General features: G+C 39.5%; 1 protein-coding gene across 3 annotated transcripts; it reads right to left on the reverse strand.

The window, feature by feature from the left end:
- Positions 1 to 18959: 18959 nt before the first annotated feature.
- Positions 18960 to 51065, reverse strand: LOC103973346 (protein DETOXIFICATION 45, chloroplastic). 3 transcript variants are annotated; one of them, XM_009387889.3, is made up of 16 exons: positions 50969 to 51063; positions 50702 to 50798; positions 49229 to 49640; positions 44955 to 45097; positions 42663 to 42806; positions 42401 to 42579; positions 42034 to 42169; positions 40594 to 40690; positions 39558 to 39658; positions 26197 to 26360; positions 24411 to 24482; positions 24095 to 24211; positions 23926 to 24021; positions 23720 to 23841; positions 21559 to 21616; positions 18960 to 19215 (listed from the first exon to the last, which is right to left on the reverse strand). In XM_009387889.3, the coding sequence occupies exons 3-16, from the start codon at positions 49573 to 49575 to the stop codon at positions 19138 to 19140; spliced, it is 1854 nt and encodes a 617-aa protein (XP_009386164.2). In that variant the 5' UTR covers positions 49576 to 49640; positions 50702 to 50798; positions 50969 to 51063; the 3' UTR covers positions 18960 to 19137. The 3 variants fall into 3 exon arrangements, with proteins under 3 accessions (XP_009386164.2, XP_018676938.2, XP_009386162.2); XM_018821393.2 differs by lacking the exon at positions 50702 to 50798 and adding an exon at positions 49906 to 49992 and having other exon boundaries at positions 50969 to 51028; XM_009387887.3 differs by lacking the exon at positions 50702 to 50798 and having other exon boundaries at positions 50969 to 51065.
- Positions 51066 to 52367: the final 1302 nt, after the last annotated feature.

Consider the following 52367-nt stretch of genomic DNA (forward strand, 5'->3'; position numbering starts at 1 on the left):
TCCATTTATGGACTAAAGCAAGCTTCCCGAAGTTGGAACATAAGATTTGATGAGGCAATCAGATCTTATGACTTCGTTAAGAACGAAGATGAGCCTTGTGTATACAGAAAGGTAAGTGGGAGCGCTATTAGCTTTTTGGTATTATATGTGGATGACATCCTCATCATTGGGAATGACATAGGAATGCTATCCACAATAAAGGCTTGGTTATCTAGACACTTCTCCATGAAGGACTTAGGAGAAGCATCTCATATCTTGGGGATTAGAATCTATAGAGATAGATCCAAAAGGATGCTTGGCTTGTCCCAGTCCAGGTACATAGAAACTATTGTCAAAAGGTTTGGCATGGAAAATTCCAAAAGAGGTCTCATACCGATGAGACATGGGATATCGCTTTCTACGAGTATGTCCCCAAAGACTCCAGAAGAAAGGGCGAACATGGATATGATACCTTATGCCTCAGCAATAGGGTCTATCATGTATGCAATGCTATGTACTAGGCCTGATATAGCGCATGCTCTGAGTGTCACGAGCAGGTATCAGGCGGATCCAGGCTTGGAGCACTGGAAAGCAGTAAAGTGTATCCTTAAGTACTTGAGAAGGACTAAGGATCTTTTACTAGTATATGGAGGTAATAGCCTTAAGGTTGAAGGCTACACTGACTCAAGTTTTCAGTCTGATGTCGATGATAGCAAGTCGAATTCAGGGTATGTGTACACCTTGAATGGAGGAGCAGTATGCTGGAAGAGTTCCAAGCAAGATACCACTGCTGACTCGACCACAGAGGCGGAGTACATTGCTGCATCAGATGCAGCAAAGGAGGGAGTCTGGGTGAAGAAGTTCATCACAGATTTGGGAGTCGATACAGATAGCGACAAGTCGACTTCCTTATATTGCGACAACTATAGGGTGATTACTCAAATAAGGGAACCCGGGTCTCATCAGAAGTGTTCTGAGGAGGTTCCAGCTTATAAGAGAGATCGTAACCCGAGGAGATGTAGCAGTGGAAAGAGTTCCATCCGAAGATAACATTGCAGATCCACTTACAAAGCCATTGTCTCAGATTGTCTTTGAGCGTCACAGGGGTCTGATGGGGATCAGACACATAGGTGATTGGCTTTAGGTCAAGTGGGAGATTGCTAGTCATAAGTGCCCAGCAAGCCAATCACGTGAGTGATGGCACGTGTGACTTGATACAGAATCTTTTTGCTTATTATATTTTGGCATATATCACTTTATAACTATTGCATAAATGCATATATATTGTGATGTCCTTGGATTTGTGCAATGGGAATCGGATCGTGATGAGATCACGATAATGAGATCGATTCACCTTTAAACACATATCCTAAATAATCCCGGTCATAGGTTACTCGAGAGGGACATCGTGATAACCGGATAGACTGGTGTGCTGTATACCCGTCCATATGATGGATGCAGCTGGTCTCATAGCTGCTCGTGTAGGGACATTAGGGATACAGTACAGGTGCTCATTGGAGAATGAGTTCACTGATTGATCCGCTTACGGAATGCTGGATGGTTGATGATGCCTTATTGTCAGACAACGATTCCGTAGTCCTAGTGGTGTATCTGGTTCTTAGACTTGAGACACCAAGGATGTCCTGTATGAGTGCTCCACTCTTTGATACCAGACTTATAGGTTTGGCTGTTCCCAGATCTAGTACAGCTGGTCATTGGGAGTGGTAGTCGACCTTACGAGGGCTATTGAGTGTCGATAGAGGATCATCCACTCTCGGTATCATGAGAGGAATATCCCATGTGTTCTTGCTCAGACAAATCCCTGGCCAGGGTCATTCGGGTTGAGAGAGAAAGAGTTCTCCGGGAGAATCCGATTAGAGCGAGACTCGAGTAGAAACCGTATGGGTCTGACAGCACCATGCTCGATATACGGTCTCTGGGATATTAGATGGATGAGGGACTTTAGGTACATGGTAACTGAGGACAGACAGGTCCAATGGATTGGATTCCCCTGTATCGTCTGGGGACTACGGCGTAGTGGCCTAGTACTTCCGTAGTCGATGAGTCGAGTGAATTATTACAGAGATAATAATTCACTGAGTTAGAAGGAGTTCTGACAGGTATGACTCACGGCCAGCTCGATATTGGGCCTAGAGGGTCACACACATATGGTAGGCATTGCGATGAGTAGAGGTTCGGATATGAGACGGAGCCCTTGTCTTATTGGATGCAGATCCAATACCCACTAGGGAAAGGACCCATTAGGGTTTTGACACGGGATCTCTATAAATAGGAGGGATTCACAGCCTCATAGGCTAGAGTCTTTGCTTGCCCTTCCTATTCTCCTCTCCCTCTCCACCTCAGAGTAGGCCTGGAGTTTTGAGGAGCGTCGTCGCAACCCTGCTGTGTGGATCACCGCTAGAGAGGAGGACGCTTGACCTCCTTCACCCTCTCCTAAGGATCTGCAAGGAAACAGGGATATACGATCTCCCTAGGTAACACAATCTCTATACGCAGTTTTTATGTTTTTGCGGATTTTGCGCACCAATCTTCGCACGACGATGAACATCTTTTTGGGAATCGGGGATTTTTGTTTTCTTGTTCTTCCGCTGCGCATATGATGTCGCCCCCCCTATGATTTCCCAACACATTCTTGTGACATCTGGCCGTCCTTGTAGCGCTAAAATATTGGTAAACCTTTACGCTGTGATCGAGGTGTCAACACGACTCGATCCGATCCGGGATGCACAAGATTGCCCACATGGAGATTCTAGTGGCGAAAGTGAGCGTTGGGTCAAGTTGAGTTGGGGGCCTCGTCACTTGCTTCTTCATCACCAGCTCCTGCACTTAGGTCGAAGTCGGGAGGGGGATTTTCCAACTCGACCCCTCCAAATACTAAGTTAGGGTTGAGTGGAATAAGAGTGAGTTCAATGTACCCTTGGCGTTGGTCAGGATATTAGCTTTTATACCTACGAAGGAAGGTCAGTCGTTCATGATCCTTTAATGGTTATCAACTCCTCGGGAGGATGGTCTGTACCCTGTAGTCAAGCATCAATCGACCTGTACGGACCCATGTCGTGTGGCATCGTTCCAAGCTTTCCGAAACGGCTCCACGATGTTCAGTGCCGATTTGTACGGCGCCGAACAATGCGAGGGCGTGTGGTCACCACGTTCGGGTTCGAAATATCAACCTGAAGGTCTTTTGTTGGTGTTGTCGTGGTCGTCATATGTTACCACGTGGATGGTGTTAAAATGTGTCACATCAAGATGTACAAAGTGGACTTTGTGATCCTTGGCATAGGACTATTCTGCGTGCTCAACATCCCTTCCTTCCCAGCAAACAAGGGGCTCGAAGTGCTCAAGAAACGGTGAGAGAAACTCCATCGACTACTCCCAAATGGGCACTACTCAGCGCGCCCAAGTGATCAGACAAAAGCTTCACGGTGGTGGGGTTCCAAAGATCTGCACTCGACGTCGCCGCGGAACGAGCAGATGTAAACAGTGAGCGAGAAGCTGATTCCAAGAATTAAGAGCAAATCAGTATCTAAGTCGCAGAGCTATTGGATGCAGGCGTTGAGTTCCCATGCACGATGGTATGTAGAGAAAAGCGTTGGGATGTTCCTGATTACTACGCCCGAGGAGCCCTCTCTCCTACTTTTAACCATTTCTTTGAGCTCCTCGTACATGAGCCTGGTGAAGGATTCCTGCTAAGCTTCTATATTACCTTGTCGCCTTCGCTCTTGCTCTGCTGGATGTCTAGGTGATTTCCCAATGTCGATTCCTATGTGAAAATTTGCTGAGAGCTACTTCAAATGAAAATCAATTTCCATGAAGAAGCATGATTTGGTGATTCCCACGAAGATCTTTGGGTTCATGAAGAGATATACGCACGAGCACTTCCAAAGATCATGCTGTGCCGAGACATGGGATGTACGTAAGCATAAAATTTATAATATGTTATATGTAATATAAAAAAAAGTTTACATCAGGATTGAAATCAAATAATATTAGATCGAATTTATAATACATTATTCTAAGAGTTCCTCCCATCAAAGACATCCCCTAAGGAATCATACTATAATATGAACTTCTTTTCTATTGGCTAATATCTAGTAGATTTCAATTAGTTTTATTATATATCTTATCTAATTATAAAGGATTACATAATCTAACATTCTCTACTTAGCTCATTAATTAATAAGATATAAAATATATTTAAAATTAAAATAAATAAAATAAAATTTATTTGAAAATAATTTTACTTAACTGAATTCTGAAAAATTTTGAAACGCAGGCCATGAATTTTTAAGACAAACCAATAAGTTCAATAAGCACAACAATACTATATTTAGTCCAACAATCAATATGAGTCATAGCAATTGTATGTTATAAATCTCACACTTCCTTCTATGTATCATAACATTATTAGTCTTTCCTTATATAGTCCATAATAATCTTTGTAATTTATCTTATCAATTTATTTTGTCAAGATAATCATGTTATTGTATTCAACCATAATATGCATAAAATGAAAGTAAAAATAAATAATTTTAATTATGTAAAAAATATTAATAATAGCATTCACCTAAACATGCATCATCATATCTTGTGCATGATATGCATCATCAACGAGTAAAAATTTCTCACACGTCTCATTCTAAGAATATGTTCTTTAAATATTTTACACGGTAAATATTTGGTAAATTGATCAGCAATCATCATAGTGGTGCTTAAGTTCTCAATTGACACTTGCTATTGAGAAGAAATTTCGCAACCATAAAACTTGATTTGTGGCCTCGGAACATATCACACATTCAGCTTCCATTGTTGATGATGCAATAAGCGATTGTTTTATACTTTTTCAAGAAATTACCTCATCAATTAATATAAATACAAATCCTGAAGTGGACTTTCTACTATCGAGATAATTTGCCAAATCAACATTTGAATATCTCATCACTACAAGTTGATCTGTTCTCCTGTATGTGCGCATATAATCTTGCATTTCTTGTAGATATCTCAATACTTTCTTTGCAGCTTTCCAACGTTCCATTACTGGGTTGTTCTGGTATATATCCAACATTACAACAACAAAACTGATATCTTATCTTGTATAGGTTTGAGCGTATAATAGACTTCCAATTACACAACCATAAAAAATATTCTTCATTTGATTCCTTTTTAAGTTATTTTTTGGATTGGTTTTAGCCGAATTTTTTACCTTTAATAATATGTGCATCATTTACTAAGCAAAGCTGCATATTAAATCTCTCCAAAAGACGATTAATATTTCTTTTCTAAGACAGTCCTAATAATCCTTGAGATCTATCCCTTAGTATCTCAATGCTAGTAACATAGGCTACCTTATTCATATCAACCATCTTAAAGTTCTTATTGAGAAATATCTTAGTTTCGTGCAATAAACCAAGTTCACTACTAACATAAGCAAAATATCATCCACTTACCTTCAGATATATGTTGGGAAATCTAGGAACAACATCACATGCGCAGCAGAAGAATATAAAACAAAAACCCTAAATTTTCCAATATATATTCGTTGTCGTACAAAGATTTGATACGCATCTGTAGGAGTGAAACTGAAAACCACACGTGAGATAGTTGTGTTACCTAGGAAGATTGTATATTCCTAAATCCTTACAAATCTGTAGGAGTGGATGAAGGAGGTCAAGCGTCCTCCTCTCTAACGGTGATCCACACAGTAGGGCTACAACAACGCTCCTCAAATCTCCAGGCCTACTATCAGAGGATAAAGGGAAAGGAGAATAGGATATGGCAACTTTGAAGCCCCAACCTATGGGCTTTTAGTTCCTTCCTACTTATAGAGACCCTTAGTTAACCCTAATGGATCCTGCCCTATTGGGTATTGAATCTTCATCCAATTACCCAAGCCTCTTAGATTAGTGGGTCCCTACCCAATAATCTCTTATTAGCCCTTATTGGATCTCATCCATTGGATCCAATAATTCAATGGCTTATTGGATATCCAATAAGATATGAGCTCTAGCGGATATCTCATATTCGAATCTCTACTCGTCACAAAACATATCATATATGTGTAACCCTCTACGCTCAATATCGAGCTGCTAGTGAGTTATACCTGTCAGAACTCCTTCTGGCTTAGTGAATTATTATTTCCATAATAATTCACTCGACTCATCGACTATGGACGTACTAAGCCACTATACCGTAGCCCCCAAACGATATAGGGGAATCCAATCTATCCTTAGTTATCGTGTACCTATAGTCCCTCAACCATCTAATATCTTAGAGACCATATATCGGGTATAGTGCTATCAGGACTATATGGTTTCTCCTCGAGTCTCGCTCTAATCAGATTCTCCCGGAGAACTCTTTGTCTCTCAATCCGAATGACCATGGCCAAGGATTTGTCTAAGCAAGAACACACAAGATATTCCTCTCATAATACTAAGAGTGGATACCTCTATTGACACTCAATAACCTTTGTGAGGTTGGCTGTCACTCCCAATAACCAACTATACTAGATTTGAAACTTCCAAATCTATAAGTCCGATATTAAAAAGTGAAATACTCATACAAGACATTCTTGGTGTCTATAAGTCTAAGGACCATATACACTATTGGGACTACGGAATCAATGTCTGACAATAATGCATCATCAACCATCTAGTATTCCGTAAGCGGACAATCAGTGAACTATGAGCACCTATATTGTATCCCTACTATCCCCACACGAGCAGTTATGAGACCAGTTACATCCATTATATGGACAAGTATATAGCACACCAATCTGTCTAGTTATCTCGATGTTCTTTTTGAGTAACCTATGACTAGGATTATTTAGGGTCTATGTTTAAAGGTGAATCAGTCTCGTTATCGTAATCTCATCACGATCAAATTCTCATATATATATATATATATATATATATATATATATATATATATATATATATATATATATATATATATATATATATATATATATAAAGTGATAAAATATGAAAATATAATAAGCAAAAAGAATGCATATCATATCATCATCACTCACGTGATTGGCTTGTATGGCACCTATGACTAGCAATATATGCACATTTATCAATAATGTTTTCCTTAAATCTGAAGAAAGTAATGGTATCATGAAACTTTATATATCATTGTTTGGAAACTTGTTTAAGACCATAAATGGATTTCTTAAGTTTACAAGTCCAACTTTCTTTTCCTTTTTCTATGAATCATTCAGGTTGTTCCATATAGATTTCCTCATCCAGATTCCCGTTCAGAAATATTGTTTTCACATCTATCTAGTGTAACTCAAGATCATAATGAACTACTAATGTCATGACGATTTTTAACGAGTTCTTTCCAGAAACTGGAGAGAAAGTCTCGTTATAGTCGATGCCTTCTTTCTAAGAAAAATCTTTGACCACAAGTCTGACTTTATATCGTTTGATATTATCTCCTGAGTTGCATTTTGTCTTAAAGACCCATTTACAATCAACTCTTTTACAATTAGCAATTCAACGAGTTCTCAAACACCCCATTCTGATCCATTGATTTTAATTATTCTTTAATTACATCATACTATTTTTCAAAATTATTACTTACTATGACTTGTGGAGACAATAAGATGTCTCTTTTTAGTCCTATATCATAATTTGATTATTGTAGATATACCATATAATCATAAGAAATGATATTTCTTTTTCCTTTAAGATCTTCTCAAAGTTGTCAATTGTGATTGTTCTATAAGATCATCAACGGCGACATCAACATCATGTGAGAGTCCATCGATATTATTTTGTTGTTCACCCTCATCAATTCTTTCATTGATTTTAGGAACAATAATTTCTCAAATAGAAGATGATACTGGAGAATTAATCTTAATCTCAATATTAAAATTGATCCTTCGAGATTTTTCACTCTCACTGATTTCAACATTTTCTAAAAATCTTACATTACCATATTCTAGTATCTCCATACTATAATTAGGATAATAAAATATGTATCCTTTGAATTTTTTTGAATAATCAATAAAATATCCATAAATAATTATTAGATTTAATTTTTTTTCACGTGTGGTATGAGGACTGCCAAACCCATTTATTGCTTTCTACACTGCTGTTTTACATGTGGGTTGACATACCTCAGCTTTCTCTGACATTTTCCTGTATCTCACTGGTTTGTATCCTCTATTATAGTTCATAAAACCTTAGTAGGAAGTTGTTTCATTTGAGTATTCTTTAAGTTCCTTGCCAAAGGATCTTGTCTCTTGAAGATTGACTTTTCTTTTTTTACTTGAGATGTTGGGCTTCTACAAATCTTTTGGCGAAGAAATTAAAGGTACGAAAGGTATTATTGCTTTTTTGAATCCAGGACTGACTATTGGAATTTCGATCATTCACCCCAAATATGTAAATGTCTCATACTAGATTTTCTACCGGTCCACAACTAAAATGGAGTTGATGAAATTAACTTACTAGAAATCATATTCAAGATATACATGGTTGTCCTAAGAGCTTCACCCTACATTGTGTTAGAACCCTTGCAGATTCTAACTTGGGGTTGGATCTCTTTAGGGGATCGACTTCCTTGGAACTCTATAGGGGTTCCTCCCTCCAAGTTGCTGCTCAAAGGCTATAGATAAGATTCATTTATTGCTTATGAAATGAGGAGAAATACATGACTATTTATAGGGCTTCTAAACCCTAACTCCTAATATGACTCCTACTCAAGACTCCTACTTCTAACCAACTCCTAATAGGACTCCTACTTAAGACTCCTATTCCTTTACAACTCTTAATTCTTCTCTAAGAAACAACCTCCTAACCCTAGCCGACCTCTTCACCTCTTTAATAGGGGTCGACTTAGGTAGGTTTTACATGAATGTCTCCCTCAATTAGCTTACATGGTTGTCCTAAGAGCTTCACCCTACATTGTGTTAGAACCCTTGCAGATTCTAACTTGGGGTTGGATCTCTTTAGGGGATCGACTTCCTTGGAACTCTATAGGGGTTCCTCCCTTCAAGTTGCTGCTCAAAGGCTATAGATAAGATTCATTTATTGCTTATGAAATGAGGAGAAATACATGACTATTTATAGGGCTTCTAAACCCTAACTCCTAATATGACTCCTACTCAAGACTCCTACTTCTAACCAACTCCTAATAGGACTCCTACTTAAGACTCCTATTCCTTTACAACTCTTAATTCTTCTCTAAGAAACAACCTCCTAACCCTAGCCGACCTCTTCACCTCTTTAATAGGGGTCGACTTAGGTAGGTTTTACATGAATGTCTCTCTCAATTAGGACTCTCCAAGCTAGAGTCCTAACAGACTTGCCCTCTTCAAATCAGCCTTGTCCTCGAGGCTGACGATTCATAAATTCTGAGAATTTGATCTTCAAGTCGTCATAGTTCTTCCAAGTGGCATCTTCTGTTTGTAAGTTCACCCACTGTATTAGCACTTCAGTAGTGGGTCGTCGTCATCGAGTCATGATCCATCGATTAATAATAGCACTTGGCTGGGTTTGGAGTTCTCCTTGGGTAGTCATATTTGATGGGTGGCTTTGAGCTATCTCCAAGCACCTATTTACAACTTTCGTCTGGCCGTCGGTTTGTGGGTGATATGTCGTACTCCTTTTCAATTTAGTACCCTGCATATGGAATAACTTTGTTCAAAATCTGCTCATGAAGATGCAAGTAGAATTTCTCATAAGCACAATGTGACCCTTATAGCGTAATTCTTTTGAGTCTCAATTGTAATGAGCCACGCAGCTTGGTGCTTCCTCCAATTTTGTTTTTATCTTACTGGTCTCCGGATCTTCCTGCCATTCCATCTTAATATCCTCAAGGAAGTCACTGGTCGGAAGTAAAACAGCCAAAAATTTAGCTTACTCGGGTAGCTACGAAAGCGCATCTGCAACAACATTATCTTTCCCCTTTTTGTAAGTTATTTCATAATCAAATCCAAGAAGTTTTGTTACCCATATTTGCTGTTCAGGGGATGATATCTTTCGCTCCAAAAAGTACTTGAGGCTTTTATAGTCGATTTTAATTTGAAATCGTCGACCAATCAAGTAGGGTCTCCACCTCGTTGCTGCGTGCATAATGGCAAGCATCTCCTTATCATATGTTGACTTATTTTGATGGGAGGGAGATAATGCCTTGCTAGTGTATGCGAGTGGTTGATAATCTTGCATGAGAATGGCTTCAATTCAGACTCCAGATGCGTTAACCTCAATAATGAAGGGTTGGCTGAAATATGGTAGTGCTAGCACCGGCATCGTCGTCATGGCTGCCTTAAGTTTGTCGAAGGCAGCGAAGGCTCTATCCGACCATTGGAAGACATCTTTTTTTAGTAAGGAAGTAAGTGGTGCACTGATCTTTCCATAGTTTTTCACGATCTTGCGGTAGTAACCTATTAAACCCAAAAAGCTATGTAGCAATTTTATGTTCCTCGGGGTCGACCAGTTCTGCATTGCTTCTATTTTGGAGGGGTCCACCATCACACCTTCCTCTGATATGATATGCCCAAGATATTCCATCTTTTGTTGAAGAAAGCAAAAATTCATAGTGGTCGTTGTGTGTTCGAAAGGCGGTTTTCGATATGCCTTTTTCACACACTCGTATTTGATGATACCCGGATCGAAGGTCCAGCTTTGTGAAGATTTGTGCTCCCTTTCATCTAGCAATTCATCTACTACTGGAATAGGGTATTTATCCTTGATAGTTATGTCATTGAGAGCTCGGTAATCAACGCATATTCGCCATGGTGCGTCCTTCTTGCATACAAGTAGCACCGGTGAAGAATAGAGGCTGCAACTTGGCCGAATAACTCCTGTTTCAAGCATCTCTTTTACAATCTTTTTTATTTCATCATTCTAGAGATGTAGATACTGATATGGCTGAGTATTTGCTAGAGGTTTGCCTAGAAGAATTATTATATAATGATCATACCGACGGGTAAGAGATAGATTGTGCGATTCGTCAAATATATTTGAAAATTCAGCAAGCAAAGGAAGTAGGTTTGGATCTTCAAATTCTATTGACTCTCCCTTAGTTTGCTGCTCAAGTTGTACCAAAAAGCCTCTGCATGCTTTATGCAAAACCTTCTCCATTTGTTGTGTGCAAATCGTCATTACGTCGCCCCCACGTTTCCCGTGCAGTATCACATGTTTCTCCTTACTATAAAATTTCATAATTAGTTGCATAAAATTCTAAGAAACATCACATAATGTCATCAACCATTTAATTCTGAGCATGGCCTCATGATCATCAAGAGGGAGGAGGAAGAAATATGTAATATTATCTCTTGGTCCTGCAGCAACAGTTTCACTCGCGGGCACCTACGATCATACTTCAAAATCCGTCCATCGGTGACCTTAACGTCAAACCTACTACAATTCTCGATAGGTAAGGCCATCTGGACAGCAACCTTACTGTTTAGGAAGTTATTAGTACTGCCCGTGTCGATGAGAACAGTGATCGGTTGTTGTTTGAGAAGACCTCCAACTTTTATCGTTTGCGAGTTTGATTAGCCGGCTAGTGCATGTACCATAATTTCGATCGGTTGTGGCTCTTCTTCTGCATCTTCTTCTTCATGTTCAAGGCTCTCTTCTGGATGTTCAATGACCTCTTCTTCTACTGGTTCAATCATAAGAAGTCTCCCTTTACTACAGCGATGCTCACGGCTCCACGACTCGTCGCAATGCTAACATAACCCCTTTGCATATCGCTCCCGAAGCTCTTCTCTTGTCAACCTTTTTGGTGTAGGGACTCGGTCGATAGTAGGGGGGGTTGAATGCTTTAGTATTGCTGGTTGAGGAGTGACCTTAGTCTTCCGAGCTTCATGGTTCAATCGCTCCTCTTGATGTCGTGTGAAAGAGATGGCTACCATAAGCGTATACGGTTGTCGCGCTTTAACTTCTCCCTGGATCTCCGGCTTCAAGCCCTCAATAAAAGTCCCCAATAGTTATTTTTTAGACCAATCACGAGTTTGATTAGTTAACCTTTCAAACCTGGTTTGGTACTCTTGAATGGTGGAGGTTTGTCGGATCTTTGCTAGTTGTCCGTCAATGTTTTCGTAATTAGTTGGTCTGAAACGGATCAGTAGTCCTTCTTTGAATTGTCGCCATGAAAGGACTCCATAAGTATGTTCAAACTAGTCAAACCACTGTACAGCATTCCCTTCAAGATGTATAGCTACTTTTTTCACCATAGATGCATCCACGGTTTTGTGGTATCGAAAATATTGCTCCGCGCGCGAGATCCATCCAATCGGGTCTCCTTCTTCCCATCTAGAGAAGTCCACTCTCATGCATGAATAGTTGGGGTCGGTCATAAAGCTTCCCCTTTCTTGGAAGTCATATCTTCGGGCTTGGTGCGATTGGGCAAAGCTCTTTCCTTGATGCGATTTCTTCGGGCTTAGTGGTCGGCCCAATCTGAGTTCGGTAAAGAGCATCCGAATCTTATCCTCTATTCGCGCCTCGAATGCTTTGAATTTAGCATTGATTACCTCCTTAGATGTCAAAGTATATGCCGCCAAATCTGTGATGTTAAGATCTCTCTTTTGTTGTCGGGTTAAAGGCATGTATTGGTTGAGAGAGATGATGGTCGAAAGGGTTGGTGAATTGGTGGATGTAGGCTACGGTTTAGGCTTGATTGGTGGCTATTTTGGGTGCAGTTTGAAGGTATGGTTTGGTGGAGTTTTAGGGCTGTGGATGAAAGTTTTGGATCTGTGGTAGATGGCAGCAAAGGTTTGATAGAAATCAGTGGAAGTTGCAGCAAGTATATGCTGTCTTGTAAGAGCAGAATTATCATCGAAGAAACAACGGTTTCTCGACGAAATTTCCACAAAACACTTAAGAGAATTGAGGAGAGAATTGGCAATAAAATCACAGTTTATATGACAGCAAGGATGTCTAATTTAATCAAAAAAATTTTGGCAATATAACAAGGAAATTGGTGCAAGCCGCGATAGCAAAATTCTCGTCGAAAAATTTTAGCGGCTTGGGACAAAAATTTGCAACAACACAAAATCGTTTTTAGAGATTAATTCCTCAATAGATAAATCTTAGATGGAAGCCAAGATGATCTATAAAGTATCTAAGAAATTTCGTTCAGAAAAGATTACAAATAGATGGGGTAAGACAACAATATGCGACTGAATTTTTCTGTAGCATAGATTTTCAAGTGTATCAGATTGGACGTAAAGATCAGTGGTTTATATTGAGATTTTTTTGACAAAACCAAAGGGAAATCTACTGTTAGGAAGTGTCAAAGCTATCATAAAATTTTCATAGAGATTTGGACAGAAAAAACATAATATCAAGATCAAACAAACAGTGCTATGCGGCTGAAATTTTACAATACAGATTTTCAAGTATAGCATATTAGACGTAAAAGATCAATTGTTTATATTGAAAATTTTTTGACAAAACTAAAGGGAAATCTACTGTTAGGAAGTGTCAAAGATGTCATAAAAATTTCGTAGAAATTTGGATAGAAAAAAAACAGTAGCAAGATCAAACAGACAGTACTATACGGTTGGAATTCTGCAATGTATCTTTCGTCGTAGAGATGAAAACTTTGTGACGAAAAGTTTATGCAGCAATATAGGAACAATTTTTTTGGGATTTTTGAATAAGGATAACTAAATTGCAGCAGTAGTAAGGTAGAAAACCAGAACCTGTTGCAATTCACGGGGAGATCAAAGGATGATCCGCGGTGGTGGAGATGACGACAGAATTTGACGACGATCTTTTAAGCAATTGTGGGAATTGCTTTAGACGGCTGTGGAGGGTTGATGGATGGCTATGGAAGGGCAGCGAGATGCTAAGAACGCTGCTCTGATACCAGGTGTTAGAACCCTTACAAATTCTAAACTTTGGGTTGATCTCTTTAGGGGATCGGCCTCCTTGGAACTCTATAGGGGTTCCTCCCTCCAAGTTGCTGCTCAAAGGCTGCAGAAAAGATTCATCGATTGCTTATGAAAAGAGGAGGAATACATGACTATTTATAGGGCTTCTAAACCCTAACTCCTAATAGGACTCCTACTCAAGACTCATACTTCTAACCAACTCCTAATAGGACTCCTACACAAGACTCCTATTCCTTTACAACTCTTAATTTTTCTCTAAGAAACAACCTCCTAACCCTAGCCGGCCTTTTCACCTCTTTAATAGGGGTCGGCTTAGGTAAATTTTACATGAATATCCCTCTCAATTAGGACTCTCCTAGCTAAAGTCCTAACACATTGACTCGGGCAAAGAGAAATAATTCATCATGCTCCTAATCATATCTATAAGAATACGATTTCGACTTTCAACAACACCATTTTATTGTGGCACACTTGGTAAGGCATACTGAGCACAAATATTTCGTTGTACTAGGAATCTAACAAAAGGACTAATATTCTGACTGAATTCACATATCAACCATAAAATTCATTACCCCTATCAAATCTAACAATTTTAACTTTTCTGTCTAATTATCTCTCGACCTCGTTTATATACACTTCAAAAGTATACGATTTCGACTTTCAACAACACCATTTTGTTGTGGCACACTTGGTAAGGCATATTGAGCACAAATATTCCGTTGTACTAGGAATCTAACAAAAGGACTAATATTCTGACTAGATTCACATATCAACCATAAAATTCATTACCCCTATCAGATCTAACAATTTTAACTTTTCTGTCTAATTATCTCTCAACCTCGTTTATATACACTTCAAAAGTGTCAACGATCTGAGACGTTTCATGTATTAGATAAACATAATCACATTTAGATAGGTCATATATAAATGTGATGAAATACCTTTTTTCACTAAAATAAAAAATATATATTGGTCCACAAATATAAGTATAAATAATCTCAAGGAGTTCTTTACTTTTTATGACATTTTCCTTTGTATGTTTAGTTTACTTTGCCTTAATGCAATCTATGCAAATATCAAAATCAGTGAAATCTAAATCTTCCAAAATATTATTGTTCACTAATATTTCAATTCTTTCATTGGAGATATGCCCCAATCGTCTATGCCACAATATAAAATATCTTTTATTATTGAAACTACGTTTCAATCCATCATTTGATTACAAGGTCAAGAATGTTTTTGCAAACTCAAGATTCAAATTAATTCTGTATAAACTATCACATAAAATTCTGTATAAACCATCACATAAAATTCTAGTACCAACTTTTATTGAATCATAAAATATACTGAGTGTACTATTACAAAAAAAAAGGGGGGGCAATCTCCTAACTCATCAATTCTAGGTCGAGAAACTAAATTCTAGAAATAGTAAGAATATAACATGTGTCAACAAGATCCATCATATGACCTGTCTCTAGGCTTTGGCGATAAATCCCCATTGAAATCACTTTCACTTTGAGATAACTTTCCATAATAATGAATCTCATATTCTTTTGGTTTCTGGATTGAAAGAAATCCTCGTATATAATTAGTAACATGAGTTGAAGCACTAGAATCAATCCATTAAATATTAGAAGGAACTTATGTAATATTTGATTCGAAACATAGGTCGAGTTCGTACCTTTCTTTTTAAACTAAGTTTTACGTTTATTGCAGTCCTTCTTCACATGTCCTTTCTTGTCACAAAAGAAACACTTTACTATAATAGCTTTATTTTCATTAGTTTATTTAATATTTTCAAACCCGACAAATTTCTTTAATGGATGGTGCTTCAATTTTCCTTTTTTTATTACCAACTCCTTAAGTAGTAGTCATGACATTATATAAACTTTTCTACTTTAATCTCAATTCTTCCTAAACACACATATTAGTTAACTCATTCAAGTCTCACTTATCTTTATTTGTATTGTAGTGAATCTTGAATGGGCCAAACTAAAAAGAAAGAGAATTAAGAATGAACTACAAGAGAAAAGACTCATCAACATTCATGCCTTATGCTTTAAGTTTTACATCTTTATCAACCATATTGAAGGTGTGATCCTGAATTTCTCAAGTGTCATTATATTGAGTCGTAGTCCGTTCTTTCATTAGTATGTCAGTTGATGACTTATTAGCATATTTAAATATATCTTCAGTGACCTTTAAATATTCTTGTGTGCTAGTTACAATCGGTAATAAAATCTTTATGTTATTTCCAATCGTTATTCTTATGAATATTAAACTAAGTCTATCAGATCTTTCTCAAGCCTTCATTTCATTAACTTATTCTATAATACTTTCATTATCTACAGGCTTTTTAACAAGCAATGCTACATCAAAATCTAATACGTATAGAATGAATTGCATATAGTCTAACCATTCTGAATAATTTGATTCAAAGAGTACAAGGTCACTAGAAGCATGAGAATATATGGACGAAAGTACCACTACAAAATATAAAATAATATTATTTCTTTGAGTTTTCAAAATATGATGAACTATTGATATTATCTATATTTCACCTTTAGATAAAATATTGACATAGCTAATGTTCACTCAAGATCATCTATGGAGTACTGATATCATCCTTGTGGAATAATATTGCTACCTTCGAGTATACAATCCTAAATTACAAGCATATCCAAAACAGTATCATCACACCACATCGTATAATTATTTGAAAAAAATTCTCCTTTGAAATTATCTAAATCTCCTATGTGCATCATTGTGAATATTATTTTCTTAACATCATTTAGGACTAGTTCCTTAATGTAATTTTATAAGTCATTGATCTAGCCCACTTTGGTAACTACAAGATCAATACAATAATTTAAAATATAATTTAAAATATCATATAAATGATAAGACTTTTATTGTAATTCACATCCCATAAGTCTATCATCCTAAACCACTTTGACATTTACTGATCAGATATAACTTAGAGAGATGAATTACAAATAATATTCATCAATTTTTTTAATCTAATTTATATTAAAATAGTTTAATAATAAAATAATAATTATAATGATTATTAAATATTAATCAGTAAAAGAAAAAACTTATGTGAGAACTGTAATCATAATAATATATAAATCAAAGAGCCTTTACATCAAAGATAAATATCATTTTATAATTTTAAAAATATATATATGAATAACCAAATAAATATATAAAAATAATAATTAAAATTTATTTACCACGTGCAATCAATAAATCATATGAGAAAACTATAAAAGAAACAATATATTTTTTTATTTTTACATAAAATGTTAAATTAAACCAATCGATTTATTTAATTTGGGTATACATAAAATGTTAAATTAAACCAATCAATTTTATTTAATTTGGATAAATATCAACCTAATTAAATAGGCCGATCAAAACCAAAAATTGATCAAAATTTAATCTTTTCTAAATTTGATCGAAACTAAATTCAATCAATCATTAGTTAAAATATAATCATGATCAAATTCAATTAAATTATATTGATCAATTTTATAATTAAAGATATAAATTAAAAATTCTTAATTTTATAAGGGTAAAACAATAAATTTATTGACTGGACATAAACTAGAATTATGAGATTGGTATTGAGTAGAATTATCAAAAGGATTAAAAAAATAAAAATCATAGCGATAAAGATGTAATCTTTCAAAACCCTAAGGGGCATATGTCGCCCTTACGCATGACCACCACCTCTACCCATGGGTGGGCACCACTAGTGTGGCCATTGCTTGCGGGCGGTTACCGCCTGTACGATCGCTGCCTGCCTGAGCGCGACCTCTGCCCACATGAGGTTGTCGCTTAAACGCGGTTGTCAGTTAAGTGCAACCTCTGCCCACGCATGGTCATCGCTATGTGGTCATCGCGTGTGCGCACTGTCACTTGCGCATGGTTGCTGCGATGCGCCCAATGCATGACCCACAACCGTCGCCAGCGTGAATACTTCATTGCGCAATCAATCGCGACGTACAACTCATTGCTTGGTGACCGCCCGCAACTGCTGTTGCTACTGTGGTGCGCATGCGCTGCCTAGTGCAACTGCTGCCACCAACAGATCCGTCATAGCAACCATACACCACATGGTTATTGTGACTACCATCAGCAACGGTGCAACAACGAAATTGCATAGCAACCAACTTCACGATCATCGAAGATCACATTATAAAGAATCTAACATCGTCCGCAAGCAGGCGACAAGACAAAGTATATATGAATTTAGATCAACAAAATATACATATTATTTAAGCATCGTAAACAAAAATAATGAATCTAACATATTTGATCTTAATAACCTAAGCTCTAATACCAATTGTAAACATAAAATTTATAATATGCTAGATGTAACTCAAAAAAAAAATTTATGCCAAGATTAAAGTCAAATAACATTAGATCGAATTTACGATGCATCCTTCGACTCCAAATATTCCTGTTAATGATAGTTTAGAGAGGTTGAGAGAAAAATCATAATCTCTCAACTATGTCCTCTACGACATATCTCGTCTAATCCCTAAAAGTTCTGTTTATTTATAAGCAAGAGCAGAGAATCCAGAATAAGTTATTATGAGAATTCCTCCCATCAAAGATATCCCTTAAGAAGTCCTACTATAATATAGATTTCTATTGACTAATATCTATCATCAAAATTTAATTAGTTCTATTATAAATCTTGTCTGATTATAGAGCCAAATAATCTAACACTTCCCAATGATCCTGTGGAATGTGCAAATCTTCACCCAACAAAAGAATTATGATAAAAGGACTACTATATTTGATGACAATTCACAACATATGCATACAAAACTTAGTATCAACGTCAGTTCATACCTGCTGATTAAAACATCACAATGCAAAATAGCAGCAGAACTAATCAAATCATATACTAGTCTTGGTGGGTGCTAACCTTAAATATATAGTATAGTCCTTAGTGGGAGCTTAACCTTCGTTTCCAGCCTGATATTAACTTCACGAAGACCAGGACAAAAAAAACACACACACACACACACTATATATATATATATATATATATATAAACCATTCCTGGTGCAACAATGCATCCACAAAGAGCAAAAAGAAGAATTTTAAGAATGGTTTCAGATCCCTACATCATCCCTTGTAGAGCTTGGGTACAATTCTCTCTCAAGTCAATCAAATTTTAAAGAACAAGAATGAAATGCTTACAAATGTAAGGAGAACCAAAGGGTTAGCAAATGAATGTAGTTTAAACCTGTAAATGTTTTTCTTCACTCAGTAGTAGTTGCATAATCATAATCAGCCGGATTATCATCAACTGGTATCAGGGAGTCTGGGGTATAATGTATCTGTAGTGGCATCATACAAACATATGAGAATCACATCTTTACTAGCATACAGGTTGCTTTATCATTATTAAAACAAATTGCTGGATATTAAATAAACAGTAGATATTGTACCAAAATAAGATCATATTTGATAAATAAAATAATATCAATTAACTGAACACAATTTATGATTTTATGACCAAAAATGGCATGGATTCTTGCACTTCGAGAGCTTTAGTAAACATGTCTATTGCCAAGATGTATTTACTTTGTGATTGTTCAGGGCATGGGGTGGGTTCTACTTCCAAATAGGACCAACCTACTTCCTGGCCGCAGACCCCAAGGTGGCATTGCAGGACGCAGGTCTGTTTAGGATATTTGTTAGTTATGATATCACACCGATGGCTCTTTTCAGTTTTTCAAAAACCAGCTCAATGATTCGAATATTCTGGAACATTTCTCATTCTGTTCCTTAAAGAGTTATGCTCCAGAAATCATGTAGATGACATGATATACCACCAAACCTCACAGAAAGGTGAAAGAAAATATGGAAGAGAAATCCTTGAACAAAAGAAAACAACAATGAGTTGCTAAAATCATCTGACAGTAGACTAATGAAGTCAAGAAAGTAATTATTACAAATAGTCATTTTATACATGTAGCATTAATGAAAAACTTACAGTAATTCTCAAGGTATGTATTGGTTGAAAGAAAACCGAATAGCTACTATGCAAAAACAAAGTCATGATGCATTTTCACTATAAACTAGAAGTTGGAGAGAGATGCACACAGAATTGTTAAAAGCAAGGCTGATGACAAAATAGACATAGATGCATAGAAATGTAAAGGATTCTGAAAAGAAAGCCAGACAAGACAGTCATTTTTAGAGGTTATTTGGTAACAATTACGTATATAACTGCTTTAGAACTATAGAAATAGTTTGTAGAAACTGATAGAATCTCCGCTGATAAAATTAGGTAAATGTCTTGGAAAAGATGAAATTACCAGGTATTATAGGAAGTTTTTCATAGATAAATGCTAAACTGATTATCAAATTTGAATATTAAAATCTTAAGAACTAAGGAAAAGCTCACAATAAGGAAGATGTAAAGATTTAAAAATATGAGAAAAAGTAGATATTTATAGTTGACAGCACCTATAATTGAATTGAAGCCAATAACATACTATGAACTTTGAAAGAGAGTGAATTAAAATATCTGGAAACCTGTATGGATTTGCCCCAAGAAAATTCAAAGATACCAATTTCCTTGCTAAAAATATGGAGTTAGAAAGAACAAGTTCTTATTCACATGTTACTAAGAGTTCACAGAAAAAAGTCAAAATTGTTTACTCATTAGACAAATTGATAATCATAAAAAAAAATCAGTGACGAAAAAATTACTAAGAACTATGGAATCACTACAGAGTTGTACTGACTGTCAGCTTCTTGCTTTACCTCTTTGCACTAGCAATTCAAGTACTTAAAAAGGCAATTCATTATAAATTAAGATAATTAAAAATCTTACTAATGTGGTGAAAAGTTGATTGTCTATTTGCATGTGTAGTTTGATGAGATTGAAACAGGATAAATAAGAAGACAGTGGATATTATTATCTAGAGCCCCATAACTCCCAACCATGCCGAACCAGGTACATGGAAGGTGGCAATTTCAGCTTATTCATTGTTTTGCTTGAGTGGTCCAAACTCCAAACACTACCTTTTAAATACCTGAACTATTTATGTTTTGGATATAAGGCCACAAACCAGTCAAATTATAAAATAAAAATACAAAAAGAAAAAGAGTGAACCATCCTTGATGAGAAATCGTACATGTTGGGAAGTATGGGCAGCATATTAAAAAATAGCCCACTGGCCTTTAGTAGATTAAGAGATATATGGTAGAATAACAGTGATAGCCTCTGAAGAGGATTAAACAGAAACACAATCAGGTGGTATAGATCATCTCTCAGATTAGACAAATGGGGTAAAATAAACGAGGCTGTGCAATGTGATGAAAGTTGACTTCACATAAGCTCTGAACAAAGTGAAAGGACAGAGCTTATCTGGGAAGCTGTGACAACAAACAAAGAGAACACAAAATCCTTCAATAATTATTATCATCTAAAATTTGATCTTCCAAGCCACGAAAAACTAGAATTGGATTTATTAGTGAAGATAGTTTATAAGTGTTCATGGACTAATCTTCGAAGGTTCAAATTTTAAACCATGTCAAGCGTTATGTGTTCACTATTCTTTCTGACTAAAAAAGTTGAGCAGCTCTGACATGATATAAAATGTAGTAGCAAAATTCACTTGCAACACATGATTCTCTCTAAAGAATTGTACACTATAGTTGTCACCTACCTTAAACTTGGGAATTTCCTGGTGCAAGAACCACCACGGACCTGTTTTCCAATTTAATCTGCAAAATTGAGGACAAAGATAAAGCATTATTTGGCCAATTATATAAATTTTCTGAAGGTGCAGAAAAGAGGACACATTTAACAGTGGAAAACGATGATAAATGGTCACATGATTTCAGGACCAAGGTCTGTCATACCGAATCGTACCGCCCGATATAGGCCAACAGTATGCGGACCGCCCGCTACTGGTCAGACTGTAGCAGTGCACTGTAGCACTACAGTGCACTGTTGTAGTGCACTGTTATATTAACAGTACATTGCACCAGTACACTGTAGCAATGCACTGTAGCAGTGCTACAGTGCTCGGTGCACTTAGGTATACCGCTCGGTACACCTAGGTGTACCGCTAGATACACCGTACCGTACCGGTACCGAGCTCAGGTCGAAATACTGGTATGGTACGATATTGTGAACCTTGTTCAGGACAATTGTTCATCTTAAATCTTGAACAATAACTGCAAAGCTTTGGATGCCTGACCAAATGGATTAGCTTCATCCAGTAGTCGTGAGACATTAAACATAAAGTGAGCATAGAATCTATTTCCTAACACATATTTCATAAATATAATCAAATTTAGTGTTACCAGTCTCACACTGAAAGCATTTGAGCAGTGGTATGACATGAAAACATAAATTATTGCTACAAACAATGTCTAAAGGGGCAGCCAAGGCAGAAGACTCTGACAAATGTGGGGTCCAGACTACCCTACAAGCAAAGGGGTTGTTTTGATGACTCAATATTTTTGGTCACTCGGGACGCAAAGACAAATCTCACCACAACAACAATGCACTCCCTTGAATGCTCTAGAAGCAATGACTATGACGAGCAAATGTTGTCACTATAAAAAAAGTTCAATCGGCAGAAAGGAAATGCATTCTATGCCGGGCCAAAGTCGCCACTGTCATATACAATTAAAAGGAGTAAACTTTCTTTAGAGCATAACGAATAGTTTTCTATTTAACATAAAACCAACCAAACGAGAAAAGATATTGTCAAGCAATGTCAGACTCATTAATTGGATAGTAAGGTTTCTTCACAAATATCATCATAAGTTTTTGTATAATTCTAGCTCTCTGAGTACAAGAATGTCGTATGGTAGCAAAAAGTGAAATGTGTGGTGATTCCCAGAGATAAAATAACTGCTACCTCTATCAGAAGAATGTCAAGTTCTATCCAACAACTATATGTTTCAAATTGTAAAACTACAGAGAATGTGTGACGCAAGAAAAGCAATATCAAATCACTGAATTAGAACTACAGGATGATACACCACAGAACTTGCATTTTCAGACCACATTCCCATGGAGGGTGTGGAAAGATCCATCTAGCTAACACAAAGTAGGCACAATATTGTTGGCATGTGTGGCATTTGCATGAGTACAAAATTACAGTCAGGTGGGTGTGTGGGTGTGTGTGTGTGTGTGAGACAAAGAAAGAGAGAGAGAGAGGCCTGCAACGAACATACAAATAAAAGAAGATTTTAGCATCTATATAAAATTTGTTATGACGATTAGCCTGATGGAATAATTGACCTATTAATTTCGTTGAGCCAAACCACTGACCAAAATACCTAAACTAAAGTTAAAGGTAGTGCACCCATCAAACTCTTATAAGAGAATCTTAATTTTAGCCCACTTATGATGTGGGACTAATTAAGCATAGTACAGTCAAGATCAAACCCTAGCATGATGCATGTGAAGCACAGCTCAATGGTAGCTCCAATCCGACCTATTAATTTCGTTGAGCCCAAATCACTAGCCAAAATGCCTAAGCTAAAAGTAAGTACACTCATTAGACCCTTAGGTCAATCTTAATCTTAGCCCATTTCTAATGTAAGACTAATCAGGGTGTTACATTTGGAGTGAAGGCTGGAGCTCATAAGCTAAAGCCCTACAGCAGAACTGTTTTCCTATCAGCAAGATTAAGCAACCTGACCAAACAATTTAATAGCAGTTTTACATTAAAACTTCTTCATAAATGAGCAGCTGTCATATCATATTTTCAGTCACATATTAAGCAACAGATCTATGGCAGACCTTGAAACTAAAATCATGTGAAGATGAAAAATGACAGCCAAATCAACACTGACAAAATTTTTTACCTAAAAAATCCTGCCATCATCCGCAAGCCCATGAAAAGGGTCAAGCCAGACCAAACTCCTGCAAGTCCAAATACAGATGGAGCAAACAACAAAAATGCAGAAGACATAGCCCCAACCACCATCTGCAAAAAAAATAACGTCGATTTTAAAAATGAGCATAAGCTGAAACCACATTTGATGCCAACATCTCGAAAAATGCATCATACCATTGACCACGCGGAATATGCAAAATCGGAAACACCATAATGGAGGCCATCAAAGATAAATGCAAGAGCATTGACGGGTTGAGTCACACTGACAAACTTAAATCAATTGAAAAAAATTAACACAGACACATAGAGACAAGCATACTCCATTCTGCTATCACATTCGTACCAATGCACCAGTCCTAACAATCTGTAGCACTCCAGCATCTTTGGTGAATAGTTCCGCAAGATTACCAAATGATGCACCTAGGACTATTGTTAATGCTATGCCGGTAAATAGCCCTGCCTGGTTGGAAAAATATATAGTTAAAATTCTTTTACCACAAACAAGAAAAAATCCAATAGTTCATAAAGAAAGTATAGTTGCAAACTGTCTTGCTACAGTGACATAAATTGATCAAATTTTGGCAAATACAATGGTAGTGTTAATTACATTTCAAGTTAAAATAAGAACCTCATGATCAACGAAATAAATAATTAATTACCTTTAAGACATAGTATGTAACTTGTTTCACTCTGTCATAGTCACATTTTGCAGAAGAGCTGGCAATCAATGCCTAGCAATGAACAAGAAAACCAAAGAAAATAGAATGAGTAATATTCAGTAATGCATAGAGATACAAATAAGAGTTAAAATTTGTAATTTAGAGAAAACAAATGTAAAAATGATAAACCATCCATGTTAAAGGAACATAGAGATTACAGAAAACACATTAAGCAATCCTAAGAGTATATCTATTGTTTTCTTCTACACAATCACATACCACCAAATACATTTGTTTGTCTCTGCAAGAGAGAGCATCGAAGGGGCTGACTCGTAGCCTATGCACAAAACAAGGTAACTGCAAGCTTTATCACCCAATTTTGCAATTAAAAAAAGGAAATTCCAAATATGCTACAACGAAAAAACAAGCTAACAAAAAGCCAGCAGGTGTGAGGTAAAGAGCATCTGATATCGTCACAAGTGATCAATCAAGGAACATAATTATGATTTCTGTTGTATTTATTACATTTGAAATTGGAAAAATGAAGAGCACACCACATGCACTTATCAACTTCCAGTCCTGTTGTAGCACATAGAGACCCTATTTTTTTTTATAAAAAAAAAGTACACCCCACCCATCTATTCAGAAAAGGTAATGTCCACTTATATGTGAATAGAAATATGAGATTTCTGGTTTTCACTTTGTCAGCACCCTAGCTCAAGCAGGCTAAGTGATCTAACTAGATATCTAGTTTTTCAAGAGGTTTGCATGAAGATATTTGTACACTTGCACATAAAAAAAGTATGTTGGTCATACTCCTATTTCAAGCATCTCTTCTGTGGCAACCAGTCTCATGTATATCTCCTGTAATATTAGTGATCAGTATAATATGTTGTTTGCCACTATGTAGTATGTAGGTTATGATTAACATTTAACACCCTAACAACAGAGATGCTTTAGTATCAGTCTATAAGTATCCATTTTGGAAGTTGGAGGTTATTCATCATATAGACTGCCTCCTTGATGCATCTTATCCTGGCTTATAAGACTGGATTTTCTAATGACATGCTGATTATGTCCCCAAATCCCTACTGCTTAGTTAGCATTAATTTACCAGACTACTACTAGCTAGGATGCAACAATGTAAATGGCTTTCTTCCCTTTTCCATAATTGTCAACATCATGGTAGTCAACAAACAACACCATCCTTTGAACCAATCAAGACAGAACTTGACTTAACTCTGATTAGCATGTTGTTGTTCTTCATTCAACCCTGTGAAGCAATTGAAAATGTAACTTGTCTTTCAAAACACCCCTAGCACAAAAACCAGCACCTGCTATTTTGCAAATTGATCCACTATATTGCAGGAAGTTGCCCATCGTATACAGACAATCATCTAAATTATGTACTCATCATTCTTTAAGTAGTTGCAAAATTAGTCTAGCATTACGATCATCCCCTGTAACTCGGTTGCCAAACAAATCCTTACTCTGCCTCATGGTGCAACAAAATAATAATTGCACAATCATTGAATATCCACTCACACCAGCACAAATTGAATTCTCATCTGATGAATAGTCCAATCTATCATTTTCTAGCTAGGCATACAGTTAAAATTCTGATCTGATGCATTCAGATGTAAACTAGATAATTCTTTTTTAGGCTAAAGGAAAAGGGTCATATTGCTGTATTGATGTGCACAAAACAAGGGTTGGTCAGGAGATGACATGTTTAAAATATTAACTGAAAGAATGAAATGACAATTGAATTCACTGAGCAGCATACCTGAGCAGAAACAGCCAATGCATCTGAAAGTAGAGATACAGCCAACCATACTTGCAAACATATTTGATGAGCAGCCATTGCTAAAGGCCCTTGTCTAGCAGCCATTGATGTGCCAAGGGTCATAGTGATCAGGACAGAAAGTGTTCTTCCAAGGAGAAATCCCCCTGAGTAAAATTTAAAATAATCTTTTAAGAATTTCACATTGTTTCTGAGACATTCAACTACCTAAGATGGTCCTGTGAAGAATATTTTCATCTCCAATCTAAATTACAATCCTAGTCTCCAACATATATTACTTCTGTTCCAATCTTAACTGCAAGAAAGATGAGAAACATCTGCCACTAAAATAAGTACAAAAGATTAAAGAGACAAATGGCTACAGAAAAAAGTTCTCAAGCTATCCAAATTAATAAAACAAACTAAGATCCTAAACCTAGATAGACACTCAACATATGCAGTTCTTTGATCACCTAAACCTTAATTCCCTAATGAAATTACTGCATAGAAGGTTTTAAGCAATTTAAAGTAGTCAAAGGGACCTAAGATCTTAAAGCTAGATATAAGTTCAAATATATAACCAGTAATTTGATCAATGAGAAAACGCTCTCCTCCATATTGACTGTACATCTCTTCCTAACAGGGATAAACTTTTGACACAAATTCAGAAGCACAACCTAACCTTACTTGAAATGTCTTTTTTTGAAGAGTGGCCTTGTCCTCAAGTTACACCCTGGTCATCAAAATTTGGCCCAAAAATAAATTGTTGCAACACAGTCTTTAGATCCAGACTCAGCGGTCAAATTTAATCCATTACAAGTATGAGAGAAGAAAAGAAGATATGCAAGGAGCTCCAAAGTCGGGATCTTCAGCTTTCAGAATTCTTTGGTTTTAAGTAAGGATTTTAATTTCGAATTATACGCGGGCCACTCGCTACTGTCGATTAGGGCTGTTTCTGCCGCGTTACCATCCGAAATCGGTCGATGACGATCTTCGTCACCACCCGCTACAAGTGGTATTAGCTGAAAGAAGAAGGATAAGAAAGGGGAGAACCTGAAGATCCGACGCCGCTCTCCCTCGACAATCCCGATCTGTCGTCGCCCTCCCTCGTCGGACGCCGCAGATGAGATGTTGCCTCCTCCTCGTCTGAGGTGATGAGGCCTCGGCGTTGTCGACGACTTCTCCTCATCCACACAGGGAAAAGAAGCCTTGGCAACGTCACAGGGAGAAGAAACCGAGCGTCGTCGGGAGAAGGAAACCTCGGTTTCTTCTCCCCATGCTATCACGAACGGTCGTCGCGCACCCGCAACAACTTCGTTCAACGAATCGTTTGTCGCTTTTGCATGCTTGTACAGAGACATGACAGCATGTTTTGTCTTGGTTTTGTGTGTTTTTGCTTGGAAAATGTAAGCAACGACAGTTCGCAGCGCTGCAATGCGACCGCTCACCGCGCTAGGCCAAACTGCCACAAAATGGCTCCGTTTTCACATGCCACGACTTGTTTTCTACTAACCGCAATTGCATGCGAAACGTCAACCATCTCAATACCCTAGAACCCCCTAGGTGGCATAGGGCTGGATGGAGCTTCGGTATATTATCGGGCGTTGAACGATCTTCACAAGTTCGCACGTTAACGTGACGGGAACTTGCCTTCGTGCCCGGCACCCGATGAGTAGTTGTTTGTAGACGTGCAACTATTCGTTCTACCTTCTAAAGTCCTTGCTCGCCGAATTGCTTATAAAGCTTCCCTCTTCGCGAGACATCAGGACTTGTCTATCGTTCGTTTTCAATCTAATCAACTTTCTGTTTTACAGGTCCTTCGGGACTTGTACGAGGTTGCAAGTAGGCTGACCCTTTGCGAATGCATATGTCGCAAGAGCGCCTCATGACTTAGGCAATCCCAGCTAAGTCCGAGGAGTTGGCGCAAGAGTGCTTCACGACTTAGGCAACTTCAACTAAGTCCGTGACTTTGCCACAACGGTGCCTCACGACTTAGGTAATTCTAGCTAAGTCTGTGACATTGTGGTATCAGAACGAGCAAGCAATTCGAGCAAGCAGCGAAAAAACTTCTCAATCTCTCCATGGCAAAGCATCGTGGCGAATCGAGCAAGGCGGGGCAAGCGAGACCATTGCCCCAAGCAATCGTAGGTGGGCCGCAAGTGCAAACTCGCTCTCATGCTGGTGGAGCCGCTCTTGAGGATCGTGGCAGCGAACATGATGAGCGAGAAGTTGTCTACTCTCCGCGAACGGAAGAGGCGCAATTTGGAGCGCCAACAGCGAAAAAGAGCCATAAGGAGAGACTCACGGCGTCGGAAACCCTCCTATATGTTCTTAAAGCGAGCTTGGAGGAACTCTACCAAGGCCAACGAAGGCTTCTTGGGGTAGAGAGCTCATAAGGAGAAGCTGAATCTCGAATCGACAAGGTTGAGGCCCTAGTCAATTGACTGACGGACAATACCAAAGACTCTATGCAACATTTGCATGAAGTCATGACGAAACTCACTTCCAGAGTAACAACGCTCACAAGGGCACTAAATGCGAGAGGGAGCAACACCCGCGTTGCGCCGCCACAAAACTTGAGGGCACCTGAGCCTCATTGCTATAGAGGTGCTAGGGACACAAAGAAGCTCGACAATTTCTTGTTTGATATGGAACAGCACTTTCGAGCTACAAGGCTCGTTCTGAAGATACCAAAGTTTCAATAGCAACCATGTATTTAAATGGGGATGCAAAACTTTGGTGGCGAACCCGTTGGGAGGAGATCCAACAAGGTCAGTGTCAAGTAGACACATGGGAGGACTTGAAGCGGGAGTTGAGGACAGAGTTCCTACCCGAGAACACAGAGTTCGTCACAAGGAGGAAGCTGAGACAACTCTGCCAAAGTACTTCCATTCGAGACTACGTGAAGCAATTTTCTGCACTAATGCTGGACATCCAGGACATGTCCAAGAAGGATAAGAAGCTATTCAGTTTCTTCGATGGTTTGAAGCCATGGGCACAATAAGAACTGCATCGAAGGAATGTCATCGATGTGATTGGGGCAATTGCGACCGCAGAAAGGCTCATCGACTTTGTTTCCTCAGAGGACTTAGGGAAAACGAAACAATCTTCAAGAAATCGCCCTCCAAAATATTCTCGAGGGAAGGAGCCCGGGGGCGATCAAAGAAAGAAGAGTTCCTACAAAAGGCCAAGCTCAAAAGGCAAGGCCCCAAAACCTGGCAGATGCTTCTTGTGCAGAGGACTGCACATAGTGAGGGAGTACCCACAAAAATAAGCACTCAATGCCTTAACAGCTTCAATCCACGGCCCCAAATTAGACAAGGGCAAGGCCGTCGCTTTTAGTTCGAGTAGTTCAGAATCCAACAGTAACGATGAAGAGTCATAAGGACCCCGGATGAGGAGTCGCAAGACCCCGGATGGGAGCAATGCGTTTGTTGAATGCTTTGTGGGGTCAAGTGGGGGAGAAAACGAAAACAAAGTCATATAAAGCAAGGAGCAATGAGTTGATGTATGTGGACATTAAGCTCAATGGCCAAACAACCCATGCAATGGAGGACATGGGCGCTACCCACAACTTTATTGTCGATCGGGAAGTAAAGCGACTGGATGACTTCCAAGTGATTCTCGGAATGGAGTTGATGCACGTGGCGAAATTAATGCCAATGTCGTTCCTGAACTCCTTATGTCTGATGGGAGGCGATGACCCCTGTCTGGTTCCCATCTCTCGGAGTGGAACCAAAGACCCCCAACAAATATCGACATTACAACTAAAGAAAAGGGTACGAAAAGGCGAATTAACATTCGTGGCTGCTGTGAAGATAGAACCACTCGACGGGGAGGTCATTCATGAACCTACTGTGGTGGCGAACGTTCTAAAGGAGTTCACAGATGTTATGCCACCCAAGTTACCAAAAACTCTGCCACCACATAGGATCATCATATCAAGCTGGAGCCAAGAGTGAAGCCTCCAGCGAGACCACCCTACCGCATTGACACGAACTTAGCTGGTTTTGCCTAAGTCGTGCGGCACCCTTGCGCGTCCGTCCGCAAAGGTCAGCCTCCCCGAAGCCTCCCATTGTCCCTTAGGACCAACAAAAGAGAGAACGGGTTAAAGAGAACGCTTCAATCGGGATCCACAAGCAAACATGTTCGAAAAACACTTCATAGACAATGCAAATTACAAACAGACTTTACAAGCTCTGAACAGTGGCACAACAAAGGGTAAAATGGTCCATTACAGACCGAAAAGCTCTCGCACGTGTCCACATGACACAACCTTTATTTACAAGCCTAAAGAGGCCACCAACCAAACTAAAATGGGACTATTAAGCCTTCGGCCGCCCCTTTACATGCTGTACAAGGCATGAACATGCCAACAGACACGGACAGATATAAGCATTACATCAAACACCTTGTTTAGAAGTTTGTCCGTGACATTCTCCCCCACTTATCCCTTCGACGTCCTCGTCGAAGCCTTTGTGAACACTGCAACTCTTCGCCTTTGCTAAGTCTTCAATCTTTTGCTCCAGCTGCAATGCGCCTCCTGGCTCCCAGCTGCTCTCCGCTGCTGTTTTTGAGTCGTCGAACCCTTGATCCGCCATGCTGCTTCAACTCGCCAATGACTCTGGTTATGGTGTGGGGTTGGCTGAGTTGTGTTGATCCTCGTTGATTCATGCGGATCCACCAAATGAAGGAAAAGACCATTCTTACTGCGCCAATTTCTCAAAATTTCCACATGCTGCTTGAACTAGGTGGATGCTTGTTGGAGCTTTAACGAGCATCGCCTCGCAAACTTCTGAAGTTTTGGGTCCTTCCTCCACAAAATCTGTTCATTGACTCTTCTTTCAATTAGTTGTCACATCCAAGTAGGTTCGCATCACTTCCGCTTTCGATTGGCATTTCGTTGGGAAATGAAGCGGACAATCTACTCTCAGTAGCACTGATCACCGTTGGTGAGGATTTGACAACTATTGTCTTCCATTGTCCTTGAAGGGTCTTTGAACTTGTGCAGAGCTCCTCTGCTGGATAAATAAGAGAACTGGGGTACTCGGTTTCGCCCATTCTCTTAAGAGTTGAGAAGGCAAAGGTTACTTGACTTCGCCCGCCTCCTCGAGGTTGTACTTCATGCATCGAGCTGGTTACTGGCCTTCGCCTGCTCTTTGCTCACACTTCTGAAGTACTTGAAGTGTTTGCACTCCTTGCGTTGAGTTAGCTACTTTGATTCACCTTCTCAATGCCATTGAACTTCTGGAATGCAGGAAGTTTTCACCCCAACTTGGAGTAATTCTCTGATAGATGAGGTCGCCTCTGGGATTGTACCGTCTTCTCCATCAACCCTGCCGCCTACTCCACTGAGTAGCAAAGGTACAGCACCGCGTACTGCTTGCTTCATTCCTTGGTCGTGCACTCTTGCATGACCCGAAGTCCTTCACTTACGGCTATCTTGATGAGAAACTTGTTGACACCGGTCTTACGAAGTTCTTCGGCCTCTGCCCTTCAGCCTTGTCTCGGTACTTGAAGATTGCCTCTGCATTCTCCACCTCCTCGGCCCCTTTCACGACCAAGCGCTCTCCCTCCATGAGAGCAAGGGATCAATGACTTTCACGGAAGTCCCGCCTCTGCGGTACCCTAGCGCTGCCATGCCCATGGTCCTACTATCCGTCTCCTCGCATCTGTATCCCTTTTCTTCATGATCAGTAGATATGTCTCCGTGGCACTCCTCTGAGTCCACCTCCATTCTGACTGATGCTTGATTTTGGGTAGCTAAGTCCCGCTGAACTCGTCGTCGCTTCCTCGCCCCTTTCGACCTCCTGCTTCAACACCTCTGTGTTCTCCAAGCAGTCCGTTTGGTCGATGGAAAGACAGACTGCAACTCTCATGCATGGCCTCTGCCATCACGTTGTAGGGTTTGCACCGATTCTGTTCTCCTTAGCTTCCTTGGTAGCAACGTTCGCTTACTCGGCCTTGTCCTCTGACTTGCCGGGCTCCCTTAAGCGAATATGAGCTCTGGAGCAGTCCAACTCTCCAGCTGCTTCGATCATACCTCTGCATGATCAAGTTCCTCCCATGGAACTCACTGGTACTTGCATTCGAACTTTTCCCTTGGTGGAACCCAGCCCCCATATACTGATGACCAAGGTTTTCATCCGATGCAAAATTCGATGCACGCACGGAAGACCCGCCTCTGCGGTACCATGGCCTTCACTCCTTGAATCCATAGCCCTTCTTGCCGTCGTGTTGTTCACCGAAGTGGAGCTCCCAGTAGCTCCCGATCATACCTCCATATGATCCAGTCCCTCCCGGGACTATGTTGTGTGTATCGCATTGCCACGAACTGTTCCACCACGATCCGCTGCACCATGTCGTCTCCTGGTGACATCTCCATTGCATTCTGATCCTTTAGGAATAAACTCAAAATGTGAACCCTCCATGTGTGGCCTCTGCCAATACATCGCAGGGTCTCCTCCACCTTCGATTTTGTTCGCTCCTTTGGCAATCGACCTTCATCCACCCACTCTTGGGTCACACCTAGATGAAGCACCGCTCTAGGACAGTCCGTCGCCTAGTAGCTCCCGAAGTCCACTGACTTCACTGTAGTTTGTGCACCATTGTCTGGATCCTGGGCCTCTGCCCCTACCAGCACAATCTCCGCTACGCACCGCTTCCTTCATGGCAACTAGAATGGCAACACTGTGGCATATTCTTCAAGAGTACCCGCCTCTGCGTCCTCTTGCCCCGTGCTAAGGCCTTCTGAACCCAACTTCGCCTCCGCAAATTGAGTCGCCTTAGTTCCTCCATCAAATGCTTCTCCGAGATAAGGTGCATGTGCCCCGAAGCTCCCTTCGTCTTTGGCACCATGCAAGATGAGTCCGCTCCGTCAGAATGAAGGACCCATGGAACAACATGATCCTACTATTGCCTCTGCAAGAGTTCATGTCCTTGACCTCTGTCTAAGGAAAGCACTGTGCCTCTGCTCCACGTTCCAACTTCTATGCTGGCTCCCTTCATGCGGCTTGGGTACTTCGCCAAGTTATACCCAAGTTGCTCCGCTCCTCGTTTTTGCATTGAGCCGATGGTGGCCCTCGTGCCCACCATTCCACGGGTCAGCCCTCCCTTGAGTCCGATCTCTACATCGACTCCAAGTGTGCCTTCATTTAAGTTGCTTTAGGTCGCTCCCCCACTTGATCTCGCAATGCATCCACCAATGCATTCTCTTGAGCGAGATCATGCAACAACTCCTCGCCGCTTGCTCAGTCCATCGAGCTTCGTGGAGTTGTTGTTTGTTGAGGTACTCCTCAACATGTGAGGTCCGTCTCACATGATTCTCCCTCTGGAGAGCCGGGACTTATCCCTCCTGGATAACTATCCCGTTGGAGCAACATCTCTCTTCATTTCGGAGACCACCATCCCCTTGGACTACTCTGATCTGCTGAACAAACTGTGCACTGTTCTGCCTCCTGCAAACGCACTTGCTAGATTGCGACTCCCCGTCAATACAGCCCCCGCTGCACCCCTCAAGGCCTAGCAACATGCTGAACTCATTGCACACTTCAGCCTCCTACGGACGTATCCTTCACATGCCGAAGAGAAAGTTTCAATGCTCCATGGTGCCGAGTCTCGACCGCCTTGGGATGGCCACGAACATTCCATCATCCGCATACAAGCCCATGCATGAGTACCAAATTCTTCGAGTTAGCAATTCCCCTCACCTCTGTGAGCTTTGCATAACTCTTTTGGTCGTTGAACAACTCATTCCACCTTGCATGGTCTCATTCTTGCCAAGCGCCTCGCTTGCCTAGAGCACCATCAAGTATAGTTGTCAACGTTGAGCCGTAGCTCAAACTCAGTCATCCCAACCTTTGTGCGCTCCAAATTCTTCCAAGCTTGCCTGTTCTCGTGGTGCCTCTTGCGCGAAGGGTTGGCCATTCCTCTGAATGCTAATCTCAGATGCCCGCTCCTCTGAGTGACTCTTTTCCCTACATCTCCATGCCCGTTTTCCCTCAAACGGTCGCGCGTGTGCTGACTGCCCTCAACGCAGCCCCGCTAGGTCCCCCACGTTTGCATGTCAAGTGTTTCTATGAGTGCTTGTCCCGCTCTGATACCATATGACACGAACTTAGCTGGTTTTGCCTAAGTCGTGCGGCACCCTTGCGCGTCTGTCCGCAAAGGTCAGCCTCCCCGAAGCCTCCCATTGTCCCTTAGGACCAACAAAAGAGAGAACGGGTTAAAGAGAATGCCTCAATCGAGATCCACAAGCAAACATGTCCGAAAAACACTTCATAGACAATGCAAATTACAAACAGACTTTACAAGCTCTGAACAGTGGCACAACAAAGGGTAAAATGGTCCATTACAGACCGAAAAGCTCTCGCACGTGTCCACATGACACAACCTTTATTTACAAGCCTAAAGAGGCCACCAACCCAACTAAAATGGGACTATTAAGCCTTCGGCCGCCCCTTTACATGCTGTACAAGGCATGAACATGCCAACAAACACGGACAGATATAAGCATTACATCAAACACCTTGTTTAGAAGTTTGTCCGTGACAGCATGTCCCCCCTCCCAGAATTGGCAGAGTTCAAAAAGCAGTTAGATGAACTAGTAAGCGGTGATCTCATCCGCAGTTCTAAAGCACCATTCGGAGCTCCAGTTCTCTTCCAAAAGAAACAAGATGGGAGCCTCCGACTATGTGTCGACTATCGAGCCCTCGACAAGGTGATGGTGAAGAACAAGTATCCCATCTCGCTCATCACGGACTTGTTCGACCAACTGGGCAAAGCAAAGTACTTCTCCAAACTCGACCTTCGGTCGGGGTACTAGCAGGTGCGCATTGCTGAAGGCGACGAAACGAAGACTACTTGCATGACTAGGTACAAATCGTTTGAGTTCTCGGTGATGTCTTTTGGATTAACCAACGCTCCGGCCACATTCTGCACTCTTATGAACCAACTATTCAAGGAGTATCTGGATAAGTTTGTCGTCGTTTACTTGGACGATATCGTCGTCTACAGCCGAACGCTTGAGGAGCATGTCGAGCACCTTCATACAATTTTCAAGGTTCTCAGGGAGAACACTTTGTTCGTGAAAAGGAAGAAGTGCTACTTTGCTCAAACGAAGATCTTATTCTTGGGGCATCGAATCGGTGATGGTTCCATTCGAATGGACTAATCAAAGGTGCAAGTTGTTGCAGAATGGCAAACTCCAAAAGAATGTGCCGGAGCTGAGATCCTTCCTTGGTTTCATCAACTACTACCAATGCTTCATAGTTAGGTATTCGAAGCGCACAACTCCATTGGGGGAGTTGCTGAAGGAGCAGCCTTGGAGATAGTCTGACAAATGTGAAGCTACATTCCAAGATCTAAAGGCTGTTGTGTTGAAAGAACCAGTGCTTAAATTGCGAGACTATGGGGAGCCCTTCGAAGCCCATAAAAATGCTTCGGATTTTGCTATTGCAGTACTCATTAAGGAGGGTCACCCGGTGGCCTACGAGAGCCGCAAGCTCAACGAGACCGAGCGGCAGTATCTGGTGCACGAGAAGGAGATGATAGCGATGGTTCACTGTCTACGAGTTTGGCGACACTATCTTCTCGGATCGCGATTTGTGCTGAGAACAGACAACATCACTTTGAGTTACTTCCAAACTAAAAAAAAACTCTCCCCGAAGCAAGCACGATGGCAGGACTTCCTAGCCGAATTTGAAATGACAATGGAGTACAAGCCCGAAAGAGCAAATGTCATGGTCGATGCGCTGAGCCGGAAAGTGGAGTGGGTGAATGCCATGCAACTGGAAGGCGAAGGTCAAGCAAGTCAGCTGCACTCCAACTTCCTTTCAAGACTCAGGGATGGACTATACAATGATCCCCAGGCAGTAACCCTGATGCAACTAATCATAAAAGGCAAGGCACGATGATTTTGGATCCATGAGAGACTCGTCTACACCAAAGGGAATAGGGTTTATGTTCCTCGAGTGGATAATTTGAGGCGTGAACTCCTGAGAAAGTGTCACGATTCCCTTTGGGCAGGACATCCGGGCATTCACCGAACATTGGCTCTCGTGGAGAGTGCCTTCTACTGGCCGAAGATGGGGACTGATGTGGAGGAATATGTTCGAACGTGTCTTACTTGTCAACAAGATAAGGTGGAGCAACGGAAGCTAGTGGAACTTTTGGAGCCGTTGTCCGTACCAGAAAGGTCGTGGGAGAGCATTTCCTTGGACTTCATATTAAGCTTGCCAGCGGTAGGGGTACTCAGATCGATACTTGTGTTGGTCGATCGATTTTCAAAGTATGCAACTTTCATTGCTGCACCTCTACACTGTTTAGCAGAAGAGGCAGCCAAGCTGATGATAAAGAATATGGTGAAGTATTGGGGAGTCCCACACAATATCATCAATGATCGATTCCTAGGACGATTCTGGACCGAGCTACTCAAATTTTTGGGATCTAAGTTATACTTCTCCACAAGCCTCCACCCACAGACGGATGGCCAAATCAAAAGGATAAACTCGCTCATTGAGCAATATCTTCGGCACTACGTGAGTGCCAACCAACGAGATTGGGTGAAGCCGTTAGACATAGCCCAATTCTCCTATAACTTGCAGCGGAGCTCTACATCTAACAAGAGCCCCTTCGAGATCATTACAGGACAACAGTCGTTGACTCCTCACACGTTGGCTATCGGGTATACTGGGAGTAATCCGTCAGCATATCACTTTACAAAAGAATGGCACCAAAATACAGATATTGAGCGACCTTACTCGGAGAAGGCAACAAAAAAGATGAAGAAATGGATAGACTTGGGAAGGCGACTACAAGAGTTCAAAGTCGGCGATTTTGTATTGGTGAAGCTCCAACCAACATCACTCCAATTCTTTAGGCACAAAGTACATAAAGGATTGGTGCGCAAGTATGAAGGGTCGTTCCCAATTATCAGTGGGGTGGGCAACGTCTCCTATAAGTTGCAACCACTAGCGTGGCTCAAAATCTACAATGTTTTTCACGCCAGCAACTTGAAAGCCTACCATTCAGATCCGCAAGATGATTCCCGAAGTGTTCCAACTCGACTACCCCCTACCAGAGCCTTCTATGAGAAGCGAGTTGAAACCATTTTAGCGGATCGCAAGATAAAGCTACCCAATGGAGCTAAACAGACCGAGTACTTGGTGAAGTGGCGAAAGCTTCCCCGAACTGAAGCCAGTTGGGAACCCGAAGATGCCCTACGGCATGAAGAAGCAGTCGTCAACAACTACCAACAAGCGTCGACGAGGAAGTCGACAATTTAAGTGGGGGAGAATGTTACAAACAGTCGTCACGCACCCGCAACAACTTCGTTCAACGAACCGTCCGTCGCTTTTGCATGCTTGTACAGAGACATAGCAGTATGTTTTGCCTTGGTTTTATGTGTTTTTGCTTGAAAAATATAAGCAACAATATTTCGTAGCGTTGCAGTGCGACCACTCACTGCGCCAGGCCGAACTGCCCCAAAATGGCTCTGTTTTCGTGTGCCACGGCTTGTTTTCTGCAAACTGTAGCTACACACGAAACCTCAACCATCTCAGCACCATGGAACCCCCCAAGTGGCAAAGGGCTGGATGGGGCTTCGGTATATTGTCGAACGTTGAATAATCTTCACAAGTTCGCACATTAACTTGACGAGAACTTGCCTTCACGCCCGGCACTCGGTGAGCAGTTGTTTGTGGTCTTACAACTGTTCGTTCTACCTTCTAAAGTCCTTGTTTTCTCCTTCCTCTCATTTCTCTCTTGCACTCAAGGTGCTCGCCAAATTGATTGTAAAGCTTCCCTCTTCGCGAGACGTTAGGACTTGTCCGTCACTCGTTTTCAATCTAATCAACTTTCTGTTTTACAGGTCCTTCGGGACCTATACGAGGTTGCAACTAGTCTGACCCTTTGTGGATGCATATGTCGCAAGGGCGCCTTATGACTTAGGCAATCCCAACTAAGTCCGAGGAGTTAGCGCAAGGGTGCTTCACGATTTAGGCAACTTCAGCTAAGGCCGTGACTTTGCCGCAAGGGTTCCTTACGACTTAGGCAATTACAGCTAAGTCTGTGACAATACGGGCAGAAACACGAAGCAACGTCACCTTGTCGCCCTATTTTGCGCGAGGAGAAGGAAACCTCGGTTTCTTCTCCCATGCAGGTAAAAACATGAGGGGATGTCGCCTCGTCGCCCTATTTTGCGCGGGGAAAGACCTCAGTTTCTTCTCCCTATGCAAGCAAAAACATGAGGCGACGTCGCCTCGTCACCCTGTTTTGCACGAGAAGAAACTGACCTCGGTTTCTTCTCCCACGAGGACAAAAACATGAGGCGACGTTGCCTCGTTGCCCTGTTTTGTATGGGGAGAAGGAAACCTCGGTTTCTTCTCCCCACGCAAGCAAAAACACGAGGTGACGTCGCTTTTGTTTTTTTACTTTATATATATACCGAGCAGTACACTAGAACATACTGCTTGGTATACTTGTACCGTTCTATACCGAGTTGAACTCGAAACTCTGGTACGGTACGAAATTACAAACCTTGGTTTTAAGTATGAATAGTCCTAGTATTTAATTTAGATTGATCTCTATCATATCAGAAAACATTAATTTAAAAACTATTTGAGCATCCAAGTAGTCATTTGCCTAGATTGAGGCAGCCTACGACTTCAATTTACCCCACAGATGGTGCCCCAACAGACATCTATTCCAACAAAGTAATTCCTTGCTCTTGTATCTCAGGATAAAGTCTTAAAAAAAACAAATAAAGCCTTCTCCCACAATCCCACCCATGGCTCAACTTACCGGTTTATACTAGTGTATCGACCGATTATCGATACGGTATGTACCGAACTGTACCGAGTATATCGCTACATGGTACGGTGGGGCATACCGTCTCAGTACAATGAACCTTGGTCCCACCTACTGACTGGCATCAACTCCCTACCTGCTATTATTAATTTATTTTTGTAACTTGAACTTTCTTTACATACTTTATTGTATTTACATCCATTTTATTGTAGGTTTTGCCGTTTTGGCCTCTTCTTTAAAACCTCCTCTAGAGGAACTTATGTGTACAAAATTTCATAAGAAATTATTAGTCGACATGCATCAATATCCATGCAACACAACCAAGTGTTTGGGAACATGAGCCATAGGTTATTAGTTGTTTCATAAGTAACCAGGTATTGCCTCTGCGATCTGCAAGGCCAGATGCTCCAGCTTATATTTGCATCACATCAAAAGCATGTCCACACCTTTTTAGACAACAAAATTCATTGTAACCCAGGCATACATTCTGGAAACATGCTAGTATGCTACAATGGATATCATGTAAACAATGTATTGATTCCTGAAAAGCTACTCACCAGATTTAATATATCCTCCAAACTGCAGATCTTCAATCTTAGGAGGTAACAAGACAGCTCTTTTACTGAGAGACCAGATCAGTAAAAATGTAGTAATATACCTGAAAATCTTAAAAGGTCAAGACCAATACAAGATAAATAACAAAAAAAAACGCAAAACTACTGAAATACTATAGCGGAGTTTAAATGATAGCATCAAAACTAACGACTCTACTTCAAACAGTTGTATAACACATGCATTTTAAACATACTACGCATATATAAAAGAAGCTGAAGCTAATTACATCCCTAGGAGGCGGCCCAGTCAAATAGGCTCTTGCCAATTCAGAATCTAGGAAGGCAAAGATCAACAACCTTACGGCAAGTGGAGAAATTGTATCCATAACTCCAAGCCTAGACACCCAGGTAACAAAAGAGCAAACTTATCGTTGCTCCAAGTTTGACCTCAATCATTTTGATAAATTGTCAAAGAAAACTAAGATACAAGAGAGTTCTTGTAATGCAATAAGATGACAAAATTATAAGTTGAAAGCATATTGTGAATCAAGAACCCAAGACCAACCAGAAAGATGCTGCTGAAGTTTCCTGAATTACACTGAAGTGACCAGAAAAAATATCATTATATGCACAATCGGTCTATATTGCAAGTTATACAAGGAAAAGGAAGTATTGGTCAATAGTCAATACGACCCTATTGCTATAATAAAATCAGGGGTCAATCCAAGGCTTGCTGACAGCCCCTATAATAAAATCATAGGTCAGAGCACTAATGCACCGAAATTTCTATTATCATTTGGCTTATTGATGGGTCCAAATAGTGAGAGTGAACAAATCAAGAACTTACTGGGATGCAATAGTGGCAATAGTGAGAGTGAACACTATTGCCACAGCCCCTAGTGAGAGTGAACAAATCCTAGGCTTGCTGACAGCCCCTATAATAAAATCATAGGTCAGAGCACTAATGCACCGAAATATCTATTATCATTTGGCTTATTGATGGGCCCAAATAGTGAGTGTGAACAAATCTAGAACTTACTGGGATGCAATAGTGGCAATAGCAGCTCCAACAATGCCAAGGTGGAAAGAATATACAAGTATCGGGAGTAAAAGAACAGCTGAAATATTGCCCAGCCCTGCACATGTAACAAAAGAATGACTTGCAAAAACTTTGTCCTACCAAAAAAATATGAATATATCTAAAAGTTTTAGTTGCAATTTAACTGAAACCATCCTTTTTTCTTTTGGTGGTGGTGGCAGAGAGGGTAACATCAAACTTCAATTACTTACAGACTGCCAGATTACATGCAACACTTATAATGGTAATCATTTTAACTCTAATTCAGCAATAAGGCAATCCAACATCGGATGAGATAACTAGACTAAATGGTATCATTTGTCTCGATTTCTGCATTAAAAACTCGAAACAAACAATAAAACCAAAGATCACAAATATATCGTAAATAGTGTTATTGTGTCACTCCTCAGTTTTCCCTAGAATAAAGAAGTTTCAAATATTGCGAAAATTCAGATACTTTTTGGCAATAATTCCATAATGTAAATAGTCTATGTCACAAGTAAGCAAAATAGAGATCGATTTCTAGAAAAAAATATATTTTTTGCACTTTCTGATGCTACAAGCAACATTCATAAGCTTCTTAATATGCATAGATTATCAAATTATCTAAAACATGAGGACTGCAGTTTTGTTAATGTTTTAGTGCATACATTTCTAAATTTCCAAATTCATATTAACAACCACATTGAATCTAAAAGGAAATTATTACAATTTGATTATACTCCATAAACAATTAGATTACAGATTAATATATAGCTATATAATCTTTGAGTCATTTTCCTTTTCCTATTCTGGCCAAAAAAAAGATACCTCACTTCCCTCAAACAAGATAGTTCGCCAGCATGGTAAAAACAATATTTCCTCAACTTTTAACAATAGGTCAACTGTCAAAAAAGCCCAGGACGTTTTCATTTTTCTTTATTTCATATAAGACTGGAAGGACTAAACACTTGGGTATGCTTAATATTGATAACTGATGACGAAAAACTTCAAAAGTGGTACCTAAAAGACATGGCAAGGGATCTGCCAAAACCATCATGATCACTGCACCTAATAATATTATAAATAAATCAACCAGTTGCCTTAACCTTATGTTGTTGTTTAAGAGTTTTAAGTAACAGTAGATAATATCACTTTGTTAAATACATTGTGAAGATGATCATGGTAGTGGCAGCAGTCAGAGAACTCTATGTGAAGCATCCACTTATGGAATCACGTGTGAGGCACTTGAATGTCATTCCCCTTATATCAGAAAGCGCAAACAGCTACATGCTGAAATCTAATACAGTTTTTGAAGTCACAATACAATTGTAGTTCAGCAAGTGATATTAACAAGTTCTACAAATTGTAAATGGTGTTCTAATCAGGAAGCACATATAAATAATTAGGTCGTAGACTTGCCTACACAAAGCAGAGGTGTCTTTGTATCCTTGAAACCACGAAAGACACCTTGAACTGCCAGAGAAATTACAACTGCAGGAGCCCCCAAGGCTCTTAAACATAGAAACAGCTGAGATGGTTTATGCATAGGTGAAACCTGTTCAGAGAATGAGCTTCATGAAATGTTCATTTGTTAGATAATAATGCACGTGAAACATTAAACCAATATCCACAACAAATATAAGTAGTTTCCTGAACAAAGGAATTAACTTTATCTCAATTCCTGAAGACTCAAAAAATCATGTACTTGTGTAATGACGGCTATGATCAAATGATAACTGAAAACAAAAACAAGAGAGGCATTTCAATCAATGATCCACAAACTTACAACTGACACACCCATCACATTGAGAAATAATCCAGCCCCAAAGAATAAAGCAAAAGCTTCAATTGTACCAATTACTGCAGCAAGAAGTATGGCACTCGAGACAGATGGCAGTTTCAATCTCCCCACCTTCTCATCAGAAACCTTTTTAACCATAAAAATCCCTTCTTGTAGGTCATTACCTGTAAATCCACCATATAGAAGTCAGCTAGGAAGCAATCACCTCAAATTTCAACAGCAAAAGTGCCATTCTGCCATATAATACCTGATATATATTGCTCACTAGCAGTTTTTGAGATGTCTTCTGCCACAAATGAAGTTGTAATGCTCAAAAGTGGAACATTGAAGAGTTTTGAGATGATGTTGAAAATTGAAACCGACACCCCAGCTGAAGCCAACTCCACAGGACCTTCAATATTTAATTCAAGCCAGAATGAATCAGAAAGTTACTGTGACATTCCAACAACTGGAGAATGGTCGGATAGCTAATCATGCATTATAAAAGTATATGCTCAGCATTATAAACTAAGAATTTGATCTGAAATAGTTGGGATATCATCATATCAGCATGAAGCTTTATACTGTTGACAAGAAAACAATTGTAAGAAAATAAACTCTCTTGTAAGAAAAGTATTGCAAGTTGCCATCAGCACGATAATCTAGTAGTCTACCTGATCAACATCCCACATAGACATCCTGAGCTATTAAAATTAGCAAGAGACAGCTAGTAGAAGTTTGTATACTCGCCAAGCATTTATAAGTTGCAGATTTCACCAAGATTATGCTTTTGCTCTCCTTGGAGGTTATATTCGCTCCATTAACTTATCATTGACATTATGTAAAGATCTCAGAGCTCAAAAAAGTATACCAAGAAGAGAATAACTTAGTAGGCTTCAACTCTCTAAATTTTCAACATAAATCATAAACAGTGATCATCATGATAATAAGCTTGTAACTTGTAAGTTGCTTATGTCTATACAGTGGATAACAGAAAAAGAAATCCAGATTCACAAATTCGTCTAAATTTGTAAAAGATCTAAAATTATATGATATTCAGCTAATAATATTGAATGTTTATCTGTTAGTAGAAAAAGAACCATGAAATGAACATAAAAAGTATGTTTATACTTTCATTATAAGTTTTAGGTAAACTAAAAATAATTGAAGTTTTTTAGAACAATTAGCAACTTAGATTTTAAGCCTTATTTCTCTACTATCCTATATTTCTTCTCATCTTAAATCATTTGCTTCTGTTCCTTATTATATTATGTAATATTTATACTGTAACATCAAACCATCTGATGATTACTCAATTTTATACAGTCAAATGCCCCACATTGATTGTGTCAGAAACCTTCTTCCCTTTTGAAACCCTTGGATTAAAGGATGGGTCAGTCACAAGGCTCTCTCTGATGTGGGGTCCTGGAGGATCAACATATGAAACCATACCCCTCAAATAGATATATTATTTCCGCGTCTCAAACCTTGTTACCTAAACTGTAAAATAGCAATTTTACCTTGATACCGAGACCCATCCTCTGTGGAAACCTCTGGATTGTACTAGCTAAAGACAACAGCAGCAAAGGATTGGTGGACTAAACAGGCTAAATTTCTTTAATAAAATATAATTCGTGCTTCATTAGTATCTAATTAGTTAAAAAATGAAAAAAAAAATTAAACAAGCTAGCAATACATGCATTTTGTATAGCAAGCATAGATTTGAGTTTTGGCCCATGTCAAATACCAGTCATATTGTACCAAGTTGAATAGATGAGAATTTCTTTGAACCAGAAAACATGCCATATTATACTGGCTAGCATAATAAAGAAATGAGCTCTTGACCCATGCTTGTCGTATTGTACCATACTAGCTTGATATCATCATAGTAATAACTAATAAGCATCGTACTAAGGCTGTGCCAACATTTGGACTGGTATGGCATAAAGCCCTTGCAGTTGACGTATGAACCTGTGCTAACCAACCAACACATATCATGCTCATCCATCACATGACACCCACAAGCTACCAAAAGAAAACCCTGTAGGAACCTGTAGCATGCCAAGGTTGCAGTAATGTTGTGGGGTTTTGACATAGATCCGATGGTGACATGGACCCCATGTTGATCCACACCAATTTTTGACATTTGAAACCTCAAGTATCTTATATCAGGATCTCCATGCCCCTGTCTATCGAGATTCAAGACCTCAAATACCAACTTGTTCAAAAATTTCTTCAAGGAAGAGAAAGTACCATTGTATCATATACATATATGTATTCACTAGTCCAGCTACTCTTGTCAGTTTCAACATAAAAAAGCAAACCTAATCACAACAAAATGTTGGACAATCATAAGTCAATCACTATCATAAGCATAGATATAAATTACTAAATAAAAACTTATTCATCCAAGAAAATCCAAGATGGAAGTATGTAGGCAAAAAAACAAAAAAAAAACGAAAGCGGAAGAGACCAAACTATAGAAAAAAAAAAAAAAAAAACTTGCAGCAAATCATGCTCGAAAACAAAGATAAAATGTATCAGAAAATATAAATAGTACCTAATCTGCCAATATATGCTGTCTCCATCAATTGTGCCAATGGATCAATAGCCTGCCCAATAATAGCCGGTAAGGCAAGAAGTATAAGCTCATTTTTTACAGTACCAGGATGTAATCCATTGTTAGGACCTCCAACAATCTTACTGAAAAGAAAATGGAACATTTATTAGAAATAGATTTATGAAAACAACAAAATTTAGAATTTAGAATCATCATAAGACAGCAAGGAACATCTCTTCCTGAAATGCATACACTATTACACTCCATGCATCTTTTCTTTCCTATTGATCTTCATGAGCAAACATGGAGTTCACCAGAAGTCCAGAACCAGATAATGAAGGAATCAAAATGATGGCTCACACTCTCACTAACAAAAAAGAACTAATAAAAGGTCATAACACCAATCATACAACATGCTGTGAGTTCATGGTTGCAGCCTGCACATAGAGGCTGTAAACAAGCATGAAACAAATATTAAGATTATATTGACAATCTTCAAACCAACTTGAATCATGAGCAGTCAAAGTCAACTGCCTAGTCTATAGTCATTAATGTTGAATCTCGGATTTTGATGATGAAGTCAATTGTCATTTGTTATCTAATCCATATATTGAGATAAGTGTGCAGGATTAACTACGATGGAAGAAAGACATGCAGCAGGAGTTGCGCCGGAGTCAAGACTATAATCACGTTGGGAGTTCGAGAGTTCGACGAAACTCCGGACGATCGTCGGAGGTTCTGCGGGAACAAATCCGAGAAGTCCAGGAGCTTGCCAAAGAAGCTCGTTAGAACTCGCCAAGTGGATCATCACAAGTCCAGGAGTTTGCTGGAAGTCCACCGGAGCATCGCCGAAGGTTCGTCAGATGTTCGCCGGAAGCTCGTCGGAAGAAGCGATTGACGCACCAGAGCAAGTTGTAGTAAATGTCTTAAGAAATGTTGTAGTTAGCATGTAGATTAAGTTAGGAATGAGAGGTGATCCCATTAACTTAATCTGGGGGCAATTGGGCCCTTGACAGACCCAAATTGGGCCGAATGGATCAACCCATTCGGACCAGAATTCCTGTCAGGCGGTGGCACCGCCCAGGAGGCAGTCTCCGAGCGAGACTGGGCGGTGCAACCGCCCCTGACAGGCGATGGAACCGCCTGAGCTTGGTCTTCGAGCTCTGCCAAGCGGTGCAACCGCCCCTGTCAGGCGGTGGTACCGCCCAGAGGCTCAGTCTCCAAGCTGCCAGGCGGTTGTACCGCCCAGTTAGGAGGTAGTACCGCCAGGACCCCGAAAATCCAGGAAAAGACATTTTTGAGCTCCAAATTCAAACTAGTTTGGGGCCTATATATACCCCACCCTTTCCTGCATAAAAGGGCACCGAAAGCTTGATCTTACTCTGTGATTTTAGAGCTCAAAAGTGTTGTAAAGTCTAGAAGTTCTCCTCCCTCTTTTTTTCCAAGTTTTGATCTTTCAAGAGAGGAGAGAAAAGTTTGTAAGGGTTGTCTCCTAAGCCCGTTAAAAAGAGTGAAACTGTAAAAGGGTGGTTGGCCTTCGCCTATTGAATGAATGCCTCTAGTAGACGTCGGTGACCTCGTTGGTGGAGGAAGCCAAAAGTGGATGTAGGTCAAGACTGACCGAACCACTCTAAATCTCGGTTTGCATTTACTTTGAGCATCTTATCTTTACTGCAAACCTCCTCAGTAGCTTACTGTCTTCTGCTCATTTACGAACGTGTTTCTTAGTTAAGTACTTTCCGAATCCGCATTAAGACGGAAATCGGTTTTATCGTACGAACATCATATTTCAGTTTGCGCTTACATTCTGATTTCTATCTTAACTGCAAACTACCTTCCTTACTTTACTTCAAATACGTTTTCGTAAGCTTTCAAAGTTATTATCTGCACGAAACGACTTTTACGTTGAAATCGGATTTCAACGTACGAACGCAGTTTTAATCGTCGAAAGTTTTCCGCTACACTAATTCACCCCCCCCATCCCCCCCCTCCTCTTAGTGCTCTTGATCCTAACAATTAACACTACAATATTTTATATGAAAAAGATCCTTGGGTCTGTCTCTCCTCTATCATTTCCTAGTATGTAGACAGGCTTCCTCAATAGATTCTTTTGCAAAAAGATTTTCTAATCTATGTTTGTCATACATATGCATGAAGATAATACTATACAAAAGAACAAAACACGAACCAGGAGCTTGTGAGATGAGCTTCTAAAACAACTTTAGGGTGCAGACCACCAAAACACCAGAATAGTGGATCAGTCCAAATTTGTTTGGACAAGCAGTAAACCCCTTTGATAAGTGTGAGTCGTTAGATCAAGCCTAATCATGGGTCTATTGGCATAAAAGCATTTGCATGTACCTGAGTCCAGTCTAGTAATATTTATGTCTTAACAAGTCATAAACTTAATTATGTTCAGATCAAAGACAAAAAGGATGTTATTTCAAACAGTTGGTTAATCGTTCGGGCTCCACATACATAATGCATAACCACTTATTCTTAATTAGTCAATCACCTGTAGTCCAAATTCAACTCCAAAGGAGGATTTCATTGGAAGTATGTATGATAATCTTGACTGTAGAGTGTAGACTTACATGAAAATTCTTTCTGTAACCACCCCTCGATCAGTATAACTCTCTTTTCTCTTCGTTTATTTACTTTTCTCTTCACTCTGTTCCAATCTCCACTATTGTTTCCATTATACGCCTGTTATAACAGCAGTCCATATGTTGTCTCATACAAGAAAATCTTTTGCTGTTTAGATGTGATGAACAACATTATAAAGTATCCTTCAAATAGATAGGGGTACCATCAACACATCAGCATGCTTCATCTTACTAGATTTCAAGATGTTGATAAACCACAATGGCATCAATATAATATATATATATATATATATATATATATATAAAATAAAGGTGACGACTCGAAGCAACGTTGCCTCGTTTCTTCTCCCCGTGAAGCCTCGGCGATGTCGCCGAGGCTTCTTCTCCCCGCGCGGATGAGAAGTTGCTGACGACGCCGAGGCCTTAGATAAGGAGGAGGCGATATCTCATCTGCGGCGTCCAACGAGGGAGGACGATGACGGATCGGGATCGTCAAGGGAGAGCGGCATCGGATCTCCAGGTTCTCCCTGTTCTTCTTCCTTCTCCCTCGGCTAATACCATCTCGTAGTGGGTGGCGACAGTCGAAATCAACCATCACCGACCGATTTGGCATGGTAACAGGGCGGAAATAGCCTCAATTGATGGCAAAGCCCGGTAGCGGGTGGTCCGTGTACCGCTCTGCTGGCGAACTGGTACGTACTATCCGATACGGACGGTATCATTCGAAATTAAAAACCTTGGGGTAGATAAACTTCAGCACAAAGGCACAAATTACTCTAGGGTCACTGAGAATGTAGAATGAATTGAGTCAAGGTGCAAGTATAGTTATGAAGTGCACCACTTTAGTTGGTAATACTAAGATTTTAAAAACCAATACAAACAACCCTACTGGAATGTTCTGAAATCAGTGTGTATCAACCTGTACAGTAAAATACACAAACAAGAAAAAAAATTATAAATGCTGAGCAAATATCAAGCACACTATGTAGTCAGTACACCAGTATACCAATATAGTGTTGGTACACCATGGTATTTAAAAGTTAAAACCATGTGTGGTGTACCACATTGGTTCATGGTATGTGGGTTATGATTAGCTGGTTCACTATTTTGGATTGTCATGTATAGTAAATTACTCACTTATGTTGCTTACTATATTAGATAAGTTATTTAGGTCATAAAGCAATTATGTCTAAATATGTTAGATGTTTAGTCATAATTAGATAAGTTATTTTAGGTTATTTATGTTGCAGGCTCAACAGTATTGTCGTTGCATCATCAGTCTTCTACTTGCATCATGTTAGATGTCCACGTGACGAAAAAGTCAGGACAAACTGTTTCTTTAATGTGCAGCGTGGGTGAGGATAATAATTGAAAAAAGCATTACAATAGAACAAAGTTATACAAGAAAGACGCATGAGTAACATGATTTTGCAATCATCACATAGTTGAACTATAAAGCATAAGAAATCAGGATGTTCCATATCTTATGTTCCCGCAAGAAACGCTGCTATTATGTAGGCAAGATGGCAATGAAGAAAAAGATGTTCTGCAATTATGTACATGATTAATGAACAACGAGTATAAAATAATCAAAGCACTGCCCTCATAATGGCATCCCATAACTAAAAAAATGCTCAAAATATTAGGATAATAAAGCCTGGAGCTTACAAGAGATGCTCCCTAATGCTACCTAAAGGGTGTTCAGTCTTCTGAGTGAATCTTTCAGCCGATATGTACTGGTCCATGTTACAGTCTGAAGAAGACTGGCATCGGACAGCAGGGATAACTCGCCTTCTACATTCAGTCATCGCAGGACTGAACCTTTTTTGGACGATTGCCAGAAGAGAATCTTTTCTAGTGTTGCTCCCACTAGTTCTTGCATTATTTATCCTGAGAGTGTGAGTTTGGCTTAAACAAGTACCCATGAAGGGACACTTAATTTCTTTATTTGCTTTCCCATCATGGTAACAAGGTGCAAATGCTGGAACAAGTCCACGTTGTTGTATACTCTTCATTCTGCCAAATACCTAGATGTTTGCAAAAATCCAAGTGTCTGAGAAAATCAGGTCATCCACTATCCCTGTAGAGAGAAAAACAAAGTGCATTAGCTTCTGTCAGACTCCATGCCTAGATATCATCAGCCAACACATCTGAAGGACCTAATCTGTCTACAGGTGGCTTGCAATCCAAGAACAAACTTGGTCACTAATATTCAAACATAGTATCATAAAAGTCATATTGCCCGTCTGTCTTCATATGTTTCCTTCAATGCAACCTTTAAAAGCAAGTGGGTATCCATTCCTCAAACCTATGAAATCTGAATAACTTCTGAATTTGTCACATACCAAACTTTATCATCCTTGGTATACTAGAACGTTTCCTCAATTTCTCCATCTTCTTCTTCTCACACACCAAAATTCTAAAATAAGACCCTGTCTTGAAAGAAGGCCTACATCACTACGAGAATGCCATAAAGAAAGATAAAAAAACAAGTTGTCAAGAACTATAGAACGGAATCAAGATATCTGCAGACTCCTGAAAACTATAAAGAGAGCGACACAATCCAAGGTCAAACAATGAATAAAAACGAACGAACCTAAAATGCACAAGGATTTATAGAATTCAAACCCATTAGTTTCCAGGAACAATGAAACAAGTCCTACCAACCAACAGAAACAGTAAGACAATGCCAAAATTGGAGCCCGAAACAACAGATCCTACAGAAAACCATGATTCTTGAAGCATCAAACGAGACCTTATCCTTGAATTATTCTCTTCTTGTTACAAACATCAAACAAGACCCTATCCTTCAAGCAAATATGACAACAATTCCTCAAGCATACTCTTCTCAAGAACGGCGGCACAAAAAAGAATCAAGACACTAGCAAATTCTCGTATAGGAACAAAGAAAACGACATGAACCGAGACTAAAACCTCATTCAACGAGGAAACCATCAACAAGACATGATGTGCATATGGATTACATAAGGCAAACTCACGACTCTGCAAGAACACAACAAATTCACCGCCAAGGAAACGAAAAGAGAGAGGTATAGAGAGAGGGGGAGAGAGAGAGAGAGAGCAGCCTACACGTAATCATGGACATCATCAAGCGAAACCTTATCTTGGGCGAGGTCATACCTCTCTTCTTACGAGAACGGCATAGAGAAAGATGGCAATTCCTGACATGCCAAGAATCACAGCTGAAAACAGAATCAATACAGTCCAGATTCCTTCTCTGCAAACGCAAAAGGAGACGAACAAAAAAGCAAAACCCCATTCAAAAAGAACACGGCACACAAACAGAATCAAGAATCTCAAACCCATCAGTCTCCAAGAACGCAAACGAGGGATTCCACGGCCAAGACCCAGCGCACAGGCTCAAGAAAGCAAGGATCGGAGCCTTACCCTAATATTCGGCCTGGTTCGCCACCTCTTCCCGCCGGAGAACAGAAGTGGAACACGAGGCAAGAAGCAGCGAAGACAACACAGCGGTGGCTTATTTCTTGGGAAAGGGAATGATAGTTATGGGATTTTTTGCGTTTTTACACATTAGTCCCTCGTATTAACTAATATATTTTATAATACGTCTCCGTTATGTAATCCTCTAACTAAATTTTCACCCAGACATAACCTCTGTGATGCCTTTGGTCGGCTTGCATTAAGTAAAAGATTTAAAATTAGTTTGCATTAAATAAGGAAAACTAATACATTCGAGACGATTACAACTTATGCATCACATGAATTCTACCCACGTCTCTTTCGAATTTAAGCAAGATCATCCAATTATTGATTAATCGATGATTCATTCAGTTCGATTTATTGATTAATCGATGTATAATTTTAAATATTTTTTAAAAAAAATTAAATAAAATATTTTAATTCAATTAAATCAAATCATGATGGACGACGAAATTAAACTCATACCATTTATTAAATTAGGCATTTATATCAGTTTGATTAATTTGTTTGAATCAGTTAAAGGCTTAGGACATGATATCTCTTAAACTAAATTTATTTCTAGTTGATTCGAATCGATTAATCAAATCAAATAAGGATACTCTAATCAGAATCGTTTATAATTTTTAAAAATAAATCATTAGTGAATTGATTTGATATAGATTCGATTCGATTTTTTAATTTATAATTTATCCCTCTAAATTTCTAAATTGTGGAGCCCTCTCAAAATGGCACTCCGATTTCTTAAGCAAAAAGAGCTACAATCTTTATGAATTGCCATAGGCAGATTTAGTTGTTACTCGTTGCACAAACTTTTGGTTCGTTCTATTTTCTACCCAATAGATGTGAGATGATATGATCATGGTTAATGGTTAACCGGGACTTAACACGTGGACTACGTGACCTTAATTTCGGATACGATAAAAAATCTATTAGAGTGTCATATTAGTATAATAGAGTTATATTATGATAGTCACATAAATAGTGATATAGAAAGTAATTTTCTCTTGTATGTTTGCTTTCAGTATTGACTAAGCGAACACTTTTAGGTCTTAAAAGATAATATTAGGGACATAAAATATAAATATTTTTTGTCTTCAAATTTTTCTTTTTCGCCTTCATTGTATAATGATATATCTCTTTCGAAAATGATAATATTTGAAAAATAGGTTACGTCAATTTTTAGAAAGCTGAATTGATAATCAAATTTCATCTTATCACATGTGTCGTAATATTTAAGAAAGACGTGAGTTCCGTCGGAACTCGATTCACTATTTATTTGGATACTCAAATTTGAATACAAATACGATTGTTACTTTCCATACGTTACAAACTATATCAAAAGATA

This window comes from Musa acuminata, chromosome BXJ2-7 (genome assembly GCF_036884655.1).
Source record: "Musa acuminata AAA Group cultivar baxijiao chromosome BXJ2-7, Cavendish_Baxijiao_AAA, whole genome shotgun sequence".
NCBI lineage: Eukaryota > Viridiplantae > Streptophyta > Magnoliopsida > Zingiberales > Musaceae > Musa > Musa acuminata.

Bases quoted from the DNA above. Each gene is read 5' to 3' on its own strand.
- LOC103973346 (XM_009387887.3), bottom strand. From the start codon at position 49,575: ATGAAGAGTATACAACAACGTGGACTTGTTCCAGCATTTGCACCTTGT. The intron at 42,807-44,954 runs GTACTATTTATA...TAAATATTGAAG, and splicing joins AGCATATATTGGCAGATTAG to GTCCTGTGGAGTTGGCTTCA. The intron at 40,691-42,033 runs GCAAGTCTACGA...TTACATGTGCAG, and splicing joins GACACCTCTGCTTTGTGTAG to GGCTGGGCAATATTTCAGCT.